At 44.7% G+C, this 72,089-nt stretch overlaps 2 protein-coding genes across 7 annotated transcripts in view; one reads left to right on the top strand and one right to left on the bottom strand.

The window, feature by feature from the left end:
• Nucleotides 1-7,832, top strand: part of peli1b (pellino E3 ubiquitin protein ligase 1b) — a 50,402-nt gene extending 42,570 nt beyond the window's left edge. For both annotated transcript variants that reach the window (XM_030379388.1, XM_030379387.1), the window contains one exon: nt 5,524-7,832. In XM_030379388.1, the coding sequence (XP_030235248.1) occupies nt 5,524-6,111 (588 nt within the window). In that variant the 3' untranslated portion in view covers nt 6,112-7,832. The remainder of the gene's footprint in view (nt 1-5,523) is intronic.
• Nucleotides 7,833-28,791: 20,959 nt separating this feature from the next.
• Nucleotides 28,792-65,277, bottom strand: ugp2b (UDP-glucose pyrophosphorylase 2b). 5 transcript variants are annotated; one of them, XM_030379021.1, is made up of 10 exons: nt 65,025-65,277; nt 63,100-63,227; nt 62,032-62,139; nt 61,040-61,225; nt 42,042-42,175; nt 37,656-37,953; nt 34,284-34,481; nt 31,331-31,573; nt 30,964-31,068; nt 28,792-30,408 (listed from the first exon to the last, which is right to left on the bottom strand). In XM_030379021.1, exons 2-10 carry the CDS (start codon nt 63,196-63,198, stop codon nt 30,301-30,303), a joined length of 1,479 nt encoding a protein of 492 aa, XP_030234881.1. In that variant the 5' UTR covers nt 63,199-63,227; nt 65,025-65,277; the 3' UTR covers nt 28,792-30,300. The 5 variants fall into 5 exon arrangements, with proteins under 5 accessions (XP_030234881.1, XP_030234882.1, XP_030234883.1 ...); XM_030379022.1 differs by lacking the exon at nt 65,025-65,277 and adding an exon at nt 64,917-64,935; XM_030379023.1 differs by lacking the exon at nt 65,025-65,277 and adding an exon at nt 64,770-64,859.
• Between the last annotated feature and the right edge of the window lie 6,812 nt (nt 65,278-72,089).

The raw sequence follows: 72,089 nt of genomic DNA, 5'->3' as shown, positions 1-72,089 counted from the left end.
TACAAACAAAGAAAATAGAAAAAAATAGAAAATAAATAGATAAAATAAACAAATACATAAGTCATTTATAATTCATGAAAACACCCGTTCTGATACTGTCCATGGTACTACCAACCTGCTCTGGTGCTTTTTACCTATGTATTCAGGCTAAAATGACTTGATTGTCTGATGCCTCATCATCCCAGCCAAAGAGTATTGGTATTAGTAGTAATGGCTACTTGCCAAATCGAAAAAATAACTTCACACAGTCTTTTTCCAATGTATCTGTTATCATTCGTAGCGTTGATCAGCAGAGAAATGGTTCGCCAAAGTCGTTGACGTCGCTTAGCAACCGAATATGCTGGGGTTGATAAGTTACCGGACTGAAGAGGGATACAGACGACGTGAATCGGAGGCAAAAAAAAACACTTTCCTTGACAGCGGTCAAATATGGTGGACGTGAGCATTCCACTGCATTGAGAAGAGCCGTGTAATAAACAAAAATAATTGACAGCTGAACGTTAGGAAGGCCCATTCAAGTGAATCGAGCAGTCTACAGCATTGAAAAGGGTTGTGTAAAAGGTAAGGGATAATGTATAGAATGCCGGTCATTATTGGGAAAATAAGCCCCGACAGGGCGAACCGGACACCGACGCGCAGCAATGGTGTCTTGCTTCGCCCTGAAGGGCCTTAATTTCGATAATGACCGGCGACGTTCTATACATTATCCCGCTTATTACACAGCTACGTGCCAAAACGAAAAAAATGACTTCACAGGGTGTGTCTTTTTACAATTTATTTGTTGCCAGCATTCATAGTGTTGATTAGCAGAGAAATAGACGATGTTGACGTCGCTTAGCAACCGAAGATGCTGAGGTTGAAAAGTTACCGGACTACTTGAGGAGTGATACCAAGGACGTCACTATAGGCAAAAAGTCCTTTGTTTACCCTGACAGCGGTCAATTATACTTAGCAAGTTGTGAAGAGCCCATGCAAGTGAACGGAGCGTTCCACGGCATTGAGAAGATGTAATAAACCGTAATTTTTTATTTTATTTTTTATTTGTACAAGTAGTGGGTACAAAATGAATCTTGGCGAGATCTGGTGGGACGCGTCCCCAACGTAATTGACGCCTATGGTTATCTCAGCCATGGTTGAGAATGAATTGGGGGAAAGGAACTTTGGCTTTGACTCCCTGAAGTAGGTATGAACCACGACATGGAGGAGAAAGGGATTGTTGGCCGCGAATGTCACTTGAGCCCCGCTTCCCCCTGCCGAGGGACCACCAACTCGGCGCTGCAGGAGGCGGTGGTGCCTAAGCGCTGACCGCTGCCGAGGTGGGCGTCCCCCGGCAGCGAGGCTCCGGCGGGAGACAACCGCGGTCAGCAATTGCAGGCAACAATCCCCTTCTCTTCGAATGTTGTGGTTCAGTCTACTTCAGATTGATGTGGACGTGGAAGAACTAGAGAGGTTGGAGAACCCAAAGCGGCCGATTCATAATATAGTCTGGAGGCTCACACAGCTTTTGGCCGTGATAATATCTATGATATGATATAGTGTGTGTCGCGTCAGACTAGGTCTGCAGCGTTTTGGTTTGATTTCACAGGAAAAATGCAGGTGTGTGCGTCTGTGGGTGCGTGTGTGTGTGTGTGTGTGTGTGTGTTTTTGGGTGTCGCGTCAGACTAGGTCTGCAGCGGTTTGTTTAAATCCACAGGGAAAATGCACGGGAAAAAATTAAAAACAGAAAAATTAAATAGAAAAAATAGGTGGTGTGTTAGCCGCGGTAAATGAGAATTTATTAAGATTAAGAGAAGCGCGAGTCAACTAATGAGTGTCAGCTGTCCGCGGTTCTACTGATTTGGTTGTGCTGCATTCAGCTCACAGGTGCTTATTTATCTGGTTGGCGTTTAGTTGGGGAGACACACTGGTGAGAGTAACACGGAAATTAAACTGTGCTTGCTCTCAGTTTGGAAAAAGTGCTGTGCAGGAACGTAACGCTGAAAATTGGAGAGGCTGCCGGTTTTTTACTGTCGAGTTGTACGGTTTTGTTTTGGTTTTTTGGTGAGTTTTTCAGTTTTGTTTGGTTGGTTTTAAGCACTGTGTTTTTCCCCAACTCGAAAAGGTTGTTACACTGAAGGAGTTCTGCAGGCACTGGGTTTCACTCAAGGACTGGACAGACAACAGTTGTTTCCGTTTTTGGTCTTTCCTCTTTTTTTTCTTTTTATTTAGAATATAGAGCACAAGTCCAAAGGTTTGCAATGGTTAGCCCTTAGTCCTTCGGTAAAAAAACTAAGATAAACAGACATGAAGATACACAGAGCAGTAGTTAGTTGTCACTTGAATAAATGTGCAAAATGCAATAAATGTGCAAAATGCAAATACATGGATGAAATGTGCAAAATGCAATAAATGTGCAAAATGCAAATACGATGAATGCAATAAATGTGCAAATATGCTATAATCCTGTGCAAATACATGAATGAAATGCAAATATGCTTCCAATAAATATTTACCAAATTTGCCATGTTACAACACTAGGAAAAATAAATATTAGCAATATTTCATTTAAGACTTGTAGAAAAATAGTAATCTGTACAAAGTGAGTATACATTAAATTGACCAGAAACTACCCCAATTCAATGAACATGAGCAACCCCACTATGAAATATGAAGCGCCCGTGCCCGCCTGGAGATGCGCGGTTAAAAGAGTTACAGCCATTTCGCTAAAACCACAACCAATAGACTGCAAAGTCTCAGATGCAACGTGCCCAGGCCACCAAGCCCCTTGTTCTGTTTTCAACCAACATTAAAACACTACAATGGTGACAATCAGTGCAAACGCCAAGCTCCAAACATGCCGACCGTATACGCCACAAATCCAACCAAACGAGTCAAGCGCTTACCGGCAGCCTCTCCAATTTTCAGCGTTACGTCGACTACGACTATGAGCGTCACAACCTCACTCCTCAAATTCAGCTCACCAGCAGCTTCATGAGTTATGTAATTTGTGTCGGACGCCAAGTCTATTAACGTCCCAATCTTTTGGCCAGCGTTTGCGGTGACTTCCAGGATCATCATGATGACAGGGAACTCCTCAAGGCCATTTTCTGCCAGCAGACTCCTCCCTGGCACTGCAGAGGTGGACGTCTTGGCGACAGAGTTGCAGAATGCGTTCCGACATCGCTGAGCAAGGTCGGGGGCCAGGCTCTTCAGGAACTCTTCTTGGGCCTCTGTGCCCTTTTTCCCTCCACCTTGTGCTGGACTGGGCTTTGGCCGCCGTGGCCCATCGCCTTGGCTTCCAGCTTTGGGACAGAGGTAGAAGTGATGACCCAGGCCTGGAGCACCCTTACACTCCTCGTTCTTGCACAGGAAGGTGGTCTTGCACTCTGCGTAAACGTCGTGGACCTCGAGACACCTCCCACATGCGCCGATCCGCTCAACTGCTTCCTCTTTCTCAGGTACTTTGAGAGTTTTGAATTTTTTGCAGTAGTACAGCTTTTTTCTGTGGCCCCTGCCCCCCTCTCTCCACAGACAACGCAGGGTGCTTGGGTGCTTTGGGAGTTGGTGGTCTTTGTGTGCGCATGCCTTTGTGGGACTCTAATGTCTCTCCTGCTGGGTTCATCATCCTTCAGTTGGTCTAGCTGCGCATAAATCTTCTCCTGACTTCTCAGGAACTTGAGGAGCATGTCAAACCTGTCTTCCGGGGAGGCGTCTTCAGAGTCTACCTCTTCCGCCACATGGAGCAGCCATTCTTTCTTTAGGCCCTCTGGCAGCTTACTTTCCAGGGACTTCGTGACGAGTGGGTTCTTTAGAGCGCCAGTGTTTCCCAGTGCACTGAGGTCGTACAGGGCCCTTTCCACGATTTGGATTAAGTCCACAATCTTCCTAGGTTGGTGACTTTTTACTGGTGGCAGCGCCTGTTGTTCCTCAATGATTTCCAGTGCAATAGAAGTTTTGTTGCCGAACCGGTTTTCGAGGACCCGGAAGATCTCCTCTGCCATCCCGTAAATTGACAGGCGCAGATCTCTTGCCACTTTGTCCTCCAGGCTGCCCAACAGCTGGATCTTCTTCACCTCTTTGGACCCGGTTGGTTCTCCTTGCCTTTGGAGTGCCTCCCATTCCCTCCTCCAGAGGTAGAAGTTGCGCTTGTTGTCATCAAACTGTGGAAGCGCTGTTGGCTTCAGCTTGATGGTGGGTGACTGTTGTGATGTTTTTTCTGAGGACTTGCTGTCCAGCTTTGTCTGCAGCAGGCCAGCCTTCTCTGAGGTTAACTCCAACCCTCCACATTCCTGATGCGCTGCTGGAAGTCAGGTCGCTCCTCATCTGGGACCCACCGAGTCCATTGCCGCATGGTGTCTTTCGTTCTCTTCACCAGCTGCTCAAGGTTGCTGAGCATCAGCTCATAAACCTCCAGCCTCAGGTCGGACTTTCTTCCCGTCAGCCGCTTGCAGTCCTTTTCAGCTACCTCCAGTGCCAGAGCGAGTTCAGCGCAGCCAAAACTTTGCCACAGCACCTTTTGGTGCTGACATTTTCCGGCAGGACTTCAGAACTGAGTTTGCTTGTCGGGTGAACCTCTGCTTGGCAGTCGTTCTCTCTCTTTTCAGCTGTTGTAGAGACTTTGAATCTGCCATTTTTGGCTTTGGGAAGATCGATGGGCCTGGATTTTCAGCGGCAGTCGGGCTGGGGGTTGACTCAGCGGCAGGCGGGCTGGGCGTGGACTCAGCGGCAGGCGGGCTGGGCGTGGACTCAGCAGCAGGCGGGCTGGGCGTGAACTCAGCGGCAGGCGGGCTGGGCGTGGACTCAGTCTGGCTGGATCCTCAACCAGCTGGATGGCGGTTTTTTACTGTCGAGTTGTACGGTTTTGTTTTGGTTTTTTGGTGAGTTTTCAGTTTTGTTTGGTTGGTTTTAAGCACTGTGTTTTTCCCCAACTCGAAACGGAAACAACTGTTGTCTGTCCAGTCCCTGAGTGAAACCCAGTGCCTGCAGAACTCCTTCAGTGTAACATCCTTTTCGAGTTGGGGAAAAACACAGTGCTTAAAACCAACCAAACAAAACTGAAAAACTCACCAAAAAACCAAAACAAAACCGTACAACTCGACAGTGTGTTCTAAAATATTAACAGAACACGGCTAAAGGCTGTGTGCCCCTCGCCATTGCAATACATCCACTGTAAACGGAGCGCATGGTACCGTGGATGCAGGCTACTCAGGGCCACACCCCCACCCTCCTCCTTGACCCGCCCTCTCTCCTCCTCATTTGCATTACAGCTACAGACGCCGAAACGGCGCATTTGGGGACAGCTCAACGTGCGACTGGCTCGTTGTGGCTGTAATTCTGCACCACGGCTGAATTTCGGGAACGTCTTCAAATACTGTGTTTGGGGCCTACTAATATCTATATTAAGGCATCCATAAAGTAGCATGCCATGGGACCTTTAAGGTAGAACTTAAAGTAGAGGTTACGAATGACATAGCGTTAAGAAGGCTTTAAGAAGGTTTTCGTGTTTTGACCTCTTGGCTCCCTGTCCTTCTCTCTGTTCTCCAGGTGGACGCTGAGAGCCAGGAGCTGGTGGACGGCTCGCTGCTGGACCTCTGCGGGGCCACCCTGCTGTGGCGCACGGCCGAGGGCCTGGCACACACGCCCACCCGCAAGCACCTAGAGGTACTGCGGCAGGAGATCAATGCGGCGCGCCCGCAGTGCCCCGTGGGCCTCAACACACTGGCCTTCCCCTCGTTGCGGCGCAAGGCGACGCCCGACGAGATGCAGCCCTGGGCGTACCTGCGCTGCGGCCACGTGCACGGCTACCACGACTGGGGCAGCCAGCGGCGGCACCACGAGGAGAGCCGGGGCCAGGAGGGCCGCCAGCGGGAGTGCCCCATGTGCCGCTCCAGGGGCCCCTACGTGCCCCTGTGGCTGGGCTGCGAGGCGGGTTTCTACCTGGACAAGGCCCCGCCCACGCACGCCTTCAGCCCCTGTGGCCATGTCTGCTCCGAGAAGACGGCAGCGTTCTGGAGCCGCATCCCGCTGCCCCACGGCACACACACCTTCCACGCCGCCTGCCCCTTCTGCGCCCTGCCGCTGGGGGCGGAGCCACGCTACGTCAGGCTCATCTTCCAGGGGCCGCTTGATTAGAGGGGCTCTATAGGGGGACGGGGGTCTCACTCCACACTCGGAGCTCCTCTTTGTTTGTTTGTCACATCTCATTGCCTTAATTACTACCTGGATCCTCTGGTTTTGTTTTAAGTGACCTTTTTCCTTAATGAAAACGTTTTCTATATTTTAATGCAAATTCAGAAACACAACATAGCAGAAGGGATTGTCTGCTTTTTAAAAAATAATATGGAAAACTGTATTTATCTTTATGTACATCTCTGTACAGAGAAAACATTTATTCATCTCTTTAGTTTAAAGTATGCCTGTCTTCAATATTCTGTAGAACTTGTAATTTGAAAGACAACTTTGACGAGTGATCTTCAGAGATGCCGATTCTGCGGGGTATGTATGAGGGTCTCTGCTTTATGTGGTCTTGCATTGCATTTTTCTATGTTAACTGGTCATCTGTACTTTCCTTTGCACAATGACGCTACATCAGCCCTACCCTTTAACAGTCCAAGAAATATGCAGAGACCTCCAACTGCATTGTGGGATGCGTCTCACATGGCTGTACAGTACCAATCGGATAGCCTTAGCTCGATGCCTGCTCCCCTTTAAGGTAGAGAACACACTCAGACCCTGCAAGGCAAAATGTGTGTTTATCTGTGAGAGCTCTGTGAGAAGGTGCAGTCCTCATAATATACAACTCGTTCTGTAATTTGGTGACTTCAGGTAACTGAGTCTGTAGTCATGTAGCAACTTCTCCCTGCAAACACATCAGAGAACAGACAACTCATATGACTGGGAGCACCAGAATGAATGACAGAATATCACTGATTTCTGTCCATTTTAAAAAGGTGTGTGCAGCAGGAAACAACGCTAAGGCCTCAATATATAAGGCTGTAGTGTCATAGGCCCACTATGGTTCGTCACACACTGCAGTTCTCCACACTGCACAGAGGATTTATGCACTGAATTATGCTCAGCCATACAGAAAACACACTGTACATGATCAATAGGAAAACCTCTTGACTCACTTTTTCCAAACATGTGCACTTCTGACCTAAAGGCAGGTTTGGTCATTTTATATACTTCAGATAGTAACATTTCTTCACATGTTTGGCCAAGAGCCATGACTGTGCGCTGAGCTTAAAATATGCATCAGAACTATTTATGAAGTCTTCTTAAAACAGGTGTGTGTGTGTGTGTGTGTGTGTGTGTGTGTGTGTGTGTGTGTGTGTGTGTGTGTGTGTGTGTTCCCAAAGAGAGGGTTCCCTCTGAATCGAAGAACACTCAATATCCCAACATTATCCAACTGTTCAACACTGTTAACCTCAGGGATTACCAACAGTAGACTACGTGTGTGTGTGTGTGTGTGTGTGTGTGTGTGTGTGTGTGTGTGTGTGTGTGTGTGTGTGTGTGTGTGTGTGTGTGTGTGTGTGTGTGTGTGTGTCTCTCACACACACAGCTTTCTGACCCACTGTAGTTTGGAGGTCTGGAGATGACGTCTTTTTGATTTGTGAAACAAATATTTTGCTTTGCAAAAGTAAATAGGCTTCACATCCAAAACCTCCTTTGCATTGAGATAAGGGCTTTGTTTTCTAAATTCATGTTTCATCCACTTCCTGAACTCCCTCAGCATCACTCTGTTCTGGAGAGCCCTCTGGCTTTTAAAGCAGAAGATGACTTTTTTTTTTAAATCAACAGGTTTTGTACCAACTTTAACAACAAAGAATAAAAGTGAAACTTTTGAAAGCGTTGATCTTCTCTTTGGTGTTATTGGGAGGGAATATGGATGTCCATCAAAATGGCAGATCATATTTTCTTCTTGGTTATTAATAGTAAAACTAGGGAACCTGATACAAAATACCCTAACCCCAACCCTAAACCACAGTTCCCATCATATACATTCACTGACTGAAGATTACAAAAATGAAATGGACATTTATTGCTAGAATTGTTATCAAAGTGCATTTCAATGCCAAAACTAATAACAATTGTCATCCATTTTGTTTTAGCAGACAATATATTGTCATACCTGACGGTAAAAACGTCCATACTGCACACAACCAAGTTGGCTGCCACCAAACAAAAGGACGCAGGGTGGTGGTGTTGAAAGACAGGTTTATTGAGAAAGGGCTGTGAATAATGACACATGGCCTGGTGCTGTGTGGATGATGGCTGGTTTAACCTGTTGCATACTGATTACTCAATGTGCAACAGTTGTTCTGCCTCACCCAGCCCCAGCGTCCAATCAGACTCCGCCACCTGAGGCTGCTTAAACCAGCCATCACCACACACACTCCCACGGTGACGTTTTGCTGTTTCCTCGAAAAGTCGATCGGTGTGTGCTGGGCCCCGTTTCCCGATATCGATGGATCTTCGCTCGTAAGATGGTTCGAAAGATGGGTCTTTCGAATCATCGATAATTTCTTTGGAGCGTTTCCCGAAACTCCTCTTAACGTGAACGCGCATTCGCTGCACTCAAGACGATCGTAGGATTGTACCTGTCCACTGACATGGCGCTGAAACGGGCTATGACGCAGGGGGAGACGCAGGAATGTCGGAGGAAAATGGGGTTAAAATATCTCCCCATCAAGGCCAACCGCAGACTAGCCTACGAAAAGAATAGATTGCAATTATATGAATGCTAAAGATATTAAAACACAATTGATTAAGCCTAGGCCGACATATATATCAGTCCTAATCCTGAGCGCACGATCGGGAGGTGGAAGTTGCGCTTTAGATGCATTCACAAGTCCAGCGGAGGGCTCCAGTTTTCGCCGGCCAAGTCATGCGCTGTGATATGTGAGACAGCTATGTTGCACAACATTGCAGCTAAGGCTGGGGTAGCTTTGGTTGAACCGGAGGACATTGAGGACGATGACGACGAGGAAGATCGGTGTGAGGACGGCCTCCCTCATAACTACGCGGCTGGTTTTCATGCACGTCGAAGAGTGATTGAGACTTTTTTTTAACCCCCTCCACCCTCCAACATGTCACTAAACATTCCCGTCAACGTGACCAATCCCCACCATATCCCAGCCTTTTGCCTGCTCCTTTGCATTTTTCTTAATATTTTTATAATTAATATTTTTATTTTATTTTTTTTACATTATTTTAGGCTACGTTTTATGAGTAGCCTATGTCAGTCTGCACAAATCCCCCCCACTTTCTCTCACACATTTTAAGTGCCCTGCCTGCTCAAACATTTCCTGGACTGTCTCTCTCAAACTAAGAACATAATGGCCCACATTAGGCTCAGACGCACGTGATACACCATTACCAATGTGTTATAATAAAACGCACCCAATACTAGGAATGTCCGCTGGTTACGCCACTGAGGCTATAGTAGGCTAACGAGGCTCTTAGCGTCCTACGAGTACCCTGGAGCACTCGTTAGCTACTCGTGACTCGTGAGCGTTTTCAAGACGTTCGTTACCAAAGATGCTTTCGGGAAACGGTGTGAAAACTGTACGATGCTCGTACGACCCACCCTGCGATCCACTTAAGCTAAAGATGCTTTCGGGAAACGGGGCCCTGTACTAGCAAACATTGATATGGATCGTTTTGGACAACCTATACAAACAACTGCCCTTTAGGTTGGAGATCACATTGTCTGATACTTTAACCAGATGTTACCCAAAACACACAAAATACTGTGTTTTTAATCTCCTTGTGTCTCCAGCTACTCGTGGACCTTTTGAGTGGTATTTCTCATTCTCTGGTTTTGACATGAACTTTGAAAGCAAACTTGATTCTGTCACAAACGCCTCGGCTCAAAGGCGTTGAACATAGGGAGACAGACACCGTCGGGTAACGTTCATTACAATAAACTATATTTATTGACAGGCAGTTCCATAAATCAACATGGGCGCAGAGAAGACAATGCGATCCCCTGCATCCAGCCGTCAAACCGCGTCCATCAGAGAGAGAGAGAGAATGGGGCCACAGGACACCGCCTATATCCCCGGCAGCCAGAACACGGCTGCCTCCAATTCCCTCATTACGCCAGGAACACTCTACCTCCTCCTGCAGGCCACAGGGAACAGTACAATACATAAACAATATACAACCATATTCCAATACCCTTACAGGCAGAGGGAGGAATAGGCCTAGTGCTCAAGACACAGAGCGGGGCGTCACAATTCCTAATTCCCTCCCACTCTTTTAAGACCTTTAACGGTACAGCTTTGAATAAATATTGTGACAATTGTTGTCACTCGGCAGTCTCTGACTGTCCAGCCTGTTACACCGTGCATAGAAGTTCCTGATTGAACCAAACATAACAGATTTGCCTGACTACTTATTGTGCAAACACTATTTATGTGCAGTGCTTCTTATTCATGCATGCATTCTTTATGTCTAAGTGGGGCCCTCACCCTCTTTGTCATCCTCATCGTAATCCGCTTATCCGGGGTCGGGGCTGAAGCAGGGGGCCCCAGATTTCAAGACCCCCAAGACTTCCCTTTCCCAGGCCACATTGACCATCTCTGACGGGGGGATACCGAGCCATTCCCCGGCCAGTGCTGAGATATAATCTCTCCACCTAGTCCTTGGTCTTCTCCTAGGTCTCCTCCCAACTGGTCGTGCCTGGAACTCCTACCAATGGAGGCGCCCAGTGGGCATCCTTACCAGATGCCCGTAGCACCTCAACTGACTCCTTTCTAAGCAGATGAGCATTTCCTCTGCTTAGAACTCCTTCAATTGGACTAAGGACTCCATTCACCGGTTTCCTGCTAAGAGTCATGGTGTCCGATTCAGCGGTACTGATCCTCATCCCAGCCGCTTCACCCTCGGCTGCGAGCCGATCCAGTGGGTGCTGAACATACTCAGATTCAGATTCAGCTTTATTGGCCAGGTTTGCATAACAAACAAGGTATTTGACTTTGTTTAACCCTTTGCCCTCAATGTTCAACACTTAACCTATTGTTACTATATTAAAAAGAAAACACAAAACAGAAAGAACAGTGCGAAATATAAGGTATACAGTATTACAATACAATATAATAATTTGCAAAAAATAATATACAATAATATAAGGGGAAGAAACAATATAAGGGGAAGAAATGGTGCAATATCTGTGCAGTCAATATACTGTCAGAGATTTAAGATTTCAATCTAAATCTAAATACAGGGCAAGGGAGTTCAGTGCAATGCCAATATATTAATAACAATATTGGAGTTGAAAATTTTAAATATACATGAGGTAGATGCAGATATACCTTGTTCAGTGAAAGGGTGGGGGCTATTTCTGAACATTCAACAGAGTGACTGCTTGGGGAAAGAAGCTGACTTTGTGTCGGCTGGTTTTGACCAACAGCGCCCTGTATCGCCTACCAGAGGGAAGGAGGTTGAACAGTTTCTGACTAGGATGTGAGGGATCTAGGGTGAATTTGCTGCCCTTTTCCTGACCCTGGACTGGTACAGGTCCTCGAAGGTGGGAAGGTCAGCTGCAATGATCCTCTCCGCAACCCGTATTGTCCGTTGCAGTCTTGCCCTATCCCGTATGGTGGCTGACCCAAACCAAACAGTGATTAAGGTGGAGATGACAGACTGAATGATGTCTGAGTAGAAGGTGGTCAGCAGCTCTTTAGGCAGATTAAACTTCCTTAGTTGTCGCAGGAAATATAACCTCTGCTGGGCCTTTTTCTGAACTGACTTAATGTGGGGACACCATTTTAGTTGAGGATAATAGGGTCACAAGTTGATGTTTGTATTTGACCTTTCGTGTTTTCAGGAAGAATCTATTGTTTTCGGCGTGGAATTTCTCTGGGGATCTACGGTACAACGGAATGAAATCCGACCTTATTAATATTTCCCACCACGATGGTATGAGTTTGAATCCAATAATGTATCCTATTTTAAGCATTCTTTTTTCATTTATTTCGGCTTAAAACGGTTCTACGTGACAAGTTTCTTCCAATTACACTCCAAATGCAAATGAGATGGGAATGTTTTTGACATGTTATTGAAAAACAAATCAAAGAGGCATTCGCAAGGACATCTACACGTCTGGTTCCGATTTCCAACAGCTGACGTAGCCACGACAACAAGCGACGCATTCGGCTGATGGTCACCAGTTAACACGTTCACGAGTTGAACTAAAACACCACACAAAGTGCCAGCGCAATGTCGCAACATGCTTTCTTCTTGCTGTCCCTGTTGCTATACCCCTTACTGCCAAAGTCGTAAAGGACAGGTTGCAAGCGAATTAAATTCTCCTCCCTCTCATCGGACCAGAAGTCTGCCATCTTCGGATATTTGTATGCTTGAGTGGACAGTAAAGCCTGCCACACACATAAAGATTTTATAAATCTCAACCGATTTTTTATCTGTGGAGACCCCACACATTAACATTAACATTAACAGTTTTGATCGTATTGTGTGTGGTGTCCTGCGATATTCCAAACACAGCACACCACACACATAAAGATTTGTCTTCAGACGCACTAGAATCTTGTCCCTCAAGCAAGAAATCTCGCGTGAACAAACGTGATCTGACGTAGTACTCTGACTGACCTGTGGGGGCAGTCGCACCAAAAATAGTCATTGAACTAACTACAAGAAGAAGTGAAGAAGAGCGAGTGTAAACCGGTGTAAACTCATGGAGGACCAGCTGGATACCGACTGCATGATGGTGGTTTTGGGATTAATCCTAACTGAAAAATCCCAAAGCAAATATTGTACAAACACTCGTGTGTTTTCCAATGTTCGACAAGTTTATCCTCCATATCGGAGGTCCATCTAACTTTAACTGTCTTCACCATATTGGTGGTATTCAGGGATATCGTAGCCATGGAGATAGCTCGTTATAATTCCGTGTTCAGTCAGCTCGCTCTTTATTGGTTAAATTCAATATTACGTCACGTTGGAGACTCCCGATTGTCGGCTTCCCCCCCACACAAGACGATTTGACACCACAACGTTCTCCGCTGATAATCGTAAATATTGAACATGTTTAATACTTACGATTATCGGCGCCGACTGATTTCGGAGCCGATTGTCGGCCGAATTTCACTCTTAACACACCACACACTACAAGAGAATCTTATAAAATAATCTTAAGAGCTTAAGATAATCGGGCGATGTCTGTCCGTGATCGGAAGGGGGAAAATCGGGGCAAAATCAGCCCGATTATATTTATGTGTGTGGCAGGCTTTAAGCCTGCCACACACATAAAGATAATTCGGCCGACAATCGGCTCCGAAATCAGTCGGCGCCGATAATCGTAAGTATTAAACATGTTCAATATTTACGATTATCGGCGGAGAACGTTGTGGTGTCAAATCGTCTTGTGTGGGGGGGAAGCCGACAATCGGGAGTCTCCAACGTGACGTAATATTGAATTTAACCAATAAAGAGCGAGCTGACTGAACACGGAATTATAACGAGCTATCTCCATGGCTACGATATCCCTGAATACCACCAATATGGCGAAGACAGTTAAAGTTAGATGGACCTCCGATATGGAGGATAAACTTGTCGAACATTGGAAAACACACGAGTGTTTGTACAATATTTGCTTTGGGATTTTTCAGTTAGGATTAATCCCAAAACCACCATCATGCTGCCGTCGGGTAGACGCCTACGAAGCCTTAACTCAAGGACTGAGAGACTTAAGAGAAGTTTTTATCCACAGGCAGTGAGACACTTGAATTCAAATTTTTAATTCAACACCTTATTTTTAAATTTGATTTTATTTACATTTTTTATTTTATCTATGTAAATTAACTAATTTCTTTTATTTTATATTTTTATTTTTATTTATTTTTGCACAGTATGGAGCATTGACCCTTTAACATTTCACTTCTATTTATTGTATGTGACAAATAAAAACACTTGAACTTGAACTTGAATGCAGTCGGTATCCAGCTGGTCCTCCATGAGTTTACACCGGTTTACACTCGCTCTTCTTCACTTCTTCTTGTAGTTAGTTCAATGACTATTTTTGGTGCGACTGCCCCCACAGGTCAGTCAGAGTACTACGTCAGATCACGTTTGTTCACACAAGATTTCTTGCTTGAGGGACAAGATTCTAGTGCGTCTGAAGACAAATCTTTATGTGTGTGGTGTGCTGTGTTTGGAATATCGCAGGACACCACACACAATACGATCAAAACTGTTAATGTTAATGTGTGGGGTCTCCACAGATAAAAAATCGGTTGAGATTTATAAAATCTTTATGTGTGTGGCAGGCTTTAGGCACCGGGACGGAGTAAGGCTGTGACGTACAAGTTGTTCTGTGCTGGTATTGGCTGAAGAGAAATAGTTAAATTGCCGCGTTCTAAAACTGGTCCTTGCGATTTGACATGTTTAATCTCTGGCGACTCCTTGCAACTCCTTGCGACTCCTTGCAACGACCCGTTCACACCGCCCCTTGCGACGTTCTAAAACCGTCTCGTTGCAAGATGAATCTTTGGTCTGACCTGGGCTTAAGACAGATTGCAAACAGAATATACCCTTTACTCAGAAACCCCATTCCTACTAGGGAGAGACATTCAGAGTCGTCTGCATCGGTGGACATTTTACCCTTTGGCGTACCGGTGTGGGTGTCAGATTGACTCGGCTGCCAGATCGACTCGGGTTCCTTGATGCGCAATGATGACGCACTTCCTGTAAAAAAAAGTTTCATTCATTCCTATGTTATTCCGCAATTTAGGTAAGTATTAACGATCTCCTTGTTTTTTCTAATCTATGAATAATAATCTAATGTGCAAAGATTGATCAGATAATATTTGTTAAACGTTCAATTTGTTAATTCATCACTATAGGATTACATTTAGGGCATTTAGCAGACGCTTTTATCCAAAGCGACTTACAATAAGTACATTTGTCATCAGAAGTGCAACAGCTGTCGGTACAGAAAGGATGTTCATAGAACCAAGTGCAAGTACAACAATCGCTAGGCTAACCAATTCCTCGTGTTACAGCAATGATAGCAGCTACTGCAGTTGCTACAAAGTTAAGTACTAAATTACAATACGATACAACACAATACAATACAGTGTACAACGGTGGCCAGAAGGGTGGCTATGCAGAGTCGAGGTGGACTCTGATTAGTTTTGTAGGTGATAATTACCCTATCCCTAATACCACGGAATTAAAAAAAAATCTGGACTTAACTCTGAAAACTGTCTTTGTCTTTGTTTATTACATTTATTTTCACAGAAATGGAAGCGTTTTACACTGAAGTGAAGCATTACCTGAAGCTAAACCAATACCACAGCCTAACCACCACCGCCCTCAACCCAGAAGGCAGGAAGGGTTACATAAGGAAGGTCTCAAAGATCAACCTTCTGGGGTAAGTCACAGTGTGTCAAACGCATTTGAGATAGTTTATCTGTAGTGTTCTGTATTTGCACTTTTCCTTTGCTTTTTTACCTTCCAAGTACTGCCCAAAATATTTGCTTGTATTTGACCTATATTTGTAGCAATTCACTTTTCAGGCCTGAATAACATTAAGCTATTTAATAATTGATTACATGCCGAGTATTGATTATAACCCTACACTTTCCATTGAACAATTAGCCATTAGCATAAATTGCAAATTTTATAATGTAATCAAATGCTCACACACTTGCTGCTTTCAGACACACGTGTAAGTCAATTTCACTAGATTTCCTGAAGCTAATTGTTGTCATAATGTTACCTACATACACATTCATAATTGAAGTAGGGCAGATGAGGAGCTGTATTGTCGGCACCAAAACCATACAAGGTTGGTTGTGTGCACCAACGAGTGGGCTCGTGATGTCCGCCGCCCGAAGACATGTGATGTTTTTGTCATTTGTTGACCTGTGAAACATAGTATTTTTTTCCAAATAATTTCAACAGCTTTGTAATGGGATTTTCCCATGTGGTGCACTAATTACTATGAATATTTCATCTCAATCAAAACAGGGAAAAGACATCCACGTTGTTGACGCACATGTGGTTCCAACTTGGAAGTCTGAAACAGTGGACCCAATGGCTGGTCTTCCAGTACGTCATTATTTCCTGTAAGCTTCTGTGTAGTTTGAGACTGACCAACAGTAAATGCCCAAGAATGGGTTCAAATTGCTAGGGTGACCTGCTGCAGAAGGACCTAATCATCCTCCCTACCTGGAGCCGACAGCCAGGGAAAGCAGACCACTATGTGCTTTGCGTGAGTCCATTACAGATACTCTCAACCGGTGAAGTAAAAATTAGCTGCTGTTTTGGGATATGTTTTCATTCCTAATTATGGACTGTTTGTGATCTGAGCTATTCTGTGAATGGTTTACAGGTCATGAAACCAGCAGATAGAGAGCTCATTTTGCTGGACTCTCTAGAACCAGAAGGGTTTGGTGACATTCGTTACCTGGACAGCTATCAGCCCTGTTCTGTGGCTTGCATGGATCTTGTACAGATTTCATAGTATTCTATTGGCCAGGGTTGTCAACTGATTTAAATTCAATTTTTAATACAATTCATTCGAAAAACAATTTGTCTGCAACCGGATACTATGAAATATAATCAAGCCTCGTTCAAAGGCCATTTTCAAGGTTAAGCCCTGTTCAGTGGCTATAAATGGTATTTTTGCTTGCAATGGTATTTCTGAAGTAAGGACACCTAATAATTTTGATTGGTCTTCACAGGGACCTAGCACAGCGCATTGCCCCAGGCCAGTGGAGAACTTAGCATGGCAGAGACTTCGAGGTACAGTTCCTTCGTTTTTCATGTACTTTGTTACATAATTCACACATTCATACCAACAGGCCACATATGTCCTTGGCGACTAGAGAGGTCTCGTTCCCATCCCAAGGAGGGATCCGGCTCCTAGGGAGGCGTCCGGCCCATACAAGAAGCCATTCATTCATGTATCAATTCTACAGATACGAGTGGCCCAGGTGTTCGGCGAACTCAGAAGTTCAGGGCCACATAACAAATTGCAATGCCAACACATAGCCACTAGGGGTCAGCACCATTTTTTCCCCAAAGTGCTTCCTCTTTCTTCCTTGTTGCCTCCTTTAATTTGGGGCAAATGTGCAATATAATCCAATTCATGTGCAAGCATGATCTTTAAAAAATAATAATCAATAAATAACACAAGACTATCACTCCACAAGGGGCACTGTTGTGTCAGCACAGCTGTGATTTGGCATGAGTCAGCAGATCCAGTGAAGATGATTACAGCAGGTCAACAGTCAGAACAAAACTTAAAGGAGTGAATCACACAATCACATAACATATTAACTTGGTCTATTTGTCTACAAAAACATTTACCTCAAGACTCTAGCTATACTTCCCAGACAGATAGCTAGGCTAATAGGGTTAGGGTTACTTTCATAATTACTAGCTTACGTTTTTTGCAGATGTGTAATGGAAATATTATGTTTAGAATTTATTTGCTGCACAGCATTCATTTTACAGTTTGCTAGCTAAAAGTCTTAACCAGTTTGTTAGATAGAAAATCCCTCATCTTATGTCAGATTACCTTTTAGTGATCTACTCAGAAACCAATCAGACTAGATTGGCGTCTTAGAGTACCATATTAAGCGCAATATACATTTAATTTATTATTATTATTATTACTAGTGTAGTGAAACATTTATTTGCCTTTCAGATGAGATATCATGGATCCAGAGGGAGCTGTAAGCCTAGCATCCAAAGAAAAACAAATAGGAAGAGATATTGATTGGGAAAAAATTTTCATTTGTCAAGACAAATATGGAAAAAACAGCCAAGATAAAGTCCTAAGAAATCCTTCTGGGAATGGGCTAAAGTGTATTAGATTGAGAGCAAATGAACGGGTGAAATACCACGACGTAGAGTATGCTGATACTCTGGAGAGAATTGAAGAGTTTCTGGACACAGAAACTGAAAAGATAAAATGGCACAAAACATGCTATTCAGCTTTTACAAATGTTACTTTTATTTCCCGCCTGAAGAAACGCTTTGAAAGTGAAAAAAATGCACTAAATACTGCAAGCAATTGCCAGCCGATCACCACTAGAACTTCGATGCCTTCATTGTCTTGGTAAAAAAATATTTTCTGTCAGAAAGACAAGCCTGATGACAAACTTCGAAACATCCAAGTCATGACCACATCTAAAAAGATTCTTGATCTAGCTCAACAAGACACAGAATTGCGACTGAGGCTTGCAGGAGTCAATGACTTGATTGCCGCAGAAGGCAAGTATCATCTTATCTGCTACATAGAGTTCCTCAGGAAGTATCAGAGCACTTCATCAAGGGTAGGTGATCCATATTCCATTTGCTTACACTATTTGGCAGATGAGCTTAGAGCAGGAATTGCCAGAGCTGAAATATACTTGTTGAAAACTGTTTGGGAAAGATACTGTACATTTCTGGGAGACTTTGATTTGGAACCAGGAATATACAAAGGTCAGCGTTTCAAGACAAAGCTCGAAAAGTTGCTTCAGGGAAAAGCAAAGTTTGTTCAATCATTAAAACCAACTGATTCCATCATGATATTTCCTGAAATTACAGCTGGAACTGCTCTTCTTAACATGAAGAAATTAATGGATGACAAACAAGATGATGCTAAAGGGATGACAATGGCTAGCTGGGGAACAGACAAGGACACTGAGATACTGAGTTGGCTGTATCGGGTGTCGGTAAAGGTCAAGGCAGACATCAGGGAGTCCCCAAGACATGATGTTATTGGAGGGATAGATCAGCATCATGCAGAAAAAACTGTGCCTGACGTCTGTATACCCTCTTACGGCTCCTTTGCGTTAATGATGATGACTCAGGAAATGAGAATGAACAATCCCGTCACACAAAGCTACTCAGTATTGCTCAAAACATTATTTTCCTGGCTTCTGGTGGACGAAGACCAACACCAAAACACATTGGAATTGGAGTTGCAGTACACCAAGCTACACGCTCAAAGGACTTAGTGCAGTTTCTTCATGCTGCTGGGCACAGCATAAGCTATGAGTCAGTGTTGAGAGCAGATACTACCATGGCAAATTAGGCTATGAAGCGATACTTTGAGAATGGTGAGGTATACATTCCATTGAACATTGTCAATGCTAGTCTCCCTGGATACATAACGTATGCAAATAACAACAGACCCTTGATGGTAAAGGAACCTTTCATGCTTCCCAGACTGCTGCTTTCAGACGAAGTAAACCTGAAGAAGAAATCCCAAAAATAATGCTGAAATCGGGGAGATCAAAGTCTCCCAGATTTACAAGTGCAGCATGCTATGAAGATCTTGTTCTGAAAGTTGGAGAGGTTCAGGATATCCTTGCTGAGTTTGACAAGGCTAATGAAGACAAACCAACATTTACCTTCTGGCGACAATACATGGACCTTGTGTCTATTCTCCTGGCATTCACACGGGCACTGAGATGTGGTGACTGGAAGCTTTACATGTCTGCCTTCAAGAGCATGATGCCGTGGTTTGCTGCATATGATCACACCCACTACACAAGATGGGGTGCTGTATTCATAGCAGACATGGAACATCTTGCACAGAAAGCAGCACGGGTCTACCAGGGCTTCCTAGATTGTGATTTTGTAGCCAAAGAGGCCAAACACAGCTTCAACAAGATGCCATTTGACCTTTGCCTTGAGCACATCAACAAAACCGGAAAGGTTGCTGGAGGATTGGTAGGCATCACTTGAAATGAGACAGCTAGAAACCGTTGGTCCATCACCTACAATGAACGTGCATCTTTAGCACAGGACACTAGATCCCTGTTTGGATTGACACATGATGGAGAAGATGATGAAGACAACCACAAAGACTTTTCCATCAAGAATCAGAAGGGATAATGATGATGTCATTCAACTTGTAGACCAATTCCAGAGATATCATGTCTTCCAACTGGAGAATATGTATGAGTTTGTGTCTGTGATAACCGGTGATGTTGCTTCAAAAGATATACCGAATGACTTAACACATGCTGCAGAGACTGGGAAATAAATGGTAACTGAGCTGGGGAAAAAAATGAGCACAATGAACACAAACTTCCATATTAGCCTCACTAAGAGAAAACTCAAAACATTCTCAAATCTTTACAGAACAGATAGCAAACTTGGAAAACTCAAATCCAAATGTGTGAAGCCTGACAGGGATATTTTCCGTCGCATCATTTTATTCATTGACAGTGGCAGAGAGGTTAACATTGATGGGCTGCTCCAAGAGGAACTGTGAGTAATCCCCCTCTCACTTGCCACAACAGAGTCAGTGCTCAGACCTACTAGCAAAGCTGTCTTAGCCACCTGTTACGTATTTTAAGAATCTAAGCTACCCACACATAGACCCTATGAAGCAGGACCAAACATATAAGCCGTAAATACTATACATAGCCACAAGGGGAGCAACCTTATTGAAGGCTGCTCCACCACAGAAGGCATCACCTTTAGTTAGGTGAAGAAGCCGAAGCCATTACGTCACACGGGCCACGCCCACCACATAGGACACGCCCACTTGACGTGCTCTAGCGGGGGTTTCGAAGGAAACAGCCCCAGAGATTTTCACCCACACCCGCGGAGAGTCATGGGCCTTTGCCCGTGGCTCGAAGTAGCTAAAGTTATATCTCTCACACGTGTTCAACACGCTTCCTCTCCTTTTGCTCCATAGTCACCATACCGAAACATGCCGACTTTATAACGAATAAAGTCTGTTAAAAGCTATCCCGGATTTGAACCCTTTCCTTGAAGAACTCTCAACACACCATACTACAAGCTGGTGCAAAAGAGACAGGGCTAAGTCCATCTCTTGTGAGAACATGCACTATCATTGATGGGATGGCTTTAGTAAGCAATAGGAAAACCACAAAATGCATCAACCTTTGGGGATTATGCTGACATTTTCATGCGGAAAGTGACTGGCAATCTACATGGGAACATTACTAGAGTGGATCTAGTCTTTGATCCGTACCTACAGAACTCTATAAAGGGTGGAACAAGAGCAAAACGCAGCACCTAACCCATTTTAAGTAATGATGTAAAGATACCAGCTAATACTTTCATCGAAATGGACGAAAACAAGGCCAACCTGACACAATTCATTTCAATTGAACTTGAAAGGCATGTCATTCAGTATGGTCTTGAAATTGTAATAAGTGGGGGATTTGATGATGCTGAAAAGTGGCAACGGCAGCTGGGATTGATGTTTCCCACCTACGGGCTGCACATGAAGAAGCAGATACCCGCGTATTGCTACATGCTGTTGATGCCAAAATCAAAGGGTATGAGAGGCTCATCATTCAATGCAGAGACACAGATGTACTGTTGTTGCTTCTTGTGTTTGCACCCCTGCTGAGCCCAGAGATTTGGATGAAAGCAGGAACTGCTAATAAACCACGCTACATTAAAGTGCATGATATTAAAATGTCAAATGAGAATCTGAATGGTCTGTTGGCATTTCATGCCACCACTGGATGTGACACTACCAGTCAGTTCACTGGAATAGGGAAAAGGACGGCGTGGAAAGTGTTCCAGCAGTGCCCTCATCTTCTCCACAACTTTGGTGAGGATGAAGTACCAAGTCCAGGCTATTCTATCTTCAGCAGAACAGTTTTTCTGCAAACTTTATGATCCAAAAACGACCAACACTTTAATCCATGAAGTTCGCTGTGCCCTGTTTCGGAAAGTGAAAGCCAATGTGGATACTTTACCACCAACTCAGGATGCCTTGTCTCTGCACCTCATGAGGGCCCACTATCAAACGAAGGTTTGGAAACAGTCAATAGTGACCCATCCGCAGTTTCCCTCACCAACAAGTTGTGGTTGGCACATGAAGGATGGAATGCTTGTCCCCCAGCTTTTAACCAAAGAACCTGTACAGTGCTTGGAGCTGACGATATGCGGATGCGAAGAAAGTCAGTGCAGTACCAGGCAGTGTCGATGTCGATGAAGTGGAATATTTTGCAGTGGGGCATGTGGGTGTGCCTGTGCAGCTTGGTGCAAGAATACTCAGGTACTTAAATCATTATTATTTGGCATAATTGTTTTTCTTGTTTTGTAGATTAGATTTATCTTATGCCCTTGGGGTAAGCCATTTTTGTATTGGGAAGGTATTCATTACCAAAACAGTAAACTCTTCTTTTGTGTCCCTGACCAGGACTCAGACTGAGCACATGGACATGGTCCCTGGATGCCTTAAATTTACATTTAGGGCATTTAGCAGACGCTTTTATCCAAAGCGACTTACTTCTGTTGGCTGCCTACCTGACTGCCACTGCTTGGATGGGGAAAAACACACACGCTGGGGTTTGAGAATTGAAAATACTTAAATAAACAATATTAAAACATAAATATGAGCTTGTGTGTGTTAAAATACCTTTGCCATGTGACTATTACATAGTTATTACGACTAACTAGTTACTAACCCCTAACCCTAGAGAATAATTAAATATAATTTGTTTTACAACCTGGTACATTAATGAAGTCAAATAGCACCATAGACCACCATCTAGAGTTCTACATTTCCGCATGGACATTTAATTATTATAACTTGTGCAGCATTGCACCGTCTCTGACTACAAGCTTTAAACTTGGCATGACTCATTCCCATAGATAGGGGTACTGATTTATAGAGGTTTTGGGATACTATGTTATGTTTCCAAGTAGGGATGGGCATTCGATTAAGTTGTCTTAGTCGATCGTCGGGAGAATTAACGATCAATTAGTCGATTAATCATTAATATTTTACATTAAAGTTAAAAAAAAAAATTATATTCAAAATGAAATAAATACAAATGCAGCGTATTTTCCTCATTGGGCTTTATTATTAGATAAACAACTCAGTTAAACCAGATCCGTTCAATAGTTATGCGCTACTCTGCTCTAAGCAACGGAGCATGCAGCTCGAAGCAGGTGCTCATAAACATAACTAAAAATAAACACAACCCTAACTTCTTCCATAAATAATAACAATAATAATATTAAAAAAACAATCATGTTATAACTTAACCAACCAGTCTACGGATTTCTGTTAAGAAAGATGAGCATGTTGACATAGTCTGGCGTCAGACGCGACCGCAGCCTGGTGACCGTCAGTCCAGCCGCCGAAAACATCCGCTCTGAGGCACAAATACCTCCGTGCTAACTTGGCAAGGCGGTGGTACAACTTTCCACAATTCAGGGGCTCAGAAAGTTCTTTATTTCTGCTTCGATGCTAACCTCGCCTTGAGTGGTAGGCCTGTAGTGCTCCCCAGGAAGACATTTTTTAAATCATAATGGTCTTCGCCGTGGCCTTGTCCGCTTCATGATTACATCGCCGTGTTCCAATATCCATACTCTCCGTACTTACTAGTCTAAGTTTGAGTACGTAGGGCGTTCTGATTCAGATCGGGCGAAAATAAGTGTACTGAAAACGGTCAAAGTGTGTGGCGATGTACACTTTTCGTACTCAATGGCAGCCATCCTAGCTACGTAGCGGAAGAGGGCGGAGCCAGGCTGAGCCAAAGTCGGCGCATTTTCCACATTGCCTGCATTAATAGTCATTTTGTAGTTTTTATAGCTTTTTATAGCTGCTAGGTGTAAAGAGTTCACCGTTCAAAGCGGGATGTTTATTGCGGGGGAGGAGGCGCAAATTTAAATATTGCCCCGTGTGGTAAAATGTTTAATTGCACACTGCATTAGTTTAATCGATGAAAAATTTACGTCATCGACGAAATTCTTAACGATCAATTAGTCGATCGTCGATTAATCATGCCCATCCCTATTTCCAAGCTGATATTCACTTTGAAAACTGGTTCTCTTTAGGCGGAGATTGTTTTTTTCATGATCTAGTTCTACTTTCTAATAAATGTTCATTCTGATATGTCAGCAGACATCCCATGAGTGTTAGCTTTCATTTGATACCACATTTTATGCATATAGTCCTTGTGGTTGTGGAGATATTCAACATTTATTGTTGGCATGTCGTATTGAGAAGGAAACCAAAAAATTGGCCTGAAATTGCTGGTAAAAGACACAAAAATTTTTTTTTTGCTTGACAACCACCCGAATATCTTACCTATGGGTGTCTTCTGACAAAAAAAATAGGATGACAGCTTGTAACAAAACATGTCCGCAAAAGTCTTGAAGCCGTTTTCAGAATTGGCCCCCTGACTATAAGTCCCAACACATAGCCCAGGGGGGAAGAACGCTCCAGGTAAAGCATCCTTTTGAATGCCCTACTAAGTGTATCTCCACGCGTGTTTGTACAATTCTCCTCCTTTTGCTTCATGTATCCTAGTCCAAACCTTTGCTAAATAAAGTGAGTTAAAGCGATCCTGACTTGACAGACTTTTTCCAAAAAGAACACGGCAACTTGCATGTGCATGTTTTTATTTTCCTTTAGCCCATGTCACGGTGGTATTGCCTATCTAAAGCCTTGCCTATGTCTTACAGGGTTTCCCGTGCCAAACCACCGGCAATTACTGTGGTGTCCTCATCCTGATGGTAAATACCTTATGTAGTCTCTATTTAAGGTGTGTTGGTATTATTTGACACTGTCATAACTTCATATGTTTCCCTTTTACGGTACGCATTCTGCACCTGCACAGATGCTCCATTTCTTTTCACCGAGGTCTTAATTTTATTTATGGGAGAAAGGAGACATAAAATCAACACCACTGTGTTGTTTCTTTTTAACGTTGATTTATGGAGACTTTACTCGAAACAGTAACTTGCATGCAAAATGTTTAATGTTGAGCAGAGAAGTTATGACGCACTGATGTTTGGCAGAAAATGACAATTAGTACTCAACCTAATGCATATATTCTTCCATTACTTTTAGCTGAACATGGCAGACATCAGGAAATGGTGGTGCATTTCACTAATGGAACGTTTCCAGATTGATGGATATGAAAAAACTTTATTTTTTATAAATGTTAACTATTATGTTACTATCTCACTCAAAAGCCATGGATGGAGGCTTGCGTACTGGACCAACGAAGCCCGAGCATTGCTTGCAGGGTTGCTGGAGCCAGTGTATAGGGTCCCAAAGGCAAGAAAGACCGAACGGCAAAGGACACCCACTGGACACTGGGCATCAGTGCCACTCTCCCCTACGTATTAATTATTTTTTGTACAAGCAAAATAAATCTCTTCAATAAAATTACTTTTCAAGTTCTTAATTTTCAGTTGATAGAAACTAGAAAATACAGTCTTAATATCTAACGTTAACAATGCCAATCCTTACTTTAACATATGTGAAAATAACAATATATGCATTCATCAGTGCTTTATAAACAACACTTCCGGGTTTTGTCCGTTGGCTTGTGTCTATACGTCACGTCACGTGTCGATACGTCACGTCAAGTGTCGCTATGTCATCTGTAAGTGCAGGACCCCGAGTTGATCTGGCCATAGACATCTTATAGATAGACGGAGCATTGGCTGCTGGGAGGCGAGAAATACGGCCACCATCTTGGAGTGGTCAACCGGGAGCAGCAACAGTAGCAGAAACAGGATGCCGGGCTGTTGTTCAGCGTATTCCTGCTCAAATCGGCAGACAATCCATAATAGGAATCGGGGGATTACTTTTCACAAGCAAGATTTAACATTACCGTACTATTGGTATAATTAGTATTGAATAATAATAAAACACGGCAAACCATGTGGCCTTTATCATAGCTACACGTATGACAAAAAACCGCATGAAAATCAGTGGTATTCAGTGAGGTATGATTAATTAAATGCGCTGACAGTTCATTGCTCCAGCCAAACGGATTACACTGAGTGGAGCGGATGACCACTCCAAGATGGCGGCCCCGCGTCTCGTCAGCGCCAGTAGGCGGTAGCATTCGATGCTCCGTCTATCATATAAGATGTCTATGGATCTGGCAGCCGAGTCAATCTGACACCCACACCAATGGGTACCGCATTGACTCGGCTGCCAGATCGACTCGGGGTCCTGCGCTTACAGATGACGTATCGACACAAGCCAACGGACAAAACCCGGAAGGGTTGTTTATAAACGGGGCTCAATCATGGACTTAAAAAGAAGGCTTAATCAGTTTTGGTTTTGATTTCATTGAACGCAGCCCGTTCTTTCGCACAAACAAAGCCATCGGAAACACGTCTATAAGCACTGATGAATGCATTATATAACCCAGTTCCTGTTAGGGACTCTTATTCTGAAGGAGGTGAACGGAAGTGTCTGCGTGTGGATCGCTGTTTTGACTCTGTTGGGAGCGCTGGAAATAAAGTGGATCGCCCCGTTCAGTGAATGGAGTTAACGATTCCTTTTTATAACCCAAGTATCGGCAACAATAATTTGTACATTAGATTATTATTCATAGATTAGAAAACAAAAGGAGATCGTTAATACTTTGGGATAATATGGGAATGAAACGCGCATGCGCATTTAAAAGACAGCGTTTACAGGAAGTGCGTCATTATTGCGCATCTAGGACCCCGAGTCGATCTGGCAGCCGAGTCAATCCGATACCCACACCGGCACTTTTTCTTGCGTACCGGCAATTGTCACAGGCTGCCGGTACTCTACTCTGTTTAAGTGCGTTTGCAGAGTTGGGTAAATAGCCAGTGGCTCTAGTACCACTTGTTGAAAGGGCTATAGCGCCAGCTAGCGTAGCGGTCGGAGTCAGCCATGCTCCGGCAATATACTAAGGTGTGACGTCACGTTAACAAGGGGAAATCCTATCCTATGCCACACAAACCTTTTAAAATGTATAATCGTGCGGCCTAGGATGCTTGCCTCGGCACGTTAGCCTATCATAGCAAGGTGATGATAGAGCTATGATGTTTGTCCATTTATCTACACGGTAAATTAAGAAACGGGAACGTAAAGTAATAAGTAGTGAAGTTATTTTTCAAATGCAGTAACTAGTAAAGTAATCTCATTAATCTCATCTCATTTTTACAATTTTTTTGATTAGGTTAATTGACATTCAATATTTCTGTTAAAGCTACATTTTTTGTTTACTTATGTCTTTGGCTGTGAGTATTTGTCAACTCTCCTGACGTGTTACACTAAAGTACAATTGTTGACAAGTTATGGTTTATTCACTTACCATTTATAGATTACCCCACTGAATTCATTACCAAATTCACAGCTAACCTATTATCTACCTCTGATCCCTTTCAGCCTCTCCCTGCAAAGGCAAGGTAAGATGCGGATGAAACAGCATCTCCAGAACCTGAAGTTTAACCGCAGAGCCTATGGTGCCATATGTGAACTAAAGCGAGTGTACTCCAATAATTGAAATGGTTGTCCCTCTGATTAAATAGTTTTTGAAGCTCAGCACCTCTTACTTTTCTGCTCAGAATTTTAAAATGAATTTTTAACTGATTTGCACACGTCGCTTATATGTGAATAAGGGAGTAGGCCTACTGGCACTTATTTTTTTCCACTTCAAGCACTGGACATACATCCTGGACAGCGGCCCACTCAACTAACAGAAACGAGAGTCAAAGAATACTACAGTTTGAAAAACACACGTTGCCATCTGTCCCATAGACGGAAACAAAGAGCACAACTACAGAGAATAACCGAGGAGAGACTATTTTCTATCGGACAGATCGCCCCCCCTCCATGGAGACATTACCTTCCTCCTGCTAATGGAAAAGGAATTCTTCTGAGATGACCCAACCAGCTGGGTGGCTCACTCCCTTTCTAAAAGCCACAGAACGCTCTCTGAAAATAGGTCTTAAACAAAACCTGAAATTAAAGCACAATTCATGGAGTTCATGCAACGAATCCACATTGACAATGACCACCCAGAAGTTGCCCAACAACTAAAAGAAGGCAAAGCATGTCTGAGTTTGACACCTATAGAAGCCAGGCAGCACATGTGTGGTCCTTGCCTCCAGTTCAAAGTTTGACGCAGTCTCCCTGAATGACGTGCTTTGCCGACAATGTTCCGCTATTACCTGGTACTTATGGAGAGTCGGTTGGTGGATAAGCGGTTGAAAGTCCACGTCATTGGTAAAGATAAAATCCCCCGCAGTTGCCGTCTTTGGCCTATGAAGGGCAGCGACAAGATGTACAAGTTATATGGCAGTGGTGCCATAAAGGTATTCACTCGTTTTGCATTTATCTAAATATATATATGTATTTATTTCTGATAGAATAGTCTTATTTTCCATGGGCCCCCCAGCCTGGTTCCTGGTTTTACCTGTAGCAGAAACACCTGGAATCACCCAGGAATTTAGCTCCTCCTCCTGGGATGCCCCCCACTAGCACCAAACAGGAAGACTGGGAAATGTAGTTCCTAAGGAGGTACTCCTGATAACAGTTCCAGTCTTACCGTTTGGGGCTAGTGAGGGTCGTTGGATCATCTAAAATAACTACACATTCCTTGCATATATGTATCCTGCTCCTCTTCCAAAGCTTCCTAGGTGAAGGTTACCTGAGCAGATAACCACTGGGGGGGGGGGGAGGGGTGGTCCATAGAGCCAAGCTTGGCCCTGGAGATCACTGGACTCATCGTAGGGTACATGGATCTGAAGATGGACACATAATTCTACAGACGGTTAAGTGATGCGAGGCTATCCACACAATCATGACATAGAACAGTCACCAGCATCATGATATAAGGTGCAGAAAATCTGCTATGGGGGTGGCTTGTTAAGCAGAACAGCAAGCTAGCCACTGGTAAACAATATAGCTGGTGGTGACTGGCCAGTGACAGCCTGGATGTTCCCAACACACGCACACAGACACACTCACAAACCCATCCACACCCACACACCCATCCACACCCACACACTTGTTGATATTGCGGTCACCATAGCAATGAAAGATAAATCCTGGAGGAGGGAGGTGGTTAATACTTTATATTGCACTTTATTCAGAACTGGGTTGATTTCACGTCTCAGAACACAATGCTTTCAAGGAACTCTCTCTGTTAACATTCTCATCAGATCAAACACGCAGTATCTGCTCATACAGAAGAGGTCAACATGACATTTTGTATGTTTGTCTGTTGGGCGTGTTAAATGACAATTGGTGATAAAATACTGATTATTTTCCCTGATAGCTGAATGGGACTAGCCGGAAGGGTAAGAAAGAAAGGAATGAAGGAATGAACAAGGTTTTTTTTCATTTTCTACAAAACAAATTGAAATAAATGGTCATCTACATTAATCCCACCTGGATAACATTTTTCCAAATAGCATACCATATTAATGTAAAAACGTCAAAACAAGACAAGCAGATGTTTATATTAACGACTTCAAAGTATCACAATGGTGAGTAAGTCTACTCTGGAGGGCATAGAGCACAGCAATGCAGAAATTTTTCATAGTAATTAGTTATATTAAACACATTGGATTCCACATGCTGTTAAAACTCTTCTACACAAGTAACATCATGAGGACTATTTGTCATGATGCATAGACCTGATTGAAAATAGCCTACTCGTGAAAAGTATGATAAAACCAGAGATCACAATTTAGAGAGAGACTAAACATTTCACTTTAGTTTCAGAGCGATTCATCTTCAATGAATATATTAACGATGCAAATCTAACAGGTCTCTGCGTCAAATCCCACGTGAGACCCAGCGATGTATAAGACAGGGATTCATAGGCACTACATTGAATTGGATTGTACAGAAATAGTTAATCACTACATTGGTTTTGCTCCTATTCAGATTCCAAAATAAGGTTAGCATTGGCTATACACAATTTATAGAGGTTAAAGCTGAATTCAAATGAAAAGTGCCAAAAAAGATTCATGTGAAAGTTAAAATGTAAAGTAATGTGAAGTTATACTCCTCCTCTGCGTATCCCAACACAGATTTCCTATTTGTTTTAAACATGGAGTTTTACTGTAGTAATTCTCCCCATCTACCAGCAGCATCTACGTACTACCAGCAGCATTTCACACATCTCCTTGAGGTTGGATCTGGAAGCTTGACATTAAACGAGCAAAGCTGATTACAGATGATGCTAGGACACCATCTCTCGACCTAAAAAGCTTCAACCTACCGGATGACAAGAGTTCTTCAGCACTCTTGAAGGCCTCGGATCAGCTTGTGCATCCCGCCCTCGCCCACTGAGCTGTGACCATGTCCTGATAAGAATGGATCTCCATGTTGTGGTTGATATCTAATTGTATCACTATCTTCTATGATCCATGATGTGGTCCGTGTGAGGAAGTAGCGGGGAGTTGACCCTCAGGGGGATGTTGGAATGGACCCTCAGATGGAACCTCAGTGGTCCATTGTGGTGGGGTAGGGGGTGGTCCAGTATTGGGGTAGGGGGGTGGTCCAATGTGGTGGGGTAGGTGGTTGGTCCAGTGTGGTGGGGTAGGGGGGCGATGGGACCCTCAGTGGTCAAGAATACGGAGGTTGCCGGATACTATTTTATTTTCCAGCTGGGAACCAGCGGGAATGTCGATCCGATCTCCATGGTTGGCGATAATGATCACCGTCCCCTGTAGAGAGGGACTTGGTTTAGTGGATATAGTTTCATTCAACCAATCAAATACAAGCGTGTGAAGAGCTATTGGCGGAAATCTCTTATCTCGATAGTGATATTTTGTCCCCATAAATCAGTACCATTGGTCACCTTTATGTCTGTCTGAGGACTTTACTAATATTTAACAAATAAAAGTGACTTAAAAGTGACTGAAAGGGTCTGCAAAGCTCCACCCTTCCTCAATCTTGAATGAAGCGCCCCATAGCAGACCCTCCACTAGCCATACATATGGACTTTTGAGAGCTGCTTTATTTGAGTGTTGAAGAATTAACAGCAGTGGGTGTAGGTGGTTGTTTGGAGACAATCTCTGCTCTTTGTTGTAATGCAAGAGCTGCAATGCAAGGCTAAATAAATAACTGGTGCTTTGAATTGAAGTATAGCGTTTTCTCTACTCAAAAAACACTTGATTATGTGTGCTTTAGGGGCCCCAAGAAGCTTCTCTAGATATACCTTGTGGACTGACTTCCTGTCCTGTATTGTGCATGGGCTTAGGTTGCTCTATGGGACTTACCTTGAGCGAGACGTGCTTTCCAAAGGTCACGTCTCCAGAAACCGTCAGGTGGTCCAGCTCCAGCATGTCAGGGATGCTCTCGAAACGGGTCAGATACTCTTGAACCTAAACACACACACACACACACACACACACACACACACACACACACACACACACACACACACACACACACACACACACACACACACACACACACAGTGTACTGTGGTAATCAAAAAGTACTTGCATGCCTGTTTTGCCATCTAGTTCCAGTTATTGACGTTACTGTGGTTACTATGAACCATGGGGGGATAATGGTAGGACAGTGGCGCGGGGAACACAGTGATCTACACTGTGGCAGGGAGGGTGAACCTCAAGGGCTTACGTTGTTGAAGGAGCTGCCAAGCTTGACGTGGGGGGTGGTGGGGAACTCCCTCCTGCTGCTCATGGTCAGAGAGCCGGCGTCCAGGCTGTACAGGTTGGACATGACCAGCAGCAGGTCGGACGTGGTCTTGACGGGCAGGAAGCGGCTCCGAGGCACGTTGATGCCCATGGCGTTGTCAAAGCACTTGATGGCCGCCCCTACGGCGGTCTCCAGCTGGATCACGTTCTGCCCGCCCTCCAGCGTCTGCAGTGAGGAGAGCACACCGGGCAACAGGGTCATTTACAGTTACAGGTGCTATATGTTGTATTCAGGAATACATCCAAAAGCCATAAGATCTTCACAACATGAACCCTTTGTATTCATCTCTCTGTTCCTTTATCTGCACACACTGATGGTATTCTATTAAAAACACACAAATGACTGCCATTAAGGAAAGTGACTCACAACCAGCGGCCATTTTAGGATTGAACCTTTAAAGGTCCCATGGCAAGCTACTTTATGGCTTTATATAGGTGTTAGTGGGCCCCTAATACAGTACTTGAAGACGTTCAAGATATTCATCCTTGGTTCAGAATTACAGCCACTATGAGCCAGTCCCACAAGGAGTTTTCCACAAACATACCTTTTTTTAGAGGCGGGTCAGGGTGGAGGGTGGGGGTGTGGCTCTGAGAAACTTGCGGCCACGGTACCATGCGCTAGTACTTACAGTGGATGTATCGCAATGGCGAGGCGCACACAGCTTTTGGCCTTGTTCTGTAAATATTCTAGAACACTCCCGGTGCTCCGTCGGGATTCCTGGAGCTCTATATCTAAATAATATCATATCATACAGTGGTAGGCGTAAGTTCAGGCACCCATGGTAAAGTTGACTAAAAAGAAGAATAACAAAAATCTTTTGGAAATTGATCTTAATGCCTTAATTAAACAAATTAAGGACACCAATTAGCTTTGTGAATGAATAATGTATTGTAAATAATTAAATGGTCTCCATTAAAATACAGGGTGCATAAGTATAGACACCCCTATGTGAAATCCAAAAGAGGCAGGCAGATTTTTGTTTTTAAATGCCAGTTATTTCATGGATCCAGGATACTATGCCTCCTGATTAAGTTCCCTTAGCCTTAGCCTTCCCTTCACCATACCTATAGATTGGCCTGGTTTTATTTCAGTTAGCCTATTCGCATTGATAAATCATTAGGCTAAATAACAGCTATTAAGCTAACTGAAAAGAACCATGCCAATCTCTAGGTATGGTGAAGTGTATGTTGTGATGTGGGGCTATTTTAATTCCAAAGGCCTAGGTGACTTCACCAGGATGCATAGTATCTAGGGGTGTCTATACTTATGCACCCTTTATTTAAATGGAGAAAATGTATTTATTTACAATACATTATTCATACACAAAGCTAATTGGTGTCCTTAATTTGTTTAATTAAGGCATTAAGATCTATTTCCAAAAGATGATTTTTTTATTCCTCTTTTTAGTCAACTTTAGAATGGGTGCCTAAACTTATGCCTACCACTTAACATAGATATCTACATCATATAATATATATTTTCACGGCCAAAAGCTATGTGCGCCTCCAGACGATATTATGAATCTGAAACGACTGCGGCGGGTTCTCAAACGTCTCTGGTTCTTCCACCTCCACATTAGGGTTGCCGCGGTATATGGTATTACCGGTGTTACCGGTGTTGAGGCCAACACCGTTTACTCGGTGTTGCACACCGGCAACACCGATTTTCTTTTAGTAATAAAAAAGAAATTCAGTAAAAATGAATAATATAATTATAATTAAGAAAATTAAAATGTGTAGAATAGGCCACAGTTCTGCTCTGTGCGGGGGAATTGTAGCGCCGAGAATTGACGTGCTTCCTTACAAGACCGGTAACCATAGCAACGCCGGTAAACAAACCCCGCGGAGCCCAATCCCTACGTGAGCTCCCCGCGCTACGGCCATCCGGAGGCGCACAGAGCTTTGGCCGTGATATTATGATATATACAATTATATTATCCTATTATATATATAGAACGTTATAAGACGCCGAGAATTGGCGCGCTGCCAGCCGCTGTCACAGAGTGTGAGAGGAGAGTTGACGGAGAAGATGGCGGTTGACCTATAGTTTAAAGGTTAATACCGTTTATACCGGTAATACCGGTGTTGACACGAGCGTATTACTCGGTGTGAAAATGTCCACACCGCGGCAACCCTGCTCCACATCAATCTGAAGTATACTGAACCGTGACATGGAGGAGAAAGGGATTGTTGCCTGCAATATTTGAACGTGATCGTCTCGTGCTGGAGCCCCGCTGCCCGCTACTGAGGCACCATCGCCTCGGCAGCATGCAGCGCCGTGGCGGTGGTTCATCGCAGCGTTTGTGCCTCGCGGCGATGGTGCCTCGCGGCGGGCAGCGGGGCTCCGGTGGGAGACAATCGTGGGCAACAATCCCTTTCTCTTCCATGTCGCGTTTCATGTACTTCAGGGAGACAAAGCCAAAGTTTCTTTCCCCCCCCCCCCCCCCCCCCAATTCCTTTCAATCATGGCTGAGATAACCCTCTACTTCCACATCAATCTGACGTAGACTGAACCACGACATCGAGGAAAAAGGGATTGTTGTTATCCAAATAATAAAGAAGTGTACAACACTTGCGTTACAGTGTGTATTCACACACACACACACACACACACACACACACACACACACACACGGGGGGGGGGGGGGGGGGAATTCAAAATTGGCACGTCTGAGCTGGAAACCTAGTGCTCGTTTTACACCCAACGCCATTTCTAGGTAGTGGGGGACCATAGTCAGGCTAGGGGAACTCATTAATGTTAGAAAACCTCATAAAGTGAAGGTGCCTTGGGACCTTTAAGGGGGCATAACCTCTGTACGCCACCTGCTAGTGGAAAGAGGGACCTTCATGACACGTGTGTGTGTGTGTGTTTGTACCTTTGGGTTGACAATGATCTCCATGTCCATGGCGTTCTGCTCCTGCAGCCTCTTAATGGCGCCCAGGCTGATCCACAGGTTGTTGGTGTTGAAGATTTTAAACTTGGACACAGACTTGAACTCGTCCACATGGGCTTTGGGGACCTGGGCGATCTCCAGCAGACGGAGTTTACCTTCATACTCGATCAGTGTCCCACCCTGCATACCAGTGCAGATATCAGTATCTTTCGTTATGTGCAACGAGGAGCATTGATTCATTAGGATTCAACAGGATTAGTCTGAGCCTAGGAAACCTTTTGCTGATGGAGCCCTTTCAAAGCTTGAACAGATCATTGGAGGGCCTTTCATTATTTATCATATTTGATAAACTGAAAGGGTGAGAGTACAGAAGTCTAGAAATAGTATTTTAAAATGAAAAAACAAATATGGATATTTTCTCTCGTACCACGTGGTGACACTCCAGTACCTTTAAATTGTCTAATTAAAGCCTGCCGTTGCCCAGTCATGCATTGTTTATGGGAGACAAAAAAAAAGCTTATGAGGCAATCTAGATGCATCGTACACCACCCGACGAGTTGCAAAGTGGGAAATCTCCCAGCTGTCTCGCAACATTTTACAGAGACCCTGCCCCTTTCGGTCGTAATATCATCTGTCCCACTCAGGCTCCTGAGAGTTCTCCGAGGAGAGCGAGGATAACCTTACAACTCAACAAACAAAGATGGCTGCGCCCTTAATTGATGTAGTCAAGATGTATTTTCTTTGATTTGTACCAAGTTGGCAATTTTAATTTCTATTTAAAATGCTCGTACACACTTGATTTCATGCTCCTTTAATCTGGTCAGCTTTTTATATTTTGCTGTGCGTGCAATACAATGTAACGTTTTGTTGTTTCTTTTCGAGCTGGTTTGCTAGAGAGGCTAATGTAGCTAACAATAACAATGACTAGCCAATGTTCTTCCCTGACTCGTCGTGTAGCGATGCCAACAATGCGCGTAAGAGCAGCTTGGGCGGGTGGTGTACGATGCATCTGAAATGCAACATTAGTTTGCCGAAGTCTAGAGGCTGGCCGGGTAGGCGGACTTCCCCCTGCGTTCAAGTCTTGACTGCCTGCCAGGTACAACAATGGCCTCCTGCCAGGTACATCAATGGCCGCCTGCGAGGTACAACAATGATCACCTGCCAGGTACAACAATGCCTGCCAAGTATGTTTCAACATCAAAATTTCAGCACAGCTCTGCTGGCGAGTATTGGAAGAGTTTGAAAGTCTCATTTCAAGTTAGAGCTATTGGATATTCAACTGATTGCTCAAAATGACAAGGTACAAGGGGAACTAAAGTGGTGATCCCGGTGTGAATCCTACGTGTCTAGCAGGGTAAAACTGCCAAGCAGACCGGTAGCACCTCTCTCTACATAGCTATAGTTTGATTAATAGCTCTTCTAGGGTTGGGTGACATTTTCAAACCTGTTTGATGATTAGTCGCCGAACCATCCCATTATAATTGCAGATTCCATTGCCCAACAACCACGCCTGGATCTACTATAAGGGCAATCGGGCCACGTGCCCAAGGGCACTATAGCTGGAAAGGGCCCTCCGTCATGGTAGAACAAAACAGTGCTCCTCAGAAAAGAGACACAAAGCTTTACCCATTATATTGATCTCTTTGTCTGGATCCTGCTTGTTATGATTTGTTTCCTATACAGTCATGAGCGCGACACCCACCCTAGAGCTGGTTGCTCGTGTATACTTTCCTCAACTGCCATTTTAATATCTCTCCAATGAGGATTTATGAAATTTGACGTATCGAGTAGAATAGCATTTTAGTTGGGGTCTGGATAGACTGCTTTATAATTCGCCTACTGTGTAGAAATAATGAAAAAACGTCTCTATAGTCTTTAGTTCTCCGCGTCACACCACTTTAATTCAGATTGTGAATATCAGTTGAATATCAGAAAAGAAAAAACAATATCCAAACTGCATTCAGTCTACCAATGTACCGTAGTAACAATCAACCTACCAGCGTACCTTAGTAACAATCAGCCTACCAGTGTACCGTAGCAACAGTCAGCCTACCAGCGTACCTTAGTAACCGGCAGTCTACCATAGTAACAGTCAGTCTACCATAGTAACAGTCAGTCTACCAGCGTGCCGTAGTAACAGTCAGCCTACCAGCGTACTGTAGCAACGGCCAGTCTACCAGCGTACCGTAGCAACAGTCAGTCCACCAGCGACTGTTGCAATCCAGTCCATCAGTGTACTAGGGATGGGCAACGATCGTCGAATAGTCGGAGTCACTTAGAATATCGAATAATGAATGCGACAATCGTTATTTATGACACGGCTCTTCTCAATGCTGTTGAATGCTCCGTTCACTTCCATGGGCCTTCACAACTACACAAGTTTCTTTTTTTCTATCGCATCACTCCGGAAATAGTCCGGCAACTTATCAACCCCAGCGTCCTCGGCTGCTAAGCGACATCAACGTCTTTGGCAGATTATTTCTCTGCTGATCAACACTACGAATGCTGGTAACAAATAAATTGTAGAAAGACACAACATGTGAAGTTATTTTTTTGGCCATGGTTTCCATATGCTAAAGACGTGTCTAGTTCACCGTCATGCAGGTTGTGTTCAGTAAAATAAATAGCGATCTGTTTTCGGTGCATGTAGGCCTATCTGCCTAAGTTCATGTTGAAATAATTTTGAAGTTGAATTTTGATGGCGCAGTTGTTGAAATAAACAGATTGATTTCATACAAATCATAAAAGCCTCCCCCTGTGTCATTGTGTGTGCGTGTATACGAGGTTTGTGTGCGCGTGAGTGCGTGCGTATGTAGGGTTCTTCATTGACAGATTTTCGAATATCGAATAGTGTTTTTGCCAGAAATGCACAACCCTACAGTGTACCGTAGCAACAGTCAGTCTACCAGTGTACTGTAGTAACCGTCAGTCTACCAGCGTACCGTAGTAACAGTCAGTCTATCAGTGTACTGTAGCAACAGTCAGCCTACCAGTGTACCGTAGCAACAGTCTACCATAGCAACAGTCTAACAGCGTACCATAGCAACAGTCAGTCTACCAGCGACCGTTGTAAAAACAAGTCTACCAGCGTACCGTAGCAACAGTCTACCAGCGTAACATAGCAACAGTCTACCAGCGTACCGTAGCAACAGTCTACCAGCGTACCGTAGCAACAGTCTACCAGCGTACCGTAGCAACAGTCTACCAGCGTACCGTAGCAACAGTCAGTCCAGCAGTGTACCGTTGTAACAGTCAGTCTACCACTGTAAATCATATTAGAAAGGTAGAAATGTGCACACTGGTAAAACCGTAAAAAGAACCAGCCACCAAACGAGCGGTGGAACACGAGCGCACCTTGACATCGGCGCGGGTCTTGTCCGTCACCTCCATGATGAACTCGCAGCGCTTGCCGTTGGGCTGGCTGACCAGCTGTTGCAGGATATGCAGGTCGACCGTGGCACCCAGGTTGTCGATGTTGGACACGAAGATGTACTCCTTACCCTGAGCAATGAGCTGGTCCAGCAGGCCAGAGTTGTAGAAGCTGGCGTAGATGTCCCCATGACCAGGGGGGTACCACACCTCAGCACTCTGCCCCGTAAGGCCCAGCTCCGTGGCGACAGGGAGGAAGGACTCTTTATTTACACGCGGGTACCTAACAGAGGAGGGGGAACAAAAGATAAATGAGGGGGGAAGAGAGGATCCGAGCACCTAAGACATAACGATAGTGGGAAGATGAAAGGATAAGAAAACATTGTTACATTGACAGAGCGTTCAAAATGGGTACTGCAGTCCAATTTGACATTATTGGAGAGAGTTTTGTCTGCCTGCTCCTCCTCCCCAGACTCAAAGCTCACGGGCTGAGGACACTAAAAGACCAATACATTGTGATGAGTGATTATTCTCTTTTGAAAATGACAAGCCAAGACTAGCCTTGCACTTTAAATTGATCAGCTATTGTAAACATTTGCAATGTATTTATTGTTAGCAAACTATGAAGCTCATGTGGCATCCATCTTGAAATCCTTCTGGACTATACGCAGTCTCCATCTTGCCCGGCTCTAGTTATCAAGCTTTTTTCAAAGAGGACAAGTCAGCACGTTCTTTTTTAGTGCCAATTTGTTTAATATCTGGCAAGTCGGGGTCCTCGGAATCGTACATCTAAACACAAAGGCCTCACCAAAAACAAACCTCGAAGAGAACAAACTGGCTGTAGCTTTATTGTGAGAGAATCTCTGATTCAATATCATGGTTATTTTATGATTTAGTAGACTATACTTAGATATTGTACTTATAAAAATAACTGTAGATGAGAGCTATTATTTGAGTGTAATCTGTTAGAGAAGCTCCTTGGGCCTCCATAAGCCATTAGAAAGAGATGTCTCTGATGATATCTGTTCTGATTGGCCGCACTGCTGCCTCCATTTGCGCCAATTTAGATTGCGACAACAAGTCTAATTTCCGACCCGTCAGTCACATTTGTACACACAGGTTATAATCTTGGAAGACACCGAATAATAATAATAAACTAGAAAAATGCATTTCCTGCAGAAAATGCAGCGAGTCTGTGTGCAGTAGTAACTTGGAAAAGTATGCATTGACCTTATTCCTTCACATCTTGTTGATCGAAATAAGCTCACAAAATGATGAGGCTTGTACCGTTGGACTCCTTGGAGTTTTTCATATCACACATTGTTTGTGTAGATAGCACCTATTTTCAGTTAGTCTCATTTACGTATTTTGAGGCTAGACTAGCGTTATGACGTCACACGCTCTGGTCAAAGGTGCCCATAGCAAAAGCTAACATTTTCGGACGTTGCAGAGCTTAAAGGACAATTCTGGTATTTTGAACAATGAGCCCCCTTTCTGGTTTGTCTAGGATGAAATAGAGTGGTTGACAACGAAATTTTGAATATTGGTCCCGTCTTCAGTATTTGGCTAATTTCGAATCTCCCCTGCCTGTTTCACAACGGCTGGCTATGGGCATTCACAAACCTGTCCTTAAAACACCCCTAAACGTTTGTTTTCAGAAATGTGAAACTCATTGAGTCGAAGTGTTATCAAGTATCGTAGCGAAATACAGTTTGTCATGTATTATTTGCAATTTTGTAAACCTGCATTTTGTAGACTACAACCACCCCACTCTCCGGTTCCGGTCCGGTCTCCGTTTCATTTACAAAATTCTGATTTACAAAATGCCAAATAAAACACGACAGAAACTGTATTTCGCTACAATACTTGATGAGGAACATCAAAGAACATCACTAACCACTCAATGAGTTTCAAATTTCTGAAAACGAAAGTTTAGGGGTGTTTTTAAGTGATGTATGAACTGAACTGAAATATGAAGTTTAGTTGATATAACAGATGTATTGTCTGCCTTCTCATTGGTACAATAACAAAAAATGGCTGAACATGCTAAAAGGGATTCAATTGTATGGTGAAAGTGTTACAGGTCGCCCTCATGTTGGATTTCAACAATCAGCTACGTCACTGGCATGGTAACCTACTCCTACTCTGTGGCTCTAGCAGCCATAGCAGGTAATGAGTCAGGCTCTGAGGCTCGCTGAAATGGCTACGGAAAAGCCAACAACCAGGTCTACAGGAGGATCAACTTATTGCATTGCACCTGGCTGCAGTGTTGAATTATATAGAGCCAAGGCACTGGGGAAATCATACATTTCCACAGGCTACCTTTGAATAGGAAATCAGCCCTTAATACATGGCTGGCAGCCTTAAAACTGACTATCCCTCCGATAGCCCCAGTCACGTCAATCTCCACAAGCTAGCACTCGGATCATAAAGTGTATAAACTATTACTCCGACGATATCACAGATCTATTTCCATGCTGCTAATTAAACCATGGCGGGTCTGTAAACAGAAGTTCAACAAATGCCCCTTTCTACTCACCCTGATGTTCGCCGACTAGCCGATTACTGATGCAGAGGGAGTTTAACTCAAAGAAGTAGTTTCATAGTAAGATGTATCTGTGCAATATCCAACAACATCCACCAGAGTTGCGTTGAAAGTTAGTTTTTTTTTTTGTATTATTTTTGTAGCTTTAAATACAGCCCCTTGGTCAATTTAATTACGAACTACATTAAAAAGTATTTCTACTCAATCTAAAAGGTTAAACAACTACTATCGACTTGAATGTTTTTATACAGGGCTCAGGCTGGATGCAAAAAGAAGTGGCGCGCATCAAGCCTGTGCGCCACCTTTTTTCGTGGAGAACCAGCGCCTTGAATATGTAGGTACTACAGCGTTTGTACAGCTCGCTGCGTTTCCGCAATGAGTCCGTCTTTACAGAGATATTCAAGAGACGCATCAAAGGAAAACGGAGGGCAAAGATCGTTTTCGCCTTGTTACTTGGTTGCTATTTATGGGGCGCTCCAGTGTCTCCTCTCGGACGTCCCTTAGAGAGAGCATGGCCACTTCCAAAACCCCTCTCTCGCCACATAGCATCCAAAATGCCCTATGCATGGTTATGCAACCTAATTCCACCATTAGATGGTTAAGGTTGACCGGGACCTCTCGGCAGCAGATCGATTCAAAGGCAGTGTCCATGCTCCGGCAGCACCCACACGCACATCACACCCACACGATCCGAAGGTGTAGCTGGAGCCTGAAATGTATCCCTCTCCACCGGGTGGCAGTCGGACACTACAGGCATGTCCCTCAGGCTCAAACGACCTAGTCCTACCATGCCAGTGACGTCAACAGCGCTCTAATACTAAAAGACGTAATTTCTTTTGTTGCTAAAAAAAGCTATATATTGATTTATTAAATATTTTTTATAGCGTCATATTTTTTATAATGGTCATAACTAACGTTATCTTGATTATTTCAGTTTAGTTCATCTTTAAGGACAGATTTGTGAATTCCCATAGCCAGCCATTGTGAAGCAGGCAGGGGCGATTCGATTAAAATGATTAATAGATTCAAAATATTATTGTCATATATCAGGCGTTTGTGTGCAGGAAACCCCGTTTATACGGCTAGAGGCTAGGTGATTGCTACATATGCAGTTTACTCCTGAAAGACGCTAAATGCTAACAACAATATCCATCGACATAATACGAAATGTCATGTAAAGCTGAGAATCCAAGGGGTCCAAAGGTATAAGCGTCATAATCTTGTGAGCTTATTTCGATTAACTAGATGGGAAGGAATAAGGTCAATACATACTTTTCCAAGTTACTACTGCAAACACACACACACACACACACACACACACACACACACACACACACACACACACACACACACACACACACACACACACAAACACCTTTTTATTATTTTATAAATGGTGGCCATGTTTACATTGTTTACTCCATTTAGACTCTACCACATTCGGGATCTGGCCTTCTTTCAAAACCAAGCTAAGAAGAAATCAGCAGGAAACAGAGCTTTCTCCTATCGAGCGCCTTATCTTTGGAATGGTCTGCCACCTGTAATCAGGAAGCTGACTCTGCTGAGATATTCAAAGACAAGCTGAAAACAGACCCCTTTTGTCCACTCTTTTGATGGCAACCTAGGGATGCCCTCTGCTGCTGTTGACCAGATAGATTCTGAATGCTTGGATGAGTCTCAGTTTCTGTCTCTGAATAAGTGATTGTTTCTGATTGTGTTGGTGAATGTTTGTGTACTAGATTAGCGGTTGTCTACATGTTTTGTGGTTTTGGTTGGTTAATCATTTAAAGAAAGTCAGTAAATCAAAGAAAGGCAGGCGACCTCACCTGCTCTGATTAAACGTGTGTATCTTGACACGGTGGTGTGTGTATTTCTGCAGGATTTTCTTGGTATCTTCATCCGTGTTGAAGGAGTTCATAAGGACCAGAGGAACGTCTGTGTTGTAGGTTTTGTTCAGGTGCTGAGGGAGAACAGTAGAATGACAATAACGGATATCGTAGAGTTTTGTCCAACGAGTGCTGCAGCTGCCCACAAAAATAGAAAAGGTCTGTTAAATGTTGATGTAGACATAGCAAACACCTGTAGATGGTCCCATTAATGTACCAGGGATTGGTTACCTACAGAAGGCCATTCACATTGCGTGCAACACAATACACAAATATATTTAACATATGCTTTGTAAAAGAATATCCATACAAATATTTCACAACTTTTATGTTTGTTGTTTATCTGAAGGTGATAAAATACTTTCAAATGATGGAATAACATTCATAACCTTGTTTTAAGACTGCGCTACATCTAGAGTGTATGATGTGAGAACCTATTGACTTGCTAAGGACTATATGCAAGTGTGGATTAGGGTTTTTATCATTGTCATATGAAAGTTGTATTTGAGGGAACGTGTCAAATTGAGTACATCAGTATCGGTAATATCTGCTTTCCTACCGAAGTGGATTCAGAAGGTATCAGTTTTAACATGAAAGAACCATCCTTCCCTACAGGCCGGTTGAATGATCACTTGGTTTATATGGTTGACTACAGGTTTATCCTAACTCCAAACTCTGTAGCACAATCGATTCCTCCTAAACACGTTGTTTGGACTTCATTCAACATTAAGATACCCAAACATGTATATCTTCCTACCCTTTTCCTAATGGTTGCAATACTAACATGCTTGCACTTTCATAGGTAAGGCCAATAGAAAGCCAATTGTAATCCAAGGGTAATCATTATCATCAGCAAAGAGGTTCAGCCAGTGCTGTAATGATACTACATTGTACAATTATTCTATTATTCTATTAGTAGTCTATTATTATTACTAGAGTTTTTGCGCGTGCATTGCGCGCGCTCAACCTCTAGTTGATATAAACCCTTAACAATAATGTGGAAACCCAAGTCAATAATGTAACCAATTTCTGAGCGCATAATTTAATAACATTTTGCCTATAAATAAAAAAAAACACAAATGACTCAGCAGTGGCAACATTTAAATATTTTTTTACGAACAAAAGCGAACAAAATGCAACAGGCTGAATATCATTTAGGAGGCCATTCAATGACATGCAGAAGCGTCATCAACATGCCCACTGAAGTGATGTGAGAAATACCGACTTTCTACTCCTCATTCACATACAAGGTCATTTACATTTCCTACAGAGAAAATACTACCTCAGGGGAAGTATTATTCAGGAGATTTTCAGGGTACAAATGTCAGGATATGTTGTTCACACATACTGCCCATCAGGAGAATATCAGGACTTACACGCGTGTCTGAAAGCAGCTAGTGTGTCAGCATTTGATCACATTATAAAATTAGTCAATTTATGGTAACATGGGTAATTGTTCAATGGAAAGTGTAGTATAATATGCATGCAAATCAATTATTAAATAGCTTTTATCGTTATTCAGGGGTGAAAAGTGCATTGACATTTTAAAATGCAAGGCAACTATGATTGGTTAGTTGAAAATAATAATCATCATTGAGATTAAACATCTCTTCCAGTGTCCTAGCCAAGACAGGCAGCAGTAGCCTACAGTCACACATAGCATACACACAAAACATCAGAAAAATAAAACTAAAACAGTCCGTAGGGGGGAGGGGGGGATATCAATATCGCAAGACATTTAGGGAGGGTCAAGGAGGTCTGTAATATTAAGTTTTAGCAACAAAGTTTAAAGACATTTCGGGAGGCTCAAGGAGGAAATTGTCTCTTCCCTCTTTTATCGCAATTTCTGTCTATAGACAGAAGGTGTTACCTGGGAGAGTTTGTCGACGGCGGGGCCGTTATGTTAAAAACATTAAGTCTTGCCTGGGCGAGAGTGTCGCTGCGGTGTGTGTTCTTAACGGGGCGCGTTTGTCGATGGCGTAGTAGTTATGTTTTAAAACATATTGCTAACCTGGGCGAGTGTCGCTGCGGTGTGTGCGCGTGCGTGTGTGTTCTTACCTGCGAGTGTGTCGATGGCGGAGCCATTATGTTTAAGGGCGAGTGTCGCTGCGGTGTGTGCGCCAGCGTGTTCTTAACTGCAAGTGCGTCGATGGCGGAGCCGTTACGTTTAAAAACAGAACGTCTTACCTGGGCGAGTGTCGCTGCGGTGTGTGGCGTGCGTGTGTGTTCATACCTGCGAGTGTGTCGATGGCGGAGCCGTTATGTTTAAAAATATAGCATCTTAGCTCGGCGACTGTGTCGCTGCCTTTGTCTTGACGTACGGTGTGTGCGCGTGCGTGTGTGTGTGCGTGAGTGTGCTTCCATGTATGTGTCGCTGCCTTTGTCTTGACGTGCGGTGTGTGCGTGTGTATGTTTCCATGCGCATGTGCGTGTGTGTGTATGCGGTGAATGTATGCGTTTTCTTTCAATATTCGCTCGGTATCTCATTATGGGACACGCCCCTCGCGCTGTTCCCCAGAAGCAATTTTACACTACGCTAGTCGTGACTGGCCTACAGACGTGACGTCTGCCTGCAGAGGAGGGGCTCCCTCCTACTACACAAGTCCCGTCGTAACGTCATCTCTTCAGTCTTTAACCTCTTCTCGCTCCTAGAAGCACCTCTCGGACAGAAGTTGTAGACGGCTTAGCATACTGTTAGCATACGCCGGCTGAATAAGCAGGCGACGCTCTTCGCAGATGATCCGGTAATGGGGGTAGCAGACCCACCACTACCGGAGCTAGCGGGAGGTTCCCGGGGGCTCCCCGCCCCACTGGGCACCAGCTGGGGATCGGAGGTGGACCTCACCGACGCTTCCCAGCCGCTGGAGTTGACTCAGCCCGACGCTATCGAGGCTAGCCTGCTGGAAGAGCCTGACGAAGCCGAGGGCGGTTACTCCGAGTCTGGGGGGGAATCTATTAGCCTCGGCTCTGACGTGGACGAAGATGATGATTTTTTTTTCCCCCAGCACCGCGTCGCCTATGGTGGTGGACGGGGCGTGCACCGCCTCCCTGAACCCGGCCGTCAGCATGGACCTCCACGAGGACTGCAAGAGGGCGGCTGCGCGGCTGAACCTCGAGTGGCCAGAGCCCCCGGTGGAGACCGCCACATCTCGCTACGAGGGCAAGCGACCCCCAAAGGCGAGGACCTCGACCAGCTTGCTACTTCCGGCCTTTCCCGAGTGCCTGGATGAAGCGACCCGGTCTTGGAGCAAGCCTCTCTCAGCCAAGATCCCAGGGTGGATCGGGGTTGGATTGGGCCGGTATGGAGGAAAAGGGGTTCTCCCACCTGCCTCCGGTTGAACCACTGCTGGCGTCGCACCTCCACCCCACGCAGAAGTCCGCCATGACTTCGGCGGGCCCTACACTGCCGTCCAGAGCCGACTCCTTCCAGTCGTCGATGACCGAGAAGGGCTACAAGGCGATGGCCACGACGGTGAGGGCACTCAACGCGTCGTCGCTGCTGCTGGCCTACCAGGCTGAGCTGGAGGTCGACATGTCATCGTCACCCACCCCAGCCCTGTGGGATGAACTGTGCGTGGTGACGGACCTGTGCCTGCACCTTCACAGGAGCGCTGTCGAGACGTCCGGAAGGGCCATGGCGCTGATGGTCGCGCAGGAGAGGGCGAGGTGGCTGAACCTGTCCAGTCTCTCTCCGAGGGAAAAAAAACATCTCCTCGACGTGTCTACCCGAAAGACCTGTATGGCCCAGCGTATGACGTCATGCTGAAACGCTGGGAGGAGAGAAAGAGGCAGGGTGAGGCGCTGCGACTGTATCTTCCCTGAAGAGCGCCTTTCCCCGCCAACGCACCCAGCCAGGTGTTCACCCAGCCCCGCGCTCCTCCGCCGGCTTACCGCATCCAGAAGCGTTAGCCCCACCCAACCCATGGGGCCGGCCGGGGCCAGAACAAGCCGCCGGAGCACAGTGGCGCGTGGGCGAGGAAGCCACCCGCGCCCGGGGTGGCGCCAGGTGCCGTGCGGCCCCTTCGGCTACTCAGGGGGCCGTGAAGAAACGGCGCGCTACCTAAGGTGCTGCGACCAGGGGGGTGCGGCAGGCCCGGCCAGACGCCGTCCCCCCTAGATGTTCTGTTCCAAACCTGGTTCGAAGAAGGGTTACAGAGGGCGTGTTCCAAGCCCTGCAAAAGGCGTGCAGAAGGCCGTTCAGCCTTCACAGTTCACGACACGAAGGAGAGAAGGGTCGGACCTGCAGAGCGCTTGGTGGAGCCGCAGCTGTGTCTCGCAGACACATGCATGTGTATAAGCACACGCCAGTGCCCAACATCACACACGTGTCCCCCTTCCCCAAATCATTGTTCATTAAAAATGTTTGCCAGCGTGCATCCAGGCTCCGAGCCGAGGGCGCAGCTGCTTGTGAAAACAAAAAAATTGAAAAAAATGATAAACATAAAAAAGGAACAGAATGAAATAAGACGGTGCCTGGTGGGCGTGAGCGCCGGTGCGCAGCCCACTATGCCCGTTCGGCCCGGCACGACAGTGGAAAACAGCGACGCTGGGACCGCTGTCTGGCCTGGCTCAACAGTGGCTGGCATGTGGTGCGTCGGATTGGGTTATAAAAACTGTAACCGCAGGCTACAGGCTCCAATTTGCGTCCACTCCTCCCCGTTTCAATACTGCAGTCGCAGGCCCGTGGCGAGAAAGCTCAGGTTTTACAGGAGGAAATCACCTCTCTAAAAAACAGAAGGGCAATTCGGGTAGTGCCACCAGAGAAAAACCAAGGCGGTTTTTACTCTAGGTACTTTCTAGTCCCGAAGAAGGGAGGGCGGCCTCCAGCCGATATTAGATTTACGCTCTCTGAACAGATACATGAGACAGTACAGTTTCAGGATGCTGACACACGCCGCCCTCATACGCTTCGTGCGCCCGGGAGGCTGGTTCAGACGGATAGATCTGAGGGACGCTTATTTCCATATCCCCATTTATCCCCCTCACAGGAAATATCTCAGGTGCGCCTTCCAGGGCGTAACGTACGAGCATTTGGTTCTCCCGTTCGGCCTTTCGTTAAGTCCACGGGTGTTTGTGAAATGCACGACGGCTGCTATCGCGCCCCTCAGGTTGAAGGCAATGCGTTTAGCAACATACATAGACGACTGGCTTCTAGCCACACAGTCGCCCCAGGAGGCTCAGGCGCAGACCAGCGTGCTCATATCGCACCTAGTGTCCCTGGGTTTCACAATAAACGTGCAAAAGAGTGTTTTGGTCCCTACTCAAAGCATAACGTTCATAGGCTTGTGCCTCGATTCAGTGACCCGCGGAGAAAGTGGAAGCCTTTCAGGCTTGTCTGGCACTTTTTCGCAGGGGGACGATGTTGAAGTTCAGAACGTGCCTCAGACTATTGGGTCTGATGGCGTCGGCGCTGGTGGTAGTCCCACTTGGCCGCCTCCATATGAGGCCGGTTCAGCGATGGGTTGCATCACTCAGACTGAACCCGACGTGCCATGGCCATCGCCGGGTTTTGATCTCCATGGCGTCTCGGCGCTGCGCCCTTGGGGAAGCGCGTCCTTTCTGACTACAGGCGTTACCATGGGAACTGTCCTGGCGAGGAAGGTCCTTTCGACGGATGCCTCTCGGGCGGGCTGGGGAGCCGTATACGAGGGCAGAACAGTAAATGGCACGTGGAGCTCACATATGCAGTTCGTTCACATAAACTGCCTGGAACTTCAGGCGGTGTCACGGGCGCTGAAACATTTTCTTCCCTTTCTGAGGGGGCGACATGTTCTAGTCAGGACGGACAACACCACGGTGGTGGCGTATATAAACCGTCAGGGGGGGCTGCACTCCCCTCAAATGCACACGTTGGCACACAGACTGACCATGTGGGGCAATGCCCACCTGTTGTCGCTGAGAGCAACACACGTGCCGGGCGTGCGGAACTGGGGAGCAGATTTAATGTCCAGGGGCCACCCTCGCTACAAGGACTGGAAACTCCACGTCGTGGTCATGAACCAGATATGGGAGAGATACGGTTGAGCAGAGGTCGATCTCTTTGCATCAGAGGAGAACACTCAGTGCCCTCGGTTCTATTCCCTAACCGGTCGGAGTGCCCCGATGGGGCTGGATGCTTTGGCATACGAGTGGCGGCTCATCCTCCTGTACGCTTTTCCCCCCATTAGAACTGATCATTCCTACTCTCGCCAGGGTGCGAGAGAAGGGTCATGCGCTGATCCTTATAGCCCCCCGTTGGCCGGGGAAATATTGGTTTGCGGAAATAGTCCAGTTGCTGTGCAGCCAGCCTTGGCCTCTGCCTTTACGCAGGGACCTCCTGACGCAAGCGCATGGGGAAATCTTCCATCCTCATCCGGAGCGCATGGCTCTATGGGCCTGGCCTGTGAAAGGATGAACCAACGGCTGGACTCCCATGGAATGTCATTACGACTATCCAGGGTGCCAGGGCTTCCTCTACGTGTTACGCATATGACGGGAAATGGCGTGCGTTCGAGGATTGGTGCGCGAAAGCTGGGGAAATAACTTTCCAGAGTCCCGTGCCTGTTATTCTGACATTTCTACAGGACTTGCTCGATAAAGGCCGGGCTTTCTCCACTGTCAAAGTGTACTTGGCCTCTATATCGGCTTATCACATAGGTTTTGGGGACAAATCGGCAGGTCAGCACCCAATCGTTTGCCGGTTTATGAAAGGTGCACGCCGACTTCGGCCGGTGTTGCGGAGCTTGGCTGCTCCGTGGGATTTATCTACGGTGCTTGATGCACGCCCACCGTTGTCACGCCCACCGTTTGAGCCCTTAAAACAGGTAGAGCTTAAGACGATCTCGTTTAAGACGGCTTTGTTGCTCGCGTTGGCCTCGGCTAAATGCACTAGTGACATCCATGCGCTGTCGGTTAGCCCAACGTGTATGCAGTTTTTGCGGGGGAACTCAAAGGTTCTATTAAAGCCGAATCCCGCGTTTGTTCCCAAGGTATTCGACTCTGCGTTGTCATACTGCCCTATTGAGCTGTTGGCTCTCCATTCTCCTCCTTTCTCCTCCCAGGAGCAGGAGCGGCTGAATGCGTTCTGCCCGGTGCGGGCTTTACGTGGCTATGTTGATAGGACGGCTGGATTCAGGAAATCGGAGCAGCTGTTTGTATCATGTGCTACGTCACACCTGGAGAAGCCTCTCTCGAAAGCGTTTATCACACTGGATCGTGGGGGCTATAGCCATGGCTTATAGTAGCGTGGGTTTGGAACCCCCTATCGGCCTGCGCGCACATTCGACTCGCGGCATGTCCGCATCCTGGGCACTGTTTCAGGGGGTCTCAGTGGAAGAGATATGTGCGGCTGCCAGCTGGGCGACGCCTCACACTTTCGCTAGATTTGATGGGTTTGCACTGGTACTTCTTTGGCAATACAGGAGTTACTATATCCCATAGTGAGATACCGAGCGAAATTGAAAGAAAACTTAAGGTTAAGAAATTAACCAAGGTTTTCTGAAATATGAGTGAGGTATCTTACCAGACCACCCTCCTTGCCCGGAGCGAGGAAAAGGTGTTTTGCCTATAGACTGAAGAGATGACGTGACGACAGGACTTATGTAGTAGGAGGGAGCCCCTCCTCTGCAGGCAGACGTCACGTCTGTTGGCCAGTCACAACTAGCGTAGTGTAAAATTGCTTCTGGGGGACAGCGCGAGGGGCGTGTCCCATAGTGAGATACCCCACTCATTTATCAGAAAACCTTGGTTAATTTCTTAACCTTAAGGTCGCACGTGCTGTGTGTGAGCTGCAGGCTGCTTGGCACATGCGCACATGAGTAACTTGAGAGCTGGTGCGACAGGCCTGATATTATAGTCGTACAATTTTGTGCACATCTAGATGGTGTATAATATTGCAATTTGTAAAAAAAATACATATAATTAAATAGAAAAAAAAGTTTGTAACAATCAACATTTTACAGATCGTTTTTGACTGGATCAGCAGGGGGAAATGTTGGAATCAAATCCACATTGAATTGTCTTTGGGTTAGATAAAGTCCAATAAATATATAACCACTAGAATGCATGACCCATAAAAAAATCTTTAAAAACAGTCAGAAAGGTTTAGAAAAATTGGTAAACTAATTATAAAGAAAAAATATTATTCTGGTTCAAGCAGAAAAGCAGTATTCAATAGTTCCAACAGTGGTACTATCGAGTCGTAAGACAAAATGTGCTTCAGGTTACCTGCAGCTTTCAACCAGTTCAATTTAGGACTTTTTAATGACATTGAAACATACATACACAACTTGGAAAACAATCGAATGCCAATTTCAAGGCCAAATGGTGTAAAGGTAAATGACCTCGAGATGAAATGCCATTACATTTTAAGTCAAATTACAGAGCTCAAGTCTGCGACCAAATTGGTCACATATGGGAGTAGCCTTTGTATTATGAACATTAATGAGTTTGCATACTTCAAATGTCAGTCAGATTCTTTGGTGTAAGCCTTTCAGGTTTTTGCAAGGGTTTTTTTCACTCATAAGCAGACCACCTTTCTCAAAGAGGATAAGTGAATGATGAGAGACCCCCTAATTTGCCACTATATCCGAGCTCTTTCAACTGTTTACCAAGAACTGCCATTCATGGTGCCTGAGGAGGAGATCCCAGTCGGGGAGAAACGCTCTCTGGGCCAATAGAAACACCCAAAGCGGACAAGGGATTGATGCCCCATCCGTGCTCGCCTCTCTGCCACTCATCTCTCGCTTCCATATTAGAAGTCATTCAAGCCTTCCAGCCTATCCTGGACCAGCCGGTAGGCTGATCGATCCATCCTTGACAGGTGGACCCTCACACTAGTGCTATGCCTAGGGGGCACATTTTGACCTGGCTTGTCAACATCACATCTGATGGTAAAAAAAAGGGACCATGAACATAGCACCTACAAATGTATATTAGGTTTAATGATCATCTCATCATTTAAAGGCTGACTAATAAATGTTTCGTTAAACCTTAGTACATTATCAACCAAAGGCTTATAAATGACTTATGACTGAACGTTATTATTAAGTATTGCCGTACTTTTCCGTGTCTTACCATATTTGTGTTTACAAAGAGGACTCTGTAGCACTGTGGCATAGTCTCAATGAGTGCAATTGTGTTAGACTCCTACCTTCACAGCTCTATTACACAAAAACACGTGTGTAAAGCATCCATTTTCTCCTACAGGCCCTGAGGAGGTAATTTTCCCAAGCCTATGAAGAAAATGGAGTCCATGGCTCACGAGATACTTGGTTTGACACAGCAAGCAGTGTGCTGAGTTTGGGGGGAAAAGAGGAGATCAAATACCCTGCTGTCAAGAAAGTCCAGCCCGCCCGCCCACCCACCCCCACACACACACACCCTGAGTCTCGGACCTGCCTCTCAGTACTGACTTTGGATCTGCTCTGTGTGAATACACACTCAAACTACTGTGACACCATTTCAACTTTTCGCCTGAGCGAGTCATGAAGACATTTGGGGGTTTCCTGGGGAAAAGTCATCTGTTTCAAGTCATCACATTTCTATTAATCTTTTGACATTGTAGCAATCAAAAACAAAATTAATAACACTTTCCTTGGCCAGTGCAAACGTTTTTTTAGTCATCAACCCCTTCTTAAGCATGAACTGACATTCGCTCCCTCTGAGCACTGAGTGGTCCTCGCGTTTCGGTAGTTTTTTTTGAGGCCAGAATGTTCTCCAGAGAGAAGCCCAATGTGAACTGGAGAGGTTGTCTCATGAGGCTATATCCTCACCCCTTCAGTCTGTGGTTTCCAGGCTCTGTGCCGTGGCAGCCCCAGAAGTTCTGGTTTACGTAGTACTGCTGGTTATGAGGTTAGATGCTAAACAAGACAGTAAAAAATGAGTGGGACTTGATTGAAAAGGAGAGCTTGGACAAATATCTCAATACAGACAAAATCCAATTGCCACCTGTGATTACCTTTGGACAGGGTTTGAGATTTCACTGAGCATTATACTATACTGTATGCCAGAATAAAGAAAATGTACGTTGCAATGGAGTTATTGATTTTATTTTTTCAATACTGTTGTGTTATGGTTATGGCTATGGTTATTACATACAATGGGAAATAAGTATTTCCACCTGCAATTACTAGGGTTTGTTCAAGCTGGCAAGTGATTGCCAGCCACCAATATACATGCCAGTGATAAAAATGTATGATTCATGGAGTGTATTTAAAAATAACTCAATGCAGTACACAAAAAGAGTTGCCCATTCATTTCAAAAGAATGAATTGACTTAGCACATGCCTAAAGTAACAACAGATGTCCTTGTCTAGCCATATAATGTGAATAGTGAAGTGTTTCTAAGTATATCCATGGACCTGCATGAATGAGCTGTTATGTTGTTGGCAGTGAGCCAGGAAGCCAGCTTGTGTGACATAGTGTACATTTCTGCTTAGAGTCCATCAAGTATTAAAACTAGGGGTCTACAATTCAGGTGAGTCACTTAGTTTCAAGGCTTTTGATCCTGATTCACGATTATATTAGATTATATGATGTGCAGTGATCTTAACCACGAATTTAAATCCTGCATCTTCAACAGCAGGATTTGGCTGTAAACGCTATAAAACACCTTCCTTTGCACACTCCTTTCCTTGCATTTACACAGGTTGGTTGAAAGATGTTGGCTGAAGGCTAGAGTTAGTAAGTGGTTGTTTAGGTTGAGCCAGAGTCATGTTTGGAAAGGTTGGAAGTGCTCCCACTAGTAATGCACGATGGGATGCTCACTGATTTGTCAACACTTGAAATTCAGTGGTTTTTTTTCATTTTATTTAATTTTGTATTATCGTATGTATGTATGTTCCAATGTATGGGATGAAATAAAGTTCTTATCTTGTCTGGCAACACATGGTTCTTGGTAATATTCTGACTTAGTTAAATGGGATGAGTAATTTCCATTTCCATGAGGAAAATACTAGAATACAGTTCCGTGTCAGGACAGCGGTTTAGGACATTGGAACAAATGTTGTGTTTACAGATATAAGCAAAAAGAAGAGGTATTTACTTAAGGTAAACAACTCATACACCCATTGCTCTGTTCTACAGAATAAAGAGGGAAATAGATGACTTACTGTACGCTCACTGCACCAGACAGGACATCACATCCTGGATAACAAACAGCTGGGGTTACACCCACCCCACCTACTATGACACTATTGTGAGATCACAGGACTTACAGTATGGGAAAACTAGAACTGAAGTTTCAACCATAGCAACAGCGAATCAACGAGCAAATAAATGTCATTGCTCCTATGTTTTCACTCACCCAGATTCGGTTTTACTTAAGAAAGATAATTTGTGCATTTTAGGAATCTGGACAAAAAGCGGTCCGTGGAAGAGATGAATGAGCCTCAACAGAGCTGGGGGCTCGAGACAGGCCAGCTGTGAGACTCACTCAGTCCTGGACTGCTTTTTGACTCTCTTGAGGTGATTAATGTACTTTTTATCATATCACCAATGGATGCTTAGTTAGTTTGCACCTGTTAATATATCACTGCTTAGCACAGTTCTGCCTGGGTTGCCTGAGCTGGTGTGGAGAACGGGAAGAACCGGTTGTGCCAAGCTAAAGCTAATACCTAATCCTACCTAACCCTAAAGTAGGCCTGGAGATAACTTTTGAATTAAAATAGAAATGATACAAAAAGATAAATAAGTGGTGTTAATGTTTTGAATTCATAAATAGGCTGCAAGGATCAATCCTTCAACAAGCAATGAGCATAGGACCAGCTGACAAATGAAGTATTTTTTTTGATTACGTTCCATACTTCTTGGCTATGTAGTAGATCAGTCTAGCCTGGCTCCGCCCACCTAAGTACTTCCGCTCAATTTTCATTTCCCTTCAGTACTACGTTTGGGTTTGCAGTAGATTCCTGGGTTTTCTCAGTCCAGATTTTATGCATCCAATCAGCGAACAGAGGGAGTAGCTGAGAAAAATGACGTTCAAGTCAGCCCTCGTTGACGAACATCTTCACGCACGGTGTTTGGTTTGTTTACAGCCTGTGCGCAACATGATTCCCAGCCAAACGTTAGCGATTGGTTATGGCAGATCCAGAGTGGCACTGGGCAGATCCAATAGTTTTAAACTTCAACAGACACCCGCCTTCAAGTGAGTTAACATTAGTCAATTGAGTGGGTCCAGACTCTATGCGCAAATGAAATGGTCTGGTAGGACAAGGCTAAGACCAGTCTGGATAACAAACCAAATTATTTTGACTCATTCTAAAATCCAATTATTCATGTGAAGCCTTTTTTTGGGGGGGATATTGATATTAACTTATGTCAAAATGATCAGTTGAATGCTACCAAGGCAACATGAGGTTACCTTGTTCTGCATTGTAACGGCCATCTGGCTTTCTAGCCTCGTGAGACCATCCTGTGGGGTATTCCACGAACGGAGGTTTAACGAACACAAGAGTTAACGCTGAACTCTAGGTTGATTGACCCTGTGCCAACTAAACCAGAGCTGTTGGTTCCACCGCACGGGTTATGCATTCGTTCAATCAACACAGGCTTGGTTAACTCATGGTTGTGCGCATCCAAGCCAAACCTACAGAGACGTGATGTATGGATCATGGGAACCCTGATCGAAATGGCGCAACGGGCCGCTTATTTCAATGAAATGGAACTCCAGGTTCCTTTCCAAGAAAATGGAACGCTAAAGCCTCTGTAACCCAGAGAACCAAAGCCTGGCAGCGGATTGCTGACCGCGTAAATGCGTTAGTTACATGTCAAAAGCATGATCCTTAATATTGGAGCCACGAATCTATTAATATCCCAGTTAAGCATTCTTAACGTTACTACAACATAACCCTTTTCTTCTAAAAAATATGTACTCCGATGGCTACCAAGCGGTCAGCGGATCAAGTAAAGATGAAGTATAAAAACATGCAAACTGGTATTTTCCCACCATCTTATTGGTATAGTTTGTCAGTCCAGGATTTAAATTATCATACCATATTTGTCACTCCTGCATTTAAATTTAAAAAAATGCCGACTGTCGGCAGACTGGATCTGGCCCTGAAATTGTCTTGACCTCGGTGGAGGAGCTGGCAATAGACATAAATTCAGGGCGCCCTGGCATAGAGGGGGGACCTGGAGGTACCTCCTTAGAGAGTCAGGGGCCATGTGAGGGTACCCCACTGGTTGAATGTAGGTTTTTCTGTTTTTCTTGTACTTTAGATTTTGTTTGTCTTCGAGGTAACACATTCAAATCGTGTGCGTGCCACAGCGCAAATGATCCAAATGGTTTTTTTTGGTAACTGGGCAGAAAACCTAAAAGTGACAATTCATCAACTTCACAGATCAAGATGGATTAGTGCTTGTAATGGAGCCGCCGGCTACGATCGAACATTCTCCAGTGGATGATCAGTGTTGGGAGTAACCTTTACAAAAGTAATGTGATTACTGTAATGTATTACTTTTTGCTGTAACGCGGTAATGTAAGGCATTACAAAAAAAAAGAAGGTAATATTTTACTCGGTACAAATCTCAGTAACGCGCGTTACAATGCATTTTTACCCAGAAATTAACTGGTGTGTTGTTTTTATACAAATTCGCCAACACCGCGAGATTCGCAGAGGAGAAAAAAAACCCGCGCACCTTTTAACCATAACTTTTTATTTTTTAACTTTCGCCTTGGAGCTTACGTGGAAGAGTTTTTAATCATGAGGGGATTCGACTTGGGGGTAATTGCCGCACTTTGGCCTCTTTTTAGCCAATTTGCCTATGGACAGCATGTTGGCGGCGGCGAGGCTATCACCTACAGCCGGGAGCTACTTCTTGCCCTTCGTCCACTGGCAGTAAGTGACAATATTCTGCACATTCCCCGATCGCTGCGAATAAGTAGCTTACAGGCTGCAGCAAGTGGAATATTGTCCAAAAGCACCGGAGGAAGAGAGGAAGGAGGGGAGGTGTCATGCCAAATTTGTACCGGGTGCCAAATTTGTACCGGGCACATCAACAGTTGTCCGTTGCCATGCAACGGACAACTGATTACGTAAGGGTTGTCCGTTGCCGAGCAGGTTTCAAAAAACATTTGCTCTCATGTTGCAAAAGACGAAATAACATAATACAGATAACGGATCGCTAGATAACACTGGTTTTTACTTTATATTTGTATTGTATTTAATTGTTTAATCAAATTTAGCAAGTAAACTGAGGGCCCTATCTTGCATCCGGCGCAAGTGACTTAGTCACTGGCGCATGCGTCGTTGCTAGTTTACAACTAGCGCAGAGCGCTCTTTTGCCACCTGCACCACTCGCCGGTAAATTAGGGAATGATCTTGCGCCCCAAGGGGCGGTTCGGCGGAAGGAGGAGGCGTGTTCTGGCGCAAACGGTATTTTGCCGTCTCTGAATACCATTGCGCTACTGACCAGGAAATACCTGGTTTAAAGTCAGTGGCGCGTTGTTCAGATGCTATTTTAAGGGCGCAAGCATACATGCGCATGCGATGCATACGGATTGCTTGTGCACCTCGCGAATACACTTTGCTTCTCTCATCTACCTAGCCGCACATTCTTGGTAAATTATTTGGGAAAGAACAGCTGATGCAGCGGTAATAAGTTGTAGGCTACTTTTTAATCAATGCATCTGCAAACACCGTACAGCAAACACATATTTTCTTGACACAGACATCGTGTAGGCCTACATGCCCATAACTTTTAGGATTGATGAGTAGGCCTATTTGATCGTGAAAAACATTGCTTTACCGCGAGTGAGTGTTAAAAAGAATTAATGAATGCGGGCGCGCGTGTGTGCTCTGTTTAAACACACGCAAACTAAACACTCATCATCATCTCATCTTCGTCCGCTTATCGGGGGTCGGGTCGCGGGGGGGAGCAGCTCAAGCAGGGGGCCCCAGGCTTCCCTTTCCCGGGCCACATTGACCAGCTCTGACGGGGGGATCCCGAGGCGTTCCCAAGCCAGTGTTGAGATATAATCTCTCCACCTAGTCCTGGGTCTTCCCCGAGGTCTCCTCCCAACTGGACGTGCCTGAAACACCTCCCAAGGAAGGCGCCCAGTGGGCATCGTTACCAGATGCCCGAACCACCTCAGCTGACTCCTTTCTAAGTAAAGGAGCAGCGGCTCTAATCCGAGTTCCTCACGGATGGCTGAGCTTCTCACCCTATCCCTAAGGGAGACGCCAGCCACCCTTCTGAGAAAACTCATCTCGGCCGCTTGTACCCGCGATCTCGTCCTTTTGGTCACCACCCAACCCTCATGACCATAGGTGAGGATAGGAACGAAGATAGACCGGTAGATCGAGAGCTTTGCCTTGCGGCTCAGCTCTTTTTTCGTAACAAAGGTGCGGTAAAGCGAACGCAATACCGCCCCCGCTGCTCCGATTCTCCGGCCAATCTCACGCTCCATAGTTCCCTCACTTGCGAACAAGACCCCGAGGTACTTGAACTCCTTCACTTGGGCAAACTAAACACGTAACGCATAATACAATCAATGGCAATGTCTATTACCGCGGGGACACATGCATATTAGGATAGCATACAATACTGATAAGAAACAATGTTTATAATGTATTGCGTATATCATTAAATAGAACCACAGTTACCGCATATCATATGTTATAGCCTATCATACGTTTTCTTTGCCGAAATTTATTTGAGAACTCTGTATTTCTGAAGTTGTGGAAGAAAACCCCTTATTCCATGTGTGAATTAGGCCACATTATTTGGCAATAAACTAAGCCATTTGCAAATTCATGTGCATCGGTCTCATCGGAGACTGCAGACGCGCTGTCAAAATATCAACTCGTCCGATTCAAATGCGCTCATGGCTCTTAAAGGGGATGGGAGCTGGCACTCTCATTGGTTTGTTGCACGTTACGCCCAAACCACACCTACGGGTAATTAGGCTGCTTCAGACCAACCCTTTTGACGCTTGCGCCGCGGCGCAAGCGTCATTTATCCGCCTGTAAAATAGCGATAGCGCCGTAGAACCGCCCACAAAGCTACTTGCGCTTTGCGCTTTCCCTCTTGCGTTTCAGACCGTTAAAATAGGGCCCTGAGTGTTTAAAGCAGGTCAAGGACGAAATAGCACAATACAGATAACGGACAACTGCAAATGAACGAGCTTGAAGGTTCGCGAATGTTCTTGAACCTTTCACCTCATTCGACGCGATCGTCCGTTGCCGGGCAACGGACGACGCGATCATCTGTTGCCAGGCAGGTTTGGAATGGATTACTTATGGATGACGCGCCCGGTACAAATTTGGCAGCCGGTACAAATTTGGCATGACAGAGGCGTTCAACGCAGACTGAGGAAAAATGGTCTAAGGGACAGACGCTGGCTCCCAGCGCTACCAACTATTCTTCTCTCAAACGTTCAATCCATTCGCAACAAGATGGATGAACTGGAGGCTCATGCTAGATGCAAGCGTGACTTTAGAGAAACATGCCTGCTGGCTTTTACCGAGACGTGGCTGGGAGACGCGGATCCTAACGAGGATCTACATATAACTGGCTTTGGGTACCCTGTCCGTATGGACCAATCGCCTCTCATAACAAACAAATCCCGCGGAGGCGGAGTGTGTTTTTACATTAATGAGCAGTGTTGGGGGTAACGCGTTACAAAAGTAATGTGATTACTCTAATGTATTACTTTTTGCTGTAACGCGGCAATGTAAGGCATTACAAAAAAATATATACATATTTTACACACGCGTTACAATGCATTTTTAACCCGAAATTAACTGTTGCGTTGTTTTTATACAAATTCGCCAACACCGCGACATTCGCTGAGGAGAAAAAAACCCGCGCAAATGTTTACTTCGTCTTACTGCTAGAAGATGACAGTTGCAGCAGAGTCAGACTCTACATTTGCGAGATGGGTATGCTACTGTAGCCGAGCGTTCTGGGTTCGCCTATACCAGCGGTTCCCAAACTTTTTTTCCTGCGCACCCCCTTCTACGTCCCAACCGGGTTGGTGCACCCCCAATCCCCACTTCAAAAAGAAGGAAAATAAAACGCAACAAAGCTTTGTTTTATCGCCATATAACAACTCATGTTTAATCAAATATAGCGCAAATATAGCAAAAGGGGCATTTGACTCAAATTGCCATGTTTCATGCGCAGGTGACGACGGAGAGAAGACGGCTTCAGACAGCTGTTTGCTAGAACCTCACTGCACACCACACACTGAGGCTTCGGGCAATCTTCATCGCCGATCCTAGTGAAGCCCAGACCCAAATAATTGTCATCATATTTCCTTCTTTCTTTTCCCTGTCTGGTTTTCACCCTCATGATCTCTTTTTTGCCATCTCCTTCCCTCCTCTTCGGTTTCCTCCGGCGCATCGTCTGACTCCCGCTCATTTTCTTATTCTCTCCGTCTGTTGCCTCCAAATCCTGACTCTCTCTTGGTCCCTCTCCTCCTTCGTAACAACATTATCATAAGACGTCCCACTTGACAGTTTCCCTGATTTCAGCCAGTTAAGCATATTTATATAGGAATGAATGAAACGAGTTGGCGCGCATATGGCAGTCCGTAGAAGAAGACAGCAGTGCGCAGCCGTAAAAAAAAACTATTTTAAACGTAGAAGAAGACAGCTGCTGTTTTGATTTAAAATAAAAGGGATTACAAAGGAAATGTTTACTGTTCATGTTTCTTTATTGTTTTTCATCTCGCGGACCCCCTGGTGGCAGCTCGAGTACACCTGGGGGTGCGAGTACCACACTTTGGGAATCCCTGGCCTATACTGTAGTATTATAGAAAACAATGAACGGGACCGGAGACGAGATATTGTGTTCAGCAGCCAACTCCGTTTCACTTTAATCTCAGACACACCCACACAACACATCAGCCGTAACACTTCCCCGAACTTCCTCCTTACGTCAACTCACGAGGGACACACCTCCTTTTCCAAACTAAACACAGAACAGTCTTTTACACTACAATTGAATCCAAAGCTGCGCTACTGGCTTCCGTCTCACTGCCCAAGTTTAAACTGCACTGAGTGGTTGACGGGGGGGGGGGGGACCAATGGCTATGGCCATAGCCATTATATAGGTCTAGCTATGTCATTCATTATGCTATGAATTCTCGGTGAATGAAAGAAAATAAAAGGGATAGAAATGTAAAAAGGGTTGTGTAACTTGTCATGACTTTTTTTTTTTTACAATCTCTATTGATTTCAATACCTAAAGATACAGTATTTCTATTATAAAATGTATTGCATGAGCCATAACTGCGACCATTATATTGTACATTTGTTAGCCTTAAGCCTAGCTCAGTCATTATGCCAACCACATCACCTCCTGCTGTGTAATGAGCTGCATTGAACACAAGAAGATCTATTGAGAACACCAAATCCATATTTCCTGTTATTTTGGTGAAAGTAATGCAAAAGTAATGTAAAAGTAGTGTAATGCCTTACAATTCAAAGACAGTAATGCTGTAATGTAACTAATTACTTTGAAATGACAGTAACAAGTAATAAATAATGCATTACGCTTTTGAAGTAACTTGCCCAACACTGCCTACGATGGAGTAAATTTGGAGCTGTTCGCTAAACGACCGGCCAATCAGCGTTGGTTTTGAGGCGGGTTTAGATGTGACGCAACGAGTAGCGACTGTTAAGTCTAAACAACATGGAATTGGTGGTGATGGACAGATGGTTTATCCAATCAGCTAACCAGTATTTTCGCCTCTTCCCAAAAGTTCTCCAACAGAAGGATCCCAGATGGATATGCTGAGCAAATGCAAATCAATACATCTGGCGGAGTCAGGTTACTGGATTTCCCCTTTGAACAACAGGTGTTGCCAAATATTATAATGACTATTTCATTATATTAATGATGAATTTCGATTTTATTTGATATATTATACGCACATTATACAATAAATATTTGAATCTATTCTTATATAGTATATAAAAATCTAGATTTTTTGATCGACTTCAATTCCGTACCTCTATCTGCTTGACGGTGAGGTCCAGGAAGGTGTTCTCATTACGGACACTGATCAGGCTTTTGGGGCCCTTGCAGCCCATGCTGGTCCCCAGGCCGCCATTGAGCTTCACCACCACCAGCTTGTCCAGACAGTCGGCCACACTGTGAGGCAGGCCCCGGGACGCTACCCGCTCGTAGGGCTGGATCTGTGGAGACACCATGAGCATAGGACGGGTTACGGAGAGCTGAGATGGAGGATAAGAAAGAGACAGATAAATTCATGAAGATGTGGGGAGGGAAAGAGGCAAAGAATTCGGTAACAAAGGGGGAAGAAAAGTGTGTGTTGGGGGGGAGCGCAAGAGATGGGGAGAATATAACTGGTGTGAGAGGGAGACACAGCATTGTGGAGAAAAGAAAAGGGAATAGGAAACAGACAAGGAATTGCCAAGATAAGTCAGTTGAAGTTCAACGGCATTGAAGCGTGACAAAAAAAGAGACCTAAAAGTTCCAGAAACGTAACTGATCTATACGTTAAAGGGCAGTCCACAGATTTATTTAACACATGGATGCTCACATTGTGGTACTGAGATAGAGTTTTTAAATATTTGTTCTTTCCACTATAATCAGTGTAAATATTTGTTCTTTCCAATATAATCAAATAGTTTATAATAGGAGCCACTGATGACCGGGCGAGGCGTGTTGGAAAACGTTTCATTGTTGGCTATTGTCAATAAAAACTAATGACACAGACCTCTTGTAAACAATTACCCACTACACTCACTACTACATTCCACCAATGGGTTCAATGTGATATGTTGACCGCAAGGTTTTCTGGAGCATTATGGATAACAATGCCTTCTTTGATCTACAGAATGGGATTGATTGTGAATTGTGACTCGGATTCCCATAGAATGAAAGGAAAAATATTTAGTGAAAGATTGCCATGGAAACATATCAATAATTTATTTTGGATTTGAGATGAGTAACTTCAGGAAGAGCAAAATAATCTCACCGAGTCTTCTGGAGGGCGCTGGATTTTGATCCACTCCACTGAAGGGCCGTTCACCTTCAGGAACCTGTGGAACAGCTTCTTGAAGCCCTCAAAATCTTTCCTGGACACCTGAAACCCAAAGGAAATGGTCTCTTTTTTTGGGGAACTTGTTCTCTCGCTTACAGCCCACTAGCAAAACAAGGACAAATCCAATTGATCAACGTTGAGACAAAATAAATCTTGTTAAAGTAACATCGACAGTTTTCCCTTTTAAATCCCTTTGCTAGCCACTTCAAAGAAGTCTTTATTCTTTTTTTTTTTACTATTAAATATGGGGAAAGCATATTGCACAAACAAAAAGGAGCAACAGGAAACAGCATGGATGGTCTGTATAACTCCAATAAATCTCTACACACTAGGGGGCGCTAACCATCTGATAGCATAAAAACTGAGGATCCATTAGTTTGAATCTTTAATCCATGCTGTGGAATCCATCCTTTATTATCTGTTATTTAACTCATGTGCATGCTGCTACAAAATAAGAGCAGAACAGATAGATAAGTGGTATAAAAAGATGAAATAAGACACTTTTCACAATAGAGAACTTGTATCTCGCATTGCCTTCCTTGAATCTACATGACACTGGGTTATGTAAAACCATGGTGTAGACTGGTACTACGGCTGGTCCTCTACGTAATATTAATGGTTTCTAGCTGTGTTTTTGGTCTTTGTGCGTGCAAAACCAAACCAAACACCCATACAAGTGTTTGGATTGTGACGTTATGCTTCCCCTCAGTGTTTCCTTCAAGTTCCAAATGACTAACAGCTGGGTTTTCGGATAGAGAGAGAAGTGTTGGTAACTACTACTCAGTGTACACATACAGTGGAGGCCTTTTCTAAGCCTCCCTCCTTACCCTATGGTCATAGTGTGCTTGCATCCGTTTGGTAAGAGTTTGGTATTACGTGAAATTTATTTGTATATTATTCAAATAGAAAGGCCTACATTCAATTACATATTCAAAGCCCTCAAAAGAGGAAAGGCAATATTCCCGAGCCCATATGTGGTTATGTGGCCCATGGGGCGTGTACCTCCTTCTCATTGCCCGACGCAGTGTGCAGGAGGTGCTCCAGCTCCTGGTCCATCGAGCTCTCCAGCTGCTGCACCATGACCTCCTGGAACTGAGCCATTCCCCTGCTGGCCCCGCCCTTCCTCAGGTCTAGGAAGAAGGGGAAGGGCATCGGCTTTAAAAAACAATGACGTAATGAAGAGCACACTACTCCTACATTGAGCAATGAGTACATTGAAGAAAGTAAATAGTGGCAGCCTCAGAGAGAGGAGTGAGAGGTACCATCTGAACATAAAAAAACAGCAGGGCAGGGATAAGGAGGATACGTATTCATAACCTGCGAGAACTGCAGGGGGGAAATACCAGTGGCAGAAGCAAGTATGAGGAGGCGGCCTGGCTGTTAAACCCTGGTACATTCAACTGAGAGGAGGCCACCGTCTCCAAACACATTCTACACAACAGGTTTAGAGATGTGGGTATGTTCGTTAGTTTGTGATGCTTCAATGTAATCGTTTTACAGGTGGTCACAAGAGTATTTAGACTCCCTAAGATGGCTAAATTTGACTAGTTTAGCTATGTTTGTTCCACCCAGACACTGTACACAAAGTTGGTCCAAAGTAAACATGATATCTAAATATCTAATGTAACCAACAGCAGTGAAAATGGTTTATGACAGCGTCAGTATTGGCAGGATATCATCAGTAGATATGCATAGGATGCAAGATGTGACAAAGTGGTGACCAGAAACGGATAATAAGCATGAGATAACAATTGTGAGAGAAGGGAAATTTAACATTAAAATGTGTTTTAAATCGACCAACTCTTGAGCTCATCAACATAACTCAACTCACCTCCCACGTAAAGTGCCATAACTTTCCAACTGCGGTAGCCTAAGCAAGTCAAACTGCTACACAATTCCAATAATCACAGGTAGTATTCCAGACGCAGAATAAAGCAGTATACGCTCATGAATGGTCTATTCTTCAGGAAAATCTAGCTCGGGGTAAAATCCAGACGGTCGTTCATAAGAAAGTTTCTGTTTTAGGATGAGCCGCGTGAAAACACAACGAACCCTTGAGAATGAAGGCGTCTGTAGCCACCAGCCCTCTCTGTAGGTGAACAGATGATAACAGATCAGATAGGATCACCTCTCGTTACCTTTGAACCTGGGCGCAGCAGACTGTTCCTAACTATCTCTCGTCTCGAGCCAGGTTACTCAGGCTGCTCGCGCTACGATACTCGGGCTGCTCGCGCTAGGTTACACAGGCTGCTCGAGCGAGGTTACTCAGGCTGCTCGAGCGAGGTTACTCAGGCTGCTCGAGGGAGGTTACTCAGGCTGCTCGAGCTAAGTTTCTTAGGGTCCTCGCGCCAGGTTACTCAGGCTGCTCGAGCGAGGTTACTCAGGCTGCTCGAGCTAAGTTACTCAGGCTGCTCGAGCCAGCCTCCATTCCCGTACACGTCACAGTGACCTGTCTTCTTCTCATGGGCCGGACTGTTAACACGTCGAGTTTTTTCTTTCAGTTTACATTCATCCGAAACAACCAACGTCTCGGCGGCGACCCAACACATAGCAGACGTCTGTAGGTCACAGGAAACAACCATGAAGATAAAGTTTACGACTTTCCCCGGGACTCAGGATATGAATGAATGATGGACTCGACACATTGCTACTTGAGCCAGGAATGCGGTCACCTCATGCTGTCAAATTCACACACCACCCTGATAACATGATGACCTGATAACCTGATCCAGAGATCACCCAGGGTGAAGTTGGCCCGCCACAGCCCCAGGAGATGAGTGTTGATTAATTGGAGAGCAGCGACATCCGCGTTCACCCACCCTCTTTATGCGACAACCATCAGCAGTTCACACTGAATACTGAACCAAGTGAGACGACACACACACGACGTTTGAAAACACGTTTCTGTTTTGGATAAACGTCCTTACTTTGAATATGAGGGAAGCTGTCGAGGTGTAGTCGTGGGCGACCTGATGAGGAGTGATGATAACCTCTAACACCGGATATAAAACATCCGCATTTCGACCGGATTCGGCAGAACGCAATAATAATTCTAATATTAACTGGGTACGTCTGTAATTAGTGACACGTTTACGATACAATATATTTATATTCCCTAATATCAACAATGGTTATCAACGCGTAGGCGACTGCGTCTGCCAATCAAAAACGTGCGTAGAGATACGTGTTCATAACAAGGAGGAGGCGACCAATACATTCCTGCTACGTGCAACCAGATGCCCTGAAGCATGGATGATGAGGTTTACGGCCCTGTATCGTGACGTAGAAGGCTCCCAGCAGCTACGAATCTTGGTTGGTTGGTTGGTTGGTTGGTTGGTACAAACATACATTCTTCTATTTGTTTTTGTACATTTATATATAGGGTATCACATTATACATTTCAGTAACACGTTTCTACATGACAAAACATTTGTACCATGTCTCAGATCATCTCTCAGAACATGAATGGATAACAGTAGCAAATATACACTAGAAAATGCATTTCCTGCAGAAAAAGCGGTGAGTGCTGTAGTACAAAGTAGGCTGAGGTTGAAAATATTTTTTTAATAATGCCACATAGATTAAGACATAAAGAAACGTTTAATGGCTTAAATCAACTGAAGGGATTTGAACAAAGTTCAAAAGTCTAAATGGAGTAAACAATGTAAGCATGCACACCATTTAAGAAAAGTTTCAAGATTCAAAGTGTTTATTGTCATATGCACAATGAGAAACATGTTCTCAGTCATACAATGAAATTCTTCCTTTGTTTACCACAGACTGAATGCCAAGAAAGAAATATAAAAAATATGCAATATACAAATAAAATAGAAAAAAGCAGCAATATAAAATAAACAATTTACAAGGTAGATAGAAGAGCAGCAACTAGATAACATAAAACATTTAAGTTTAAATAAATAAAACGGAATGGTGCAAATCCAAGAAAGTTTGCCGTAGTGCATGAGCAAAATGTGGCGGCAGTCCTGCGGTAGAATAATAATAAATAACAACAGACTCCTATCTGTTGCAAAGGAGTCTGAGGGCAGTGGGGAATAAAGAGTTCTTTAGTCTGGTTGTTTTGGACTTCATACTTCTGTACCTCTGTCCTGAGGGTAGAAGTGTAAACAGTCCATGCTGGGGGTGGGTGGGGTCCTTGATTATGGAGGCAGCTCTCCTGTGGACTCTGCGATGGTAGATGCTCTGCAGAGGGCAGTGGAGTTCTGATGATCTTCTCTGCAGTCTTTACCACTCTCTGCAGTCGTCTGCGGTCCGAAGCAGAAGTGCTGCCGTACCAGAAGGTGATACACCCGGTCAAGATGCTCTCAACAATGCAGTTGTAGAAGTTTCTGAGGATCTCAGGCCACAAGCCAAACTTCCTCAGCCTCCTCAGGAAGTACATCCGCTGTAGTGATTTCTTAACCAGCTGTGTGGTGTTGAGTGTCCAAGTGAGGTTGTCGCTGATGTGGACGCCGAGGTACTTCAAGCTGCTCACCCTCCCTCTACTTCAAGCTCCCAGAGGAACAGTGGCCGATGAGGACTCCTTTTCTTCCTCATGTCCACTATGTCCACCATCTCCTTGGTCTTGTCCGTGTTGAGGGTGAGGTTATGTTTCAAACACCATGACACCAGACTGGCCACCTCCCTCCTGTAGGCCGCCTCGTCCCCGCCCGTGATGCGTCCTATCACTGCGGTGTCATCCGCAAACTTCAGGATGGTGTTGTCTATGTGGGAGGCGACACAGTCATGAGTGAACAGGGTGTAGAGGATGGGGCTGAGCACGCAGCCCTGTTGCGTGCCAATGTTTGTGATGATGATGGCTGAAGTCCTATTTCCAACCCTGACAGACTGGGGCCTGCCAGTAAGAAAGTCCTGGAGCCAGTCAAAGATGGTGGGGTGCAGACTTGGTGTAGACAGTTTGTTGGTGAGTTTGTGGGGGATGACTGTATTGAAGGTGGAGCTGTAATCCACAAAGAGCGGCCTGATGTAGGAGTCTTTATTTTCCACATGGGAGAGGGAATAGTGGAGAACAGCAGCGACAGCATCAGAGGTGGACCTGATGGGCCGGTAGGCATATTGCAGGGGGTCCAGGGTGTCCAGTATGCTGCTCTGAATGTGGGTCAGCACCATTCTCTCAAAGCACTTCATGATGATTGGAGTGAGTGCTACTGGTCTGTAGTCATTCAGGCAGCTTGGTGGGCTCTTCTTGGGAAGGGGGATGATGGTTGTGGTCTTGAAGCAGGTGGGAACTGTGCAATTGCTGATGGAAAGGGTTGATGTTCCCTAGGACTCTTTGTACCTGTCCTGATGAGACGGTTGGTAGGGGGGAGAGGGGGAGGGTGCTCCTGGTGTGTGATGGCCTCCTCTCTGTGGTGGGACTGGAGGTCTCGAAGCAGGTGTAGAAGGTGTGAGCTCATCCGGCAAGCTGTCTGTGGAGCTGATGGTGCTTGTGGTGGTCCTGTAGTCAATGATGTGCTGCAGGCCTTGCCACATCCGCCCGAGTCAGCAGTGGAATAGAAGCCATCCAGCTTCACTCTGTTCTGCCTTTTGGCCTTAGATGAAAATGTAAATGGTTGGAAACAAATGAAGTGACAGCTGAATGAAAAGTACATAGCATTGCTAAAAATGCAGAAATGTAAAATGAATTGAACTGAAGAATGTGAAAGGTCAAATGTATTGAATCAGAATCAGAATCACTTTTTATTACATCTTATTGTACAGTACACAAGAGTACAATGCTTAGGCTTGGTTCCTCAACATACACATAGCAGCAACAGTACAAGATAAAATAAATAAATAAAGATAAGAAACCATATGAAAAGAAACTAAGTAAAAAATATAAAATAAGTATAATAAGAAATAAGTAAGTAGCAGCATCAATAATAATAAAAAGTAATGAGGTGTAATAAAGTGTGAAGTGTAGGGTATTCAAGTGGTTGTGATAGCAGCATAGGGTAGGGTTATTGTGCAATAGATAAATGCTGTGCAAATACAATAGATGGTTAAATACCAGTCTGTAGTTGTGGTGTGCGTATGGATGGTCGGGGGATAGTGTGTTTTTCCAGGAGTCTGACTGCTTGGGGGAAAACACTGTTTGTCATCCTCTGGGTTTTGGCCCTTAGGCTTTGGTACCGCCTCTCTGAAGGCAGTAGCTCAAACAGTTTCTGGTTGGGGTGGCTGGGGTCCCGAATGATTCGGAGGGCCTTCATGACACACCGGGCCTTGTAGGTTTCCTGGATGGAGAGATGCTCACATCCGCTGATTCTCTCAGCTGTCCGCACTACCCTTTGCAGCATTTAGCGGCATTTTGTGGCCAAACTTTTTCAGCCGCCTAAGGTGAAATAGGTGCCGCTGTGCTTTTTTCACCTCCTGGTTGGTGTGCTCCTCCCAGGTGAGGTCTCTGGTGATGTGGACCCCCAGGAACTTAATGCTGTCTCCCCTCTCCACAGCAGACCCATTGATGGTGATGGGGTGTTGAATCTATCTCTTCCTTCTGAAGTCCACTACGAGCTCCTTGGTTTTCTCGGTGTTGAGAATGAGGTTTTTGTCCTGGCTGTACTGAGCCAGACAGTCGACCTCGCTTCTATAGGTCGTCTCATCACCATCAGTGATCAGGCCCATCACTGTCGTGTCATCGGCGAACTTGATCACTGCATTTGAGCCGTGTGTAGCCACGCAGTCGTGGGTGTATAGGGAGTAGAGGAGGGGGCTTAGGACACAGCCCTGGGGGGCTCCTGTGCTGATGGTCAGAGGGGCGGAGATCTTAGAACCCATCTTCACCACCTGTTTTCGATCCGTCAGGAAGACAAGGATCCAGATAGGCTTGGATCAATGCTTAGGTCCCTGAGCTTCCTGTCGAGTCTGGAGGGGACCATTGTGTTGAATGCCGAACTATAATAGACAAACAGCATCCTCACATAGGTGTTCCTCTTGTCGAGGTGGGCGAGGGCTGAGTGGAGCGCCGTGGCAATGACGTCATCTGTCGATCTGTTCTTTCGATAGGCAAATTGGTGGGGGTCCAGGGCAGGTGGCAGCATTCTGCAGATCAGCACCTTAACAAGCTTTTCAAAGCATTTTCTCACTATTGGGGGTGAGAGCAACAGGGCGCCAATCGTTTGGGCATGTTACCTTGCTCTTGCCCTTCACTGCTGGTGTGTGTGTGTGTGTGTGTGTGTGTGTGTGTGTGTGTGGGGGAGGGGGGGGGGGGGGGGGGGGGGGGGGGGGGGGGGTGGGGGGGTGGTGTCTTTATGAGAATAGCGAGCCGGTGCGTGATTAAGAGTTGCCTGATAGGGCGGGAAAAACAGCCCAATCTGGCAACACTGCTGAACGTCCTCACGCTCCAGCGTCAACGTAAATCAATGAGACCAACTGAAAACGAAGCCGGTATGAAACTAGAAAAAGCATTTCCTGCAGAAAATACGGTGAGGGCTGTAGTGCAAATTGAGGTTGAAAATATTTTTTAATAAAGCCACATAGATTAAGACATAAAGAAACGTCAAATGGCTTGAATCAAGTCAAGGGATTGGAAAAAAAGTTCAAAAGTCTAAATGGAGTAAACAATGTAAACATGTACACCATTAAAGAAAAAGTAAATGGTTGGAAACAAATAAAGTGACTTGACAATAAAGCATTGATAAAAATGCAGGAATGTAAAATGAATTGAACTGAAGAATCTGAAACGTCAAATGTATTGCCCTAGGGCTGAGTGGCCTAAATCATTATCTGTCTGGGGAAAGTTTAGTCTCTTCTGGTCCTAGGGCTGAAGTAACATTCTCCTGCCCCCAGGGCATTGTAGCCTGAATCATTATTGTCTCTTCTGGTCCCAGGGCTACATTTGTTCGAGACTGATGTTCTCAGAGGGTAGGTGAATGCCTCCTGGTCTAAGGGCAGAAAGATATTTCTAGATTTTTCCTCAGGCCTCTCATGTCTGCCCTGGTCTCAGTCTGCCCTGCCCTGTCTTAGAATTAGTTTGAGGGCACTGTAATTTCCTCCATTTAAGTTTTTCCTCAGATATGTAAGTATCATAGTCACAGGTAGTCATACGTTTCCAATTTACAACTTCAGGAGAAATGCATGTTTTTCATATTTTTATCTTTTGTCTTTGCCTGTTATTTTACTTCAGTATCATGGTTCTGTTCCCTCCGCTGGACTTGTGAAGGCATCTAAAGCGACCGCGGTGAAGTTAGTTTTAGGTTGGACCTCCCGATCGTGGAGTAGGGTCCGACTGCGTCCTGCAAGACGGGGGTGTGTATTTTGAGGAGGCGTGTCTTGTAAAGATACGTCCACACCAAAAGCGTTACCCGCGTATCACGCGTATAAAATCGGCAATTTTTCCATAGGGAACCATTGGTTTACACGCGTATGAGACGCGTACACGCGTTACATGCGTATAAGCAACATTTTACTCGCGTTAGGGGCGTATGAGGCGCGTATATATACGCGCGTACATATACGCGCGTACGAGGAGTTCAAAAAATTGAACTTTTTACGCTCATACGCGCCGCAATAGCCAATCAGCGTTGAGCTTGACCCGACGTCACTGGCAGAGAGTAGTGAGCTTGGACAGAAGCATACGGCCGACATCTTTCTTTATTCTGTGTGGAAATAGTAACATAGTTACGCCATTAAATGCTTTTATGGAAACATTTTTAGCGAGAAATGTGCATTTTACTTTCATAATGTTCGCTCGGTGAATGTGAAGGATGTTTGGTTTGATAATTATGACGAAGAGGGAACGCTCCGTTCACTTGCATGGACAGAGTCTCTGGTTACTAAGCAACCTCAACGTCTTGGCGGACTATATATCTGCTGATCAACACTACGAATGCTGGAAACACACCAGACACACCATGTGAAGTTATTTAAGCCGATTATTGTTATTTATATCCGAGATTATTTAATCTAACCCGATCTAAACTCTATCACCCAAACACGGCGGCGTTTGGGTTTCCTACCTCGGACTCCAGCGCAGCCATGTCCATGGCAGCCACGGCCGGCAACTTTCTTTATTCTGGGTGGAAATAGTAACATAGTTACGCCATTAAATGCGTTTATGGAAACATTTCTAGCGAGAAATGTGCATTTTACTTTCATAAGGTTCGCTCGGTGAATGTGAAGGATGTTTGGTTTGATAGTTATGACGAAGAGTGAACGCTCCGTTCACTTGCATGGACAGAGTCTCTTGATTGCTAAGAAACCTCAACGTATGGAGTCAGTTTCCTGCCATAATTCAAACCTGAAAAAAAAAGTTTCACAGACTTGTAAGTCTGGGTTTGAAAACTCAACACCTTGTAAAAAAGGTTTTGCAACACTGAAAAAAGAGATTATAACCTGAAAAAAAATAAAACTAAAATTCAAACATCTGTAAACATGATTTTGTGTTCTATTTTAACTTCTTCATCATTTTCAGCAACAGATTTTCAAAGTTCAAACAATTTCACCACCGCATTTGCAGAGTTTCAAATCTGGCACTGTTCTACCGGTGTATTTCATTGTTGCCCGGTTTGGAAACCTTGTAAATGGGATTCTGCAAACAGGTGTTCATACATTGAGAAATACGTTTTGAAAGGTTGAATATTTAGTTTTAAAAACTTGTAAAGGTGTACGTTTACGACATTGCAACGTATTTTTTCAGAACTGACTTTTCAGCACTGACTTTTCAGAGATTTGAGCGCAAGCTTTGAGTCACGTGAATATTGGCAGTGTTCTGACGCCACTCGTTTTGAAACTCCTGACAGTCGAATCTGAAAACGTTCCTGGGGCGGGACCATTTAGCTCTAAACCTATTGGTTGTTCTCGGCTGACGTACATTCCAATCACATGTGCCGTTCACCGGGCTGTTCGTGATTGACAGTGCTCTGCCGATGACACGAATAACAACGGGTTGATTTCGCGGTTGATTTTGATTTCCATTTTCTGGAACCAGAGTCTCATCTCCATAGGACGCGACTAGCAAGGACGCGTCCTAGCAAGGCTGCAGCCTTCACTTTGGGAAA

This window comes from Gadus morhua, chromosome 15 (assembly GCF_902167405.1).
Source record: "Gadus morhua chromosome 15, gadMor3.0, whole genome shotgun sequence".
In the NCBI taxonomy this organism is placed as follows: Eukaryota; Metazoa; Chordata; class Actinopteri; order Gadiformes; family Gadidae; genus Gadus; species Gadus morhua.
The sequence above is the reverse complement of the archived record's forward strand: the minus strand, read 5'-3'. Positions and strand labels throughout refer to the sequence as shown.

Excerpts from the sequence above, each read along its gene's own strand:
- ugp2b (XM_030379020.1), bottom strand. Across the intron at positions 31,574-34,283 it reads AGATCATTGTCAACCCAAAG|ACGCTGGAGGGCGGGCAGAA; the intron begins GTACAAACACAC and ends TCCTCACTGCAG. Across the intron at positions 30,409-30,963 it reads GAAAGCACGTCTCGCTCAAG|GGGACGGTGATCATTATCGC; the intron begins GTAAGTCCCATA and ends CCCTCTCTACAG.